Genomic DNA, 70,737 nt, shown 5'->3' with positions numbered 1-70,737 from the left:
TGTGGACATCACATCTGCCCGGCGTGCAGCAGATTCAACTGCAGTGTCACTTCTGGATGACATCATGGTCAGGCGGCAACTAACTATCATTTTCAGTATCGATTAATCCATGGAGCGTTTTAACCTTTAATCAAATTAACATGACAGACAATAGATAAAAAGGCCAAAGACGACTTCTTTAAAGTACTGCTGTTGTCTAATCAGAAATTGGGCCCAAGAATAAATAGTTTACTATCATAAACGGCAAAGTCAAAACAGGAAATCTTCACATTTTAGAGGCTGGAAGAAGCATATTTGTAGTAATATCTTTACGATTAAAGACGCACCGGCTGAGTAATGTGGATCTCTGTACCAAAATGCATTGCAATCCATCTTAAAGTTGAGATTACAAATTAAAAATGTCCTCCTCTGAGCAACATGAGTGTCTGAACACATTTGCATCTTAATTAATCCTACAGTTGTTGAGATAGTTCAGTCTGAATCAAAGTGCCATCCCATTGTATACAATTCATTTAATTTTGAATGATTATTGGTGCTACTGCCACAAAGACGACCTGATATCTTGCTGTCTTCTGCAGAGTCTACTATTAACCAAGAATGTAGGAAATTATTCAGACCATAAGGGAAAAAGCAAGTAATAAATTCACATATATTATAGTGTAATTCATATGTAATGCTGCGCAGGGTAATCACTGTTCACGGCTCTTCAGCCAACTGCACAGGATCTCTCCCACACTGTTGCAAAAGACAAGACTATGCTTTATGCAAATGCTGGCAAAATGACGTTACCAATAGGCAAATGAGCGTATAACGGCCATGATGGCAACTTTTGGAGATTGTGCTAACTGCTTCCATTGGAAAAGACTTGGCAACGCAGCACAGGACACACTGCGTTTTGTTTTCCACATCTTCGTGCCATAAATCAAGCCCTCTAATTCCCAGCAGATTGTACCAAGTGTCAGACAGAACTGCATAGTGAAAGCAAGCCTTAAAGATAACCAATAAAAAGGCTGACAGTGTCATTATTTTATAACCATTCACATGTACTTCATATTGAAAGCCAAAAGAAGCTTGTTTTTTTACCACTTTATTATGGCCAGTTTTATCTGTGTATTTATGATTTGATCTCCTCTCTGATGCAGCACTCTGCTGCACTAACAGGGACTCTCTGTGTTGCGTATTGTGTTGCTATGGCAACCACAGGGAGATTCCTGACCCATTACTCTCCTCAACGCCACGTTTCATCGGCCTCCTCCTCCTCCAACCCACATTTTATAGCCTTTTTTAAAGGTTTTGTATCTTTCCTTTCTTTTTGTCCAACTAATTTAGCTGAAGAGCACAGACTGCATGAAGTGCTACATTATTAAGTGTTTTTCCTTCTCCGTGAGTTTGAGGATTGCTGGGCTCGTGGGACTCACTCCTCATTACAGACTCATCCCTAAACACACAGCCTGCTGACGCAAAGCTTGCTCTCCTCTCCTGTGTAGGCGAAGGTGTTTGTGTAAGCCAATCCGACCGTTTTCAGGCTGCTACATGTTCTGCTTGTGTGCTATTGTGAGGTCGTGTGAATCCCTCCTGGATGCTGGTAGAGGACACACTGCAGATGTCCTATATAGCTCTCCTGCTGCTGAAACACTTTGTGTCATCATCTCGGTGCGACATCATCCATCACCGTCAGAGTCTCTGCACCATGACGTCACTTTGTCTTTAGAGTTTTTTATTCTCTGCTGCCAGTTTGTGCGGCACTCTCTCCAGCCCCTAATGAGAGCTGGTGGGTGTGGGTGTGGTTAGTCGCTCAGTGTTGATACTTTAGCGGGTTAACAGCTCATCTGCAGGGCCAGACAGCTGCTGTCAGCCCAGGGGTTTAATGGAGACTGCGGAGTGTGTGTTGACCTGCAGTGTTCCTGCAGCACCATCTTCACCTTCCCCACACACTCCAGCAGGGAGCAAGGACACAGCTTTAACATTGTGCTGAGGTAAAATCAATTGCTTTAAGATAAGTGGCTCAACATCTGATTTAGGGATTCACAAGAAGACAAAAATGACAAGTTGAAAAATGAGTTGGAAAAATACTTTTGATAAAAATGGTTTATGGCTGCTCAATTAGGATGAGACTCGGTAGACTAAAACACAGAACAACAGCAACATAAGTAAGTTATTAGTTATTTGGCTAGAATTCCATTATACAATTTCACCATACTGTTTTTCAAGTGGTCCGATTGAAATATTAAACTCCTGCACCTTCTCTCAGCGCTTGTTTTCAGGAATTAGGATCTCTTTTGTACTTTGGCTAATCCAAGGTCAGGGGGAGGGCGTTCCTATTGGCTGTTCTACAAATGCATGTGCATGTCCCTTCAGATGTTGAATGACTGATTCAACAGTGAAATGTCCTCCAGGCAAAGTTTATTTTCCAGCATTGGCCACAACTGCAAATAAGGAAAATTAACTTGTCAAAAAGAGAGACAGGCAATATTTGCAAAACATCCCAGACAGAGAAATGTTGCTAATAGTTTAGCTTCTAGTAACCATAGCTTGCACAGTGTTATCTAAAGGGACCACATAGTTGCAAAGGAAACAGAATGATCAAAGAATTGCTGCTATAATGCTAATGGTATTGTAATACAATCAGAATCGAATGATGTCTGAATGAATAACACTCAAAGGTGACTGTTTTACCTTCTCCAGAAAAACCGCCTACACTGGAGTACCCCTTGAGTTTCATTATGTTATGTTTTTGCCCAATGACGCCAAAAATGAACTGCCTTAATCACTGATACCGTGTGCTGTGTTATGAGCTCATCAGAGGAACCTCAACTGCAGTTCTACTTTGGTTTGCTTTTATACAATATTCCATTTATTTGATAACCTGAAATGACGAGTGAGAATGTTTTTTATAGGCAAGGCAAGGCAAGTTTATTTATATAGCACTTTTCAACACAAAGCAATTCAAAGTGCTTTACAAAAAATGAAAGACATTAAGAAAACGGCATTTAAAATCAGTCATTAAAAAGAAAAGCTAATAAAATAAACATTAAAAGAAAAAATACATGGATAAAAGTTAGTGTAGTTTAAGATAATAATAATAATAATTTCAATTTATATAGCGCCTTTCACGAAACCCAAGGACGCTTTACAATGGGAAGTTACAAAACAAAAAACAAAAGGTAATAATAAACATACAGAGCAATAGCAGGAAATAAGTGACTGTAAATTAGTTGAGGCCAAAGGCCTGAGTGAACAGATGGTGTTTGAGGTGTTTTTTGAAGGTGTCCAGAGTGTCTGCATTCCTGATTGCAGAGGGCAGAGAATTCCAGAGGGTGGGGGCTGCGACACTGAAGGCTCTGTTGCCAAATGTTTTCAGCTTGGAGCGCTGGATGGAGAGCAGCCCTTTGTCAGAGGACCGCAGGTGACGAGAGGGGGTGTAGGGCTGAAGGAGGTCAGAGATGTATGGAGGGGCTAGGGAGTGGAGAGATTTGTAGGTTAGCAGGAGGAGTTTGTACTGGATGTGTGACTTGACCGGGAGCCAGTGAAGGTGGATGAGGGTAGGGGTGATGTGTTGCCAGGGCTTAGTGTGGGTGAGGAGCCTGGCTGCAGAGTTCTGGACGTACTGGAGCCTGTCCAGGGCTTTGCTGGTGACCCCGAACAGAACTCCATTGCAGTAGTCCAGACGAGAGGAGATGAAGGTATGAATGAATGTTTCTGCAACGGGGTCGGGGAGAGAGGGCCGGAGTCTGGAGATGTTTCGTAGGTGAAAGAAAGCAGTTTTGACAGTAGACCTGATGTGGGAGTTGAAGGTGAGGCTAGAGTCCAGAGTGACGCCCAGGCTGCAAACCTCAGGGGAAGGGTGGATGGAGCCGCCATCGATGGTGAGGAGCAGATCTCCAACCTTCCGGAGCAGTCTTTTTGGGGCCACAACCATGAGCTCTGTTTTGTTATTGTTGAGTTTAAGTAGATTTTTTGACATCCAGGCTTGGATGTCGCTGAGGCAGTTGACAAGTGACAGTGGGGGTAGCTGGGATGATGGATTGGTACTGATGTAGAGTTGGGTGTCGTCGGCATAGGAGTGGAAGTTGAGACCATGTCGGCGGATGATTTCACCGAGGGGGAGCATGTAGATGTTGAATAGAAGGGGGCCGAGCACTGAACCTTGCGGCACACCCTGGTTCACAGGGGCTGGGGGAGAGCTGGATTTTCCGATGGTCACAAACTGTTGCCTGTTGGAGAGGTAGGAATGGAACCAGGAGAGGGCTGTACCAGAGAGGCCAAGGTAGACGGATAGGCGGTTGAGTAGGATAGTGTGGGAGACTGTGTCGAATGCGGCGGAGATGTCCAGGAGGATGAGGATGCTGACGAGGCCTGAATCGGCGGCTATGAGGAGGTCATTGGTTATTTTAATAAGGGCCGTCTCTGTGCTGTGGTTGGATCTGAAGCCTGATTGGAAGGGTTCGTAGAGCTCATGGTCGGACATATGATGGTGGAGTTGGGCAGCAACTGCTCTTTCCATGATCTTGCTAAGAAAAGGAAGGTTGGAGATCGGCCGGAAGTTGCTGGGGTCCTCGGGGTCCAGACCAGGTTTTTTGATGATGGGGGTGACCGCTGCTATCTTGAGGACGGCGGGAACCTTGCCTGATTCCAGGGAGGAGTTGATGATTTTAACAATGGTGGAGCAGAGAATGGGTAGGCAAGTTTTGACCAGGGCAGAGGGCATGGGGTCGAGGGAGCAGGTTGTAGCCTTAGCTTTTGAGACAAGTTTGGTAACCTGTGTGGCATCCACTGGTGCAAAGGAGGAGAGACAACATTGAGGCAGGTGTTGAGTTGAGCGAACACTGACTGGAGGTGGTGTGGCATGTGGATGGGATGGGGCAGAGGCCTGGAGTTCCTGGTGGATGGAGTTGACTTTGTGCTCAAAGAAGTCAAGGAACCTGGTGCAAAGCTCGGGGGCGTCTGCTGTTGGGGGGGGTCAATTGGGCGGAGTAGGCAGTTTATGGTGGAGAAGAGCATACGGGGGTGGTGTTGTTGGTCACCGATGAGTGAGGAGTAGTAGTGTGCCTTAGCTTTTGAGAGGGCGTCCTTGTAGGATTTGACATGTTCTCTATACGCCTTCAGATGGACGGTGAGGCCAGATTTTTTGTGGAGCCGCTCCAGTTGGCGGCCAGAGGCTTTCATGGCACGGAGACTGGTGGTGAACCAGGGGGCTGAGTGGGTGAAGGAGACAGTGCGAGTAATGAGGGGGGCAAGTGAGTCGAGACTCAGGGAAAGAGCAGTGTTGTACTGGGCTACCAGTCCGTCAACCGAGGTGTCAGGAGGATCGGAGGCCAGGTGGCTAGCTATGAGGCTGGTTATGGCTGATGTGAATAGTTCAATTAAAAGCAGCGACAAAATCTCATCTCTTGCTGTTTCATCCACATTTATTATGCAGAGAATCTACCTTACATGCACACGTGTAAGACTCAGGTTGCAGTCGCACACTCTGTCTGCCGTCAGACCAATACAAATGCTTTGACTATGCAAATAAGCCCAGCATGCAAAGCCGACATGCTGCACTTGTTAATGAATAGTCATGAATAGTTCTCTGTGTTCATTAGATAAGCATGTCTAATTTGGAATAATTAGTTGTTTTGTTCCAATTGAAAAGTACATCACTTAATCAAAAATGTTCTTCACTTGTGCGTAGCCATTATGTTTTGACCTTCTGAATGTGAGGAGTAATGGAGATGAAGAACACAATAATTAGCGATAGCATTGTTGCATTTCTATTGCTATAATAAAATGCTGTAGAAATGTACAATTATAATATAACCTATAATTATCTTTTACTGTTTTGAAATGCCTTTATCTGAATGTCTTTCATTTTTGTAAAGCACCTTGAATTGCCTGGTGTTGAAAGGTGCTATATAAATAGCCTTGCCTTGCCTTGCCTTGCCTATAATTGACAGGACCCATTTTTATCAAGTGCTTTTGCTTTTTAAAACTTTTGAGTTGTTTTTGCTAAAAGTACTTTCATAGTTTTTCTTACAAGTTTAAATGATGATGATAGATTGATTAACCTGATCTGAATTCAACCAACTCCATGTGCTGAAGTCAGTCAGATACATTCTTTCTATATCTTTCTCTTTCTGTTAAGTAGCTTATTTATTGAGTGGAACTAGATAAAAAAATGTCTCGTACAGGTCAGTGAGAGTCGAGCATGTGTTTTCACTCTCCAGCTTTATCTCTTGTCAGCGAGGTTTATCTGACTCTGCTGTGCTTCTGGTTCAAATACTCCACCTGTCATTTCACAACGCTTTAAACGTAACTTGTTAATGGTACAAAGTAGGAAGTACAGTTTGACTCAATGGCTCAAAGTCATTTTCTTGTAGAAACATGAAAAACCTATTGACTTTCTACATTACTGTGTTGCTCAGATCGTTGTTGTTTCCAGCATAGCGTACTTTTTAATGATGAACATTTTAGAAAGTGGTTTCACATTTCTCATGAATAATCCAATATGCAGTCTTCTGGGACTTCATTACTGCTGTATTTCACCAGAATGTACTGTACATATCTTGCTCTGTAAACACCCACGCTTCCTGATGTTTAGTTGAACATATTAAGCTTGATTACAGTGATGAGCGCTCTATGTCAAGGCACACCCGTGATTGATTTAGTGTCACATGACTCTCAGTGTCACCCCTGCTCTCACACTGCTCCTCCCTCCTTCCTCTCTCCTCTTCAGGGGCGCTGCACCCGTGAGAACTGTAAATATCTGCATCCACCGCCGCACCTGAAAACGCAGCTGGAGATTAATGGGAGGAACAACCTGATCCAGCAGAAAGCCGCGGCGGCCATGTTGGCTCAACAGATGCAGTTCATGCTGCCTGGAGCCCAGCTGCAGCCCGTAGTGAGCATATTTAATGTGTTTCAACATTTCATTTATTCAACAAAGTATTAACTGCACTGTGTGTACTCTGAGGTATGTTTTAACCAAAGTGGCATTTATTTGGTAATAATATAGGACTTTCATTAAGTTATGCCCCCAGTAAATATATATGTACTTCTGTTCTCCAATAAAGATGAAATGGGAGATCAAAAATATTATTTTTCTATCCCTTACTTTAATGTATATAAAATATTGAAATTCATTTAAATAGCCAAAACATTTAATTGACCTAATACTTTGTGACTTATCCGTTATTATTTATTTGAGTGTTTTTCATATTTTTGGTTAAAACTCATTGAGGATCATTCAGCGACAGGGAAGGTAGCTTTGTTTTTATTCAATTTAAAAGTAAATGTGAAATTTGCAATCAAAACTGACGAGCTTGAGCTTTTAAATATTATTAATTCAATGTTAATGTTCAAAGTAATTGTACAACTTCAAGTAACTACATGGTTTTCAATGCTGTCAAAAACAAAGTTCTGTTTATGTTTCCACCAACTCCTGTCCTAACGCCAGCGAAAGCTCTGCTATAACTTGTTGTGTCTCTTTGGTCTCTGCGCTGATGTCCCTCCCTCAGACAACATTCCCGATGACGCCCTCTCTGGGAACGTGTCCCAGTATGGCCTTCAGTCCCTATCTGAGCCACATGGGCCACGGCATGAGCCTGATGCCCGAGATGCTGACCAGCGCCCCCCTGCTGGTCCCTGGGAGCCCCACCGGCCTGGCTGCCATGGGCAACGGCACCTCCGCTCAGAAACATTTGCGCACGGACAAGCTGGAGGTATGCAGTCCGGGGCAGTTGTTGTGTTTCTATGTTTGGCCGATATGTGATGAAGGGTAAATGTTGATCACAGCTCTTCTGACCCTCAAGATTCAAGATTGTATTCAAGATTCAAAGGTTTTATTGTCATATGCACAAAGCTAAAGTGTAGAAATGGCAATGAAATTCTGCTGACCTGAGCTCTTCCAACAATGCAACATATATAATAAAATACAAAATAAACAGTAGTGCAAAAAGTCTACATGTCAATAGAATATGGGATATGTACAAGAACAGAATATACAATTAAATAATGTAAATTAATACAAAATTAAATACGGTTTATTGCGGTGATAACTATTTATATAAATGAGTATATTGCAAGATGACAACAGGAATGTTTATCGGGGGACTTAGCAGAACTCAGGTGTTTAGCAGTCTTATGGCCTGTGGGATAAAACTGTCCCTGAGTCTGGTGGTTTTTGTGCGGATACTGCGGACAGAACAGTTTGTTGCTAACAGTTTTGTCTCGCAGGTTTGTCGAGAGTTCCAGCGCGGTAACTGCACACGGGGCGAGAGCGACTGCCGCTACGCTCACCCTCTGGAGGCCGGTATGGTGGACTGCAGCGAGAACTCGGTCATCGTCTGCATGGACTACATCAAAGGCCGCTGCAGCCGAGACAAGTGCAAGTACTTCCACCCTCCGGCTCACCTGCAGGCCCGGATCAAGGCTGCGCAGCACCAAGCCAGCCACAACACAGCGGGCACAGGCATGGTGAGACACACACACTCAGGACTCTGTGTTCTGCACACCAACAAATTCAACATTACGTTTTTTTTGGGCCAGTCATAAGAAAGCTAATGTTAGAAGAGGACTTTTTCAGTAATTTAACATTTCGAGAATACAGCTGAAATGATGAGAGCACAGATTAACTTTGAGTATATGTGCCAACCCTTAGTATTTAGATTAATTCGCAGAAGTTCAACGTTTCTTCCCTTAATTTCTACTTCAATCTCAACATTTCCTTCAATTCGGAAATGCAAAAAACAAACCAAAATAACTGGTTCCTCCTCTGATAATGAAATTCAACATTATTTTTCCTATTATTTTTGTATTAGTGGCCCTTACATTTTCCCATAATGACATTGTGAACATGCTCAGGTGTAAACCCGAAATTAACTCACTTTCTCAGAAGTTACAAATCAACATTCTGCTCAACCCAGCAGTGAAACAGGAGAAGATGTTTTAGTTCTGTACGTGGATGATGTTTACTGATGCAATGAAGGATCAGGGTATCGCAGTATCCCTTAGCCAGCTTGCAATGTGATATTGCAGTCTAGGGGATTATGTTTTTTCATGAATGTCTCCTACTGTGCATGAGACTGAGCCGGTGCTCTCAGCTACACGGCTAAAGTTAGCATTGAGAGTAGCTGTAACATAATCAGGTCAATCTGCAGTGCTGATGCAGGAAAAACAAGAAACGCAGTGCTGGAAAAAGATGAAGCAAAGTATAATGAAAGGAATGGAAAACATATGTTATCCATGGTTTTACTTTATGCTGTTATTTTTCATCTAAGCTTTAATTATTCCGGGTAATCAGGGAGGATAATTAAAAAGAATTATGAATGAAACATCCTAAAATGTGATATGTGTGTTTTTATGTTATAATTGTACTTCCCTGTTATAGGTCAATCATTCCCTTGGTTATCTTCCAATGCAGTTTGATGTTTCAGCCCTCTCCACATTAATGAATGAAATCATAGCGATAGCATTTTGCACTTGGCCGACCTCTGGGCCGTCCTGCATCACTTCAGAAATCTGACACACTGCAGCGTCCTCTGGTGGCGAAAACAGAAAACCCAAAATTAATTGGATGAAGGGTTTAAGGATTTTACAGTGAGATGGCACCAGATACTTTTACTAGTCATGAATATAATAATAATAAGAAGAAGAACAAGATACAAGAAAATATATAGTGATAAACTAAATAAGATGAGCTGAAAATAATTAATAACAAGCAATAGCATTAGTGAGAGGAAAAACTAAACAAAACACAGAAAAACATTTTTTTATCATAATAAAACCAAACAATAAAAGTGGTAGCATTACAGTTACCCTACATAAAAAGCCAAATGAAAAGATAGTCCTTACTTAATGTCCTAAGACCCAGTCTTAACACATTAAGACAAAAGACAGCGAGAAAAGTAGATAGAGTTTCAATAATCTTGGTGTTTTGTTTAAAAGCAATGCATTTCAGCATCGTTTGGAATTAAAATTGTCTAATTTTGCCAATGTTTGTCAAATTAAAAACATTATGTTTTGCAACCTTTTCAAAAAGTCATTCGAATTAAGGCAAGACATGTTTCTTTATAAAGTGTGTTTCAACAACAAGAACATTCAAAGTGCTTTACACAAATCTCTGAGACAAATAGCAAAAGAAACCCATCATAAAAGCACATGTAAACAAGATTAAAGACAGTCATTAAAGAACCAGGAGAATAGAAAATGAAAACAAGTGAAACATCATGTTTAAAATGACATATAAAGTTGTGTATCATCAGCAGTGATATTTGACATAATGGTGACTTACGTTGCCTGTAATAGATGAGTCCTCTATCTTTCCAGGTTCTCCCTCCGGGTGGCATGCAGCAGCTTCCAAAGAGGCAGATGTTAGAGAAGAGCAACGGAGCCACCGCCGTTTTTAACCCCAGCATGTTCCACTACCAGCAAGCCCTGGCTAACATGCAGCTGCAGCAGCAAACCTTCATCCCCACCAGTGAGTCCCTGCACACTGAAACACGATCATACTGTCACCACACATGAAGGTAAACTCAATCACAGAGCCTGATTCTGGCCAGACAAATGCAAGGGTTTCTTATGTAGTCACTTGTACAATACAGCTTTACTGTGTGTGTTTGCTCTCAGTGACAGCCTGGTGTTGCCTGCACTAACCTGAACCTGTTCACTCGCCTTGAACCTGCTGTTGCTGATTGCACCTTTTCTTTTTCCACATCTCTTTGTCTTTGTTTTCTTTTTGTTCTCCTCCTGCTCTCCTTCTCGTCCGCTCTCATCCATCTCTTCCTTTATGCTAACATTAACGAGACAGGCTCTGTTCTGTGCATGATGCCCTCAGGAGACATTGGTAGGTCAGTTGTATCAGAGCTGGAGATCAACGTGTTGGAACTATTTCCTTTCTACCGAACTACACCCGTAAACCGTATCACTACTCGGAAAGAAGTGTTCATGCGCTCATGGAATCCGTGACTTCGTCTCAGATAACTAATGTTACAGCTCAGCAGAGGAAGATGCTTTTAATGCTTACATCTTGCACTGTCTCGAGCCTCTCTTCCATGAGTAGATGCACACTTCCTTCTACGCAGTGAAATAGTAAAGAGAATTGTTCCTACATTAATCCACTCACAAAGAGGTGTGGGGATTATTTTATTTGGCGCTTTGAGCACCACAAGCTGAGCGCCATCTGTTTTAATTATACTAGAGAGAAGGCCGACATCATAATGACTGATATTTCCTACACTCAACATCCCCCACCAAACTATCTAGATTTATAAATATCGCTACAGGTAAGGGGACATTTTAATTTGGGGTGAACTGTCCATTTAATCCCTTGCTCACCAATGGGCTCAAAAAGAATAGAAAAAGCTTTACAAATGCAGTTTATTTAGTCAGCCAATGAAAACCACATTGACCATATATGGGGGTAAAGTAAGGAGCTTTCAGCCCATTGTCTTCTTCATTGCATCATGTCTATGTGTCATGTCTGCAATCACATTTATCTTTAATTTATTTAAGTCATTCATTTATTTCTCTGTGCACGCATGCAGGGTGTGTGTTCATGTGTGCATGCGTCTCTTGAACAGTGCCTGCACTCTGTGGTGAGGGGACTCTGCAGGTTATCCCTCCCCAGACCCCAAAAACCTCACACAAAAAAGGACTTATTTGAGCTGCGTGTAGAGCCACAACTGATCATTATTATTAGAAGTAATTACAGTTAAATCCAAACTGTGGTAACACTTTATATTAAGGTACACTTATTCACCATCAACTAGTTGTTGTTAATTAACATAATAATAGTAATAATACATACATATAGCTATTTTCCTGGTGCTCAAAGTGCTTTACAAACAAGTAAAGAAGATAAATAACAACATGCATATTAGAGTCAAACTGCTAGCTTGTTTGTTATGAACAAGACTTCACTTTAAAATAGGGAACACATTCGGAGTTAGAAATACCTAATTTTGAGTTATTTTGACTCAAATAACACTTGTAGCTTCATGTCTTGTTACATAAGAATAGACAATATTTGTTTAGTGTAATTATGGGAGAATTACTATTCTTGTGGTACTACTGCCTTATTAGGCCCATATTGAGCATATTAAGACCAAAACTCATGTACAACAACTTCCTTACTTAAAATAAATAAGCACTAATTAGAGGGTTATTAAGGAAAAACTCTTAGCTAATGGCCTAGTACTGGGAGAATATGGTATTGTAGAATAAGGAATTAATAAGAGTTTTATAATGACTAATAAAGAGCCAATATACTGCTAATATGCACGTTAATGAACAACTAGTTGATTGTGAATTTGTGTACCGTGGGGGAAACTTCTGAAGCAATGGAGAGTTAGGACTCAGAGAGACACGAGGAGAGCTGGAGCTTTGATGTCAAACACTGAGGGTTTATTTGGAGCTTCGGCCAGAGAATTGACAAGACATGTCACGGGCCACGAGTTGACCACACGGTTGAGATGCCAAATCAATTCTGAAGAACTCTTCTGTAGTTCCAGGTTTTAACTAGTTCAGAGTGTAAAAATCAACATTCTTCAATAGATAGACTAAACGGCTGAGGACACTGAATCACATTTGTTGTCGCGTATGGCTCGGGGTCATCTACACCCAGAGAAGGATGTGTTCCAGGTGTCCCACAACAATAACTATCTCTGACCGAGAGTTGCCCGGTCGTAAACTGGTAACAACAAAGTGTGTGTGTGTGTGTGTGTGTGTGTGTGTGTGTGTGTGTGTGTGTGTGTGTGTGTGTGTGTGTGTGTGTGTGTGTGTGTGTGTGTGTGTGTGTGTGTGTGTGTGTGTGTGTGTGTGTGTGTGTGTGTGTGTGTGTGTGTGTGTGTGTGTGTGTGTGTGTGTGTGGTGTGTGTGTGTGTGTGTGTGTGTGTGTGTGTGTGTGTGTGTGTGTGTGTGTGTGTGTGTGTGTGTGTGTGTGTGTGTGTGTGTGTGTGTGTGTGTGTGTGTGTGTCATTATTAAAAACGCGTGTTCTCTCTCTTATGGATCATTTGCTCCCTCCATACACACACCCTTTTTATTTGAATACAATCAGATGCTCCAGTCTGATCAGATTGTATGCCTGTGTATTGCCTTGTTTGTTTAACTATCATTTGTTGCGGAAACAGTGCATATTATTTTTGTCTTGCTAATCAGTAATGTAACTTTATTATTTGTTTGCATGTGTCGTTTTATTTGTTCATCCTGGCAATATCACTTGACATGTGCCATGACTTTTGATCAGACACATTTAGCCATGGTAACCATATCATTCCTGTCCCCCCTCCCTCCCTCCCGTCCTCCTCCCCTCCCACATCCTCTGTCTTTCGTCTGACTCGCCTGAATAAAAGTTCCCATGATGCACGGTGCCACCTCAACTGTTTCGTCGGCTTCGACCCCAGTCACCAATGTTTTCGCTGAATCTGCCGCCTTGAATCAGGTTTGCTCTTTTGTTCCAGTTCTCTTTTATTTTTAGAGTCGTAGTCTTCTTTAACTCATCAGGTTAAGGAAACCCCCACCTGTAGTGTCACGTGTTTTGTGTTCACATCTCATCTGTCTTCACCTTCAGGTCTGTTGTGTTCAGAGCAAATGATGACAGTTCAAATAAAAGCGTTCTGCATTTCAACATCGTAGTTTGGTGCAACTCGCCTCACTGTCTGTCTCTGTGGGCATACAGCAACCCCGCTATCATTTAAATGCTTTTACTTTTTGTGAATTCCCCTTAGATACAGTGTCAATGTGCTTTTTATCACAAAAACACATTACTCTGCAAAAGTTCTACAGTTCTCCAACCATTAAGGAGATATAGCGTTTGTCTATGGCTGAGCAACATGTGAACAATATTGTTTCCACTTGTATACATGTATACTTTTCAATTCATCATATGTTATTATTGTTTATATTTTGTCAGTTTTTTTAAACTATAATGTAATTGCAGTTGGAGGCTTTTCAAAATACATAAAAGCACACAAACATTGTCATGAAACTGGCTAAACATTGCAAATATTAACTGAGTCTCTGTCTCTCCTGCAGTAGACGCCTCCGAGCTCCTGACTCCGGATCCAGTGGAGCTCCAGTGCGTTCCCATGGAAACACATTTCTGTCCCGTCCCCAAACTGCTGATGGCGGCTCCGGTGGCGCTAAACTCAGTAAGCCTTTCCCGAAACCCTAGTTAAAGTCCCAAACCTGTGCACTACCAGGGCGGCCATCTTTCCTGAATGCAGCAAACATGTGCCTCTCCTACAGAGTGAGAAACGTCTTATTGTGAACGTCAGAAAGCTGCGAATGTTGACGCAATACAAGCCTGGACGTGATACTGTTGTACACTGACTCGATCAGGCTGAGCAATAGAGCTCCCTTGTTCTTACAGCCATATACACACACACACCTTAAAAGTGCAACACACACACACACACACACACACACACACACACACACACACACACACACACACACACACACACACACACACACACACACACACACACACACACACACACACACACACACACACACACACACATGGGTTGGAGCCATCAAATGAGGCGACCCCTGACTCTGACTGTCCCAAAGTCAAAAACTTTAAAAAGCTTATTCTGGAAATGAAAGTGACAAATGGACCTGCCGCTGGTCTAAATCCAGAGAGTGTTGTCAAAAGTGTTTCATATCATGTTTACGTTTCAAGATGGCTACACATGTGACGTTTGTGTTCTATCATGTTTCATTTAGTTCTCATCTCGACTGAAGGAACACCAAATTGTTGTTCATTTGTTGTGCCTTTGATTGATCTGCTCAGCTGCAGAGGAGACTTAGATCCAACATACATTGAAAGGTATCGCAAATGAAGACAATTACAGTTGTTACAATACGTATCAACCTATAGCAAGAAAATGTAAGGGAATTATATTAATTGCAACTTTAAATTCATATTGTTTTATGATCAATAAGTATGATTTGTATCCCCCTGGTTTCACAGTCAGTATCTGGTACTAACTGTATAAAAGCTGCAAATGAGGCTTTACTCTTAATGCAAAGTAACAACCTTAAAAAAAACACAACATTTGACATTGTAATAGGAGGCAATCACTTCGATACTCAAGGAGCTGAGTTGAGATATTTAAGATTATGGCTCTTAATTTCTTGATCTAAGAACAAACTGCCTTAAAAGCAGATGAGGTTTTTAAAACGGTTTTTATGAAGTGCTGCAGTATCTTCACTCGTGATGGGTAATTGTTTAATAACTGAAAGGGAAGCTTTGTTTGGCCCGTTTTCCTCCATGGTTTGATATCAAACATGGTTTAAAAGAATAACAATCTGCAGCCAATGAGTCTCAGACACAAACCCAGACTTCCTGTGTCAAACTCACAGAGTATGTAAGACAAAAGCATACATCTAAGGTTAAAGACTGGTATAATTGGCACTTCTTTGTAAACTTTTAAACCTGATGTGAGAGTTATTGCACAAGATGGGAGCTGGATTTGTTTCCTGATGTTGTGCCTAAATGATGTGCCAAGTGGTGGTTGAGCTGCCCCCATTTAGTGCAATACCTGCGTAATCGCTCGAAATGAATGTTTTCCTCTCTAACTCACTTCAGGGAGAAAGCTTAGAACTTGAAAATGTCCTGTCTCACTTTATAAATGTCGTCTTTTCTACTGATGTGTCCTTTCTGTCAGAAGTAGTCAGACTCTGAATATTGCAGCCAAAGCTAGCAGAATTGTTAGGTAAAGTCAGGAAATGGAGGAAAAGAATCACCACGTTTGATGTCTGATGATAAAAATAGAGAAGCCAGTTTTTGGTTTGCACATGTCTGTAAGTAAATTGCTTTAGGTGCAAATAATTTAAAGAAACGGCTCTGGAAAACGGCCTGAAATCACTTTTATCCAAATTAAAATGTGCCTCTCTTAAAGGTGGGGTATGTAAGTTTGAGAAACCGGCTCGAGATACACTTTTTGTTATATTCCATGGAATGCTCTTAACATCCCGATGGCAATGAATATCTTAAGTGCTTGGACAAAAAAAACATAAAAAATTGTCATCTGTGGAAGCCGTAGCGCTGTAAAAAGCACGACCAATCATTTTAGCCGGCCCGGCTAAAGTAACTGGATGGCCTGTCAGCCTGCCATCTGTGCACAAACGTATCTCGTGCCCTCATTGGTCATGTGCGCGTTCATGTGTGTTGGAGGAGGGGCTCTGTAAGGAAGTGGCATATTTTTTCGGGTTGTGTATTTTCAAATTTTAGCGCACTCGAGCTGGTTTCTCCAAAATCACCACCCCACCTTTAAGTCTCCTCAAACCACCACTGTCAATACACTGTAAGAACAGACCAGTGCTCAAATATAGATTTGTTAATTGGTACATTATGATAACAGTAAATCACATCTGTACCAGTTTATTCTCTGAGATAGCTGTGCTGTCTTATTATGTTTATGTAAAGATATTGATCTGTGAGTTTTGTGCATACTTAAGTGTGTTGAAACAGACAGAGACGTATGATTCCATATGATTAGTTGTAAGTGCTGAAGATATTACGGCATTTCCCACTGAACATTTTTCATTTTAAATAATGTTATTGTGTCGTGAATGTTTCTAATGCAAAAACTCTACACATGCCCTTCCAAATAACTGGCATGTTGAAATGTAACGATTCACTCACACTATATTTCTGAGGTCACATAGTTACCATGCTGATACTTTGTTCGGACCTATTAAAGTATGTGTATTGTTATATAGATTTATATTTAATGTCAATTGATGGTGTGACTACTTTTAGAAATATCTTTCACTCTGTTAAAAGTAGAGCAGAATTGTACAGGTACATTACAGTACCATTTCTAACCGTCAGTTAACCCTAAAGATCCCAAAGTGCCCAAAATGCACCTGGAAACAACGGTATAATCGCGGGGGAAGAGTTGCAAAAATCTGCATTTTTTTTTTTTTTTTAACTGGGAAGATTGTATAAGTAATAGCGTAGAGAAACCATCCAGTATGAGTCCTGCGACAAAGGTCTAATCCAGGGGTGTCCAAACTACGGCCCGGGGGCCAAATGCTGCCCACCATTTTGAATCGGCCCTCAGCAAATTAAAAAAGTATAATGGAATATGGCCCACAAATGAAACTTGTGCTTGTCTTATATTGTACCTCTGAAATATAAATGTAAAAATATATTAAATAATAATAATACAAATAATAAACTCAGGCTAGGTAGCATTTAGGCTCCTACAAGTAGTATTCATGTATTAATAAGACCACTTTTCAAATAAATTCCGTCAATTACATTTTCTAACAAATAAAAAGAAAAAAGCCCAATGACTTATTTTCATAACAAGCTTGAAATACACCCTTTCATATTTCTCCTTATTATAATCAATCTTAGGCTTCTGTTTTAAGGGATGAGCTGCCAACACTCACAAGCATCATTTACCTACATTTGATATAACTGAACTTATGAGGCAATATACCTCTAGTGAGTGGCCCAGCCCTTCGTATATTTGTCTGTATGTGGCCCTCGGTGATAAACGTTTGGACACCCCGATCCAATCCCTCACCCGCCTCCCGCCATTAACACTAACTATGGTGTTCAATGGGGGAAACGTGGAGGCACCGCTCCATTGGGTTGAGTGGATGATTTCTCCCCTTGACTGAATAATATCGACCTGAAACACAACCTTAGCACCACTGAGTTACTTCAACTGTATCTTAAGTTCACGTTGAATTTGAACAAATGTGTCACTAAGAATAACAGTGTGCTTATCTGCTTTCTTTCCAAGTTAGATGAGAATAACTGCTCCCCAGATTGATAGCTATGAAGCTAGCAGTTTAGCATAAAGTATGAGAAAGTTTGAAATGTGTCATTTTCTGTACTGCCATTTCACTTATTGGTCGTTATAAAGACAAAGAAAAGACTTCCTCTCCAAGCTAACATTTGACAATTTATTGCTAGCTTGAACAGAGTTGGGTTCCCCCTTGTTTCAGTCGCTATGCTAAGCTAAGCAACCTTTCTCCTGGTTCAAGACTCTTATTTACCGCACAGACATGAGTTTGACATCAATCTTCTGATCTAAACCTCTTAGAGAAAGTAAATAACATATTTCCGAAAATTCTGAAGCTTCTATTGAAACATTACATTACATTACATTTAGCAGACGCTTTTATCCAAAGCGACTCACAATAAGTACATTCGACCAGGAAGACACAAACTTGAAGAAAACAGAATCATATAAGTACATCAGGTTTCATAGAGCCAAACATTTCAAGTGCTACTCAACTGGCTTTAGATAAGCCAGTCCTTTATTCGTATATAAGTGCTCTGTTAGCAACCATTTATGTCCTTTAACCATACGGTGGATCAAACTAAAGGAAAACCACTTCTCTTCTACCCCTGTTCTTGAGTGTGTTGAACAGCTACATCTTCTCAACTCTTTGAAAATAAATAATTCTCTCCTACTCAATAATAATGATTTGAATGTCCAGACAATTTAGTTTGTCTAAATCTTAAAGTTGTTAAATACTAGCTTTGTCCAGCCGAACACATCCCCTCACATCAGTATGCCTTCACTCATCCAGCTGGAAAACAACAGAATACTTGATTAAGAAATCGTGCCTCTTGTTAATGCACAAGAGTGTGTTAAATGAAATATGGTGTGGCATGAGAACTCTCTGTTATTATCTCTTTCCCTTGTTCCAATGTTTCTATTATTCTATTTTAAGCCCTTTCTTTTTTCAGTCATGAATCATAACTCCTGAAAATGCTAAACGCTCTGATCATTGTGTCCAGTGAACAGATCTTTTAGCATGTGTATTGTTTATTTGGTCCTGAGAATTTTTTCTGTGGCCCGGGGCACACAGGGCCTTACTTCTTGATCGCTGTATAAAGATGTGATAGCTGTATGAGAGTGACATGTATTAATGGAAAGTTAAGCTTTTTTTTAACCCGACATTTAAAAAAAAAAAAAAAAAACAGCATGGAATAAAACTCATTTATACATAGTTAATACTTTGTGTAGACCAACAAAGAAAATATATAAGATTAATTAATTAAAATTAATATTCATTTGTATACAATGATGGAGTCATTGTTTATGTTAATTGTTGCTATGACAACAACATGGCTACCTTTCTATCATCCTTCTTGGGATTTTGTTTTTCACATTAATTGAAATGGCATACATCACTAACTTATTCAAAAAGGGAATGTCTAATTAGTTTGTCTTGTTATCGCAGCGTGATTAAATATTTTGTATGAAAACTTAAATCCTTGTAATATCCAAAGGTCCTTAGGGGAGATCAGGTGTTTATTTTGTTTTGTTCTTTTGACCTTAATTGTTTTTGTTCTTGTACATGGTGTTTTGAGGAATAAGAATGGACTTTTAAAGCAGACACCTATCTGTCAGGAAGGTAAAGAGGCTTTTGGATTCATTGAAAGATCTTTATCTTTTTCAGTAAAAATCAAATTTGTCAGCGATGCTCATGTTCACCTCCTCCTCAGAGTGTGTGTGTGGAGGCCGAGCGGAGCGAGCTCCTCTGTTTCAGTTTCAGACAGGAAGTGGTTCAGAGGTCTCTTTGTGCCCAGCTGTGCTGGGTGATGTCGATCCTTTCTGAGGTGTATACGAATGTGTGATGTTCACCTTGTTTGCACTTATGTACATAACTGTGTCAAAATACTCCAAATTTATTTTGAATAAATATAGAAAAAAATAGTTGATTAAAAATCAAATCAATGTATTGTTATGAGTATGTCTATAATTGTATTACTGTATAAAAAGATTGCTCTGAGGGATCTTTACTTTTATTCGTATCAATATTTTTGTTTGCTAGAGCCTTGTTTTCTGCCAAGCATGACATTGCCTAGCTCTAAACCACAAATGATTTGCTTTTAAAAAAGCTCTTTTTCAGTCCTTTTATTGTATTATCTGAACCTGATAACAAACAAGAGGATAAATAATCAGTCTGAGATAAAAAAAAAGGGGGAAAAAAAGGACTAACTTAGTAGTTAAATGCTCATCATAAATACATGGATGCAGATGCACACATGAAGCTCCACCTGCAGGCTGGAAAGCAGCAGGAAGGAAAGAGGAGCAGAAATACAAATCAGTTGAATTTTCATAGGGTTTTGATTTCACTTTACTTTGATCTTTCTTATTCTTTGCACTCTTGTTGTCAATAACTTAAACAACAACCAATCTGACTTCTCCTCAGGCTTTCAGTCAAAATGGCAAACAACCTGGTTTTCCAATGTGATTCGTGCAGCAGCAGCAGCAGTACGCAGCTCTGCTCCTGCAGGTTTGCACGTGATGGATTGACTCATCCTGTTCACAGAGTGGACTCAACATACTGTGGGTTGACATTTACACAAACAAGTGAATAAGAATGTGACTTTGTTTTGAATTGATTTATTGTTGTCATTATTTGTAATACAATTCAGTTGTAATTGTGCCTTTATCATAAAAAATGTATATTACTTTCTTTTTACTCTGCATTTCAATTGACTTAAAACAGCACATGTATTGAGTGTGTGTAAAGCTTGTCCCTTTATTTAAAATCCTTTGTTGGAGAGTCGTTATTAAATTGAGGACAGTCTCAGACTGAATGGCAACCCGTGGGAGGCGATGGGGGCCAAAGACTGTTCAGGACTAAGCCATATGAAAAACTCTCCCTGACACTCTAGGACCGACTTGAACGTGACCGCTGTTTCTTCGTCATCTATATTTTCACTCGGTTTTCTGCTTGTGGTGCTTGTACGTGCTGCTGTGCTACATGCCAATTTATTTTGCAGTGTATAGCTATTAAGAGTAAGTTACTGTGCCTATGATGAGTTCTGCTATTTCTGTTTGACCTTTAATAAAACACATCATTGTGATCCTCTTGGAGTGCTTTTTAATGTTCTTCCTCTTTTTGTGTGCAAACGAGCTGTTATGAATATTATTTTACCTGAATGGCTCTAGTATGTTATAATACATAGTTACACCTTCTAGGATGGTATCAGGTTCATATGAGACCAAATCAAATCGCTTGTTTTAAACCAAATCATTTTGTAAGCATCATGTGCTGAGAAGAGACCAAAAGAAACAGAAATATGAATCATAAAAGCCTTAAAAAGTGTATTTCATACATAGAATTGAGTAACTTAATAACAGGTTAATAATCAGTGTTTCACTGGACTGGTTCAAAGTTTCAAGTTTTCTGTGTTTAAAAGTGTTTAGTTTTCAAGTGTGTTGCACCTGTGACCACACCCTGCCATTAGGTAGAGTACTGACACACAACTCTAAATCAGTGTAGCAATATGATAGAAGATTATCCACTGGAGAAACCACACCCTTGATGTTCTGCTTTTAAAAATAACGTTACTACAGTTGCTGACAGGACAATGTAACAATATGTCAAATATGAGTGGTGGGAGTAACCCGATTTGTGGATAAGATGGAGAATTGTGTATTGAAAAATGGTTGTGAAATTCAAACTGGAGTGATAAATGATGAAGTGAGATATGATAATACTCTATGCTTTACATTAATCATTCGCAACACATTGTTAATTATAAATAAGGAAGTGGCCTAAATCTTCTTCCAAGGATGAAAGATTATACAAATATAGTTTAAATGGATGTGATGATAATGCTTACAAATGTATAATGCAAGAAATGACATGTGCGTTGATTGAAAAATAAGAAGATGACTTCAAAGTCAAACTGAAGTTGGTGTCTTGCAGAGTCTGTAAATGTATTATTAACAGCACTGAGGGTCAATTTAGAGAAGAGGCTTTTATTTTGAAAACAATAAAACCGGAAGTCATATTGTCGTTAGCGGAAACCCGACCGTTAGCTTCAGGAAATCAGTTGTTGGAAGAAAAAAAAAGCTTTCCTTTCTGTGACCAACGCTCCGCAGCACTGAGTCAAACAAACACAGGAACAGCGATAACCCGTCGTCCATGGACCCTCGGAGTGTAGCTCTAAACCCGCGGTGTGTCCGTCGATAGCTCGCCCCGGTGCCGAGGCTTCGGGCCGGGACCAGAACCAGGCCCGGACGGACATCACCCGGCGGGCTGCTGTGAGCAGGGATCGATATGCCGTGTGCAGGGGAAGAGTAATGTTTGTCACCGTGACTTTCTGTCTGTAGATAGTCATGTAAAGGGGGAGGAGTTTTTTTTTTAATATTTCGCTTGTTAGATCTCTAAAAGGCCTGATAAATGTTTATGAAGCGAGTATAGCGGTGTAGCTAAGTCGTTAGCTGCTACGTTAGCATCCTCCGCCCCGATGAAAGAGTACAAGGTGGTCGTGCTGGGCAGCGGCGGCGTCGGCAAGTCCGCGTTGACCGTCCAGTTTGTCACTGGCACCTTCATCGAGAAATACGACCCGACCATAGAGGACTTTTACCGCAAGGAGATCGAGGTGGACTCATCTCCCTCCGTGCTGGAGATCCTGGACACGGCGGGGACGGAGCAGTTCGCCTCCATGAGAGATCTGTACATAAAGAACGGGCAGGGGTTCATCCTGGTGTACAGCCTGGTCAACCAGCAGTCTTTCCAGGTACCACCTGTCATCAAACACACATTACCTGCTCATAGTTATGTACTTCATCACAGCATTCCATGTATACACTGTGCATGGGGTGTGATGCATACTACCCAAATGCAGTGTCTTGCACCATCTGAAGGTTTATTATTTATTATTCAAAGAGGGAAGTCAAATACAATCTATACATCAATTTAAAAGCAAGTGTTGCTGAAGTGATTTTGGCTAAGGATCTTTTGATTAATTGACATCCTTACATATGTCTGTGCTGTGCTTTGGTATGTGGTGTATTGCATCAGTAGTTGGAGAAGTATTCAGGTATATTATTGAAGTAAAGGTAGCCATTCTACACTGTAAACATACTCTGTTACAAGTCAAAGTCGTTGCAAGTCGTACTCAGGCAATAGTTCAAAATCAATTCTTATCAACATTTAGTTAACAAAAGTATACTATAATACAAAATGGCCCATATCAGATATATCGTTCATCATTCATATGTTTAATGTTGCAGCCTGTACATGTGGGTTTAATTGAGTTATTCTATATTCTTATTTCCAGCTTTAGCAACAAATCTCTCATCATTTATTTGTTGGTATACTTTGTACCTCAGAATGCGTCTTTGAAGGCCTTTGAGAAACATACAAAGAAACACCCAAGTGTTTGACATTTACATGTGAAAGTAATTAACTAGGTAACAGCTTAATGCTACCTAGCTTGCAAAACAGGTTCTGATTTAACATGCATGCACTAAAGAAGGAAACGTCTCGGCCTCATGGTAACCAAAACTGTTCCAACAAGTTTAACAGAAAACTCAGAAACTCAAAGGTCTCATAAAGACAGCAATACTTGTCTAATGATGTTGTTATACAAGAAGATATTGCATATCAAACGATGTGCCATGTTTCTGTACCAAATACTAGTTTTGAAAAGCTAGCCCATTAAACCTTAGAAAGATCATGTTTAAAACCTATGCCAATTATTCTTTAAGCATTTAAACATAGTCTTTTATAACTTTTTACAGCAGCCCTGACCCTGTGTGTTCATTGTTGACGTTGGCATTTAAAATGTTTTTTTAAATGCATACTGACTTTTTGACTGTACCTAATTCCCTCTCTTTTCCATTGTGAAACTGAACATTGCAAATCTGCTAAGAGCCAGTTAGCTGATGTTTCAGTTCTGTAAACCGCTTGAAGTTTCACGTGGAACCACCCTTAAACTCTTGCTCTTCATCTTTCAGGACATCAGACCTATGCGAGACCAAATAGTGCGAGTGAAGCGCTTTGAGAAGGTGCCGTTGATCCTGGTCGGAAACAAAGTGGACCTGGAATCTGAGCGCGAGGTGGCGGGTGCAGATGGACGCGCTCTGGCTCAGGAGTGGGGCTGCCCTTTTATCGAAACTTCTGCCAAGAGCAAGACTATGGTGGACGAGCTGTTCGCAGAGATTGTCCGACAGATGAATTATTCTACACTGCCGGAGAAGCAGGAGCAGTGCTGCACAGCCTGTGTGGTGCAGTGAGAAAGAGGTAACGGCAGCGCCATTCCTATCTTTTCTTGAGCTGTTGCGTTCATGTTTGGGCTGTCCCAAAGAGCACAGTTGGCCGAGCATTCATTTTCCAAGATGTGATGAAATGTCCCTGCGGTGTCTGTGTAAAATGCTTCACAAGCTGAGGAGATATGTGACAAATGGATGACTGTGTGGCGTCTCGGTGCTGTGTGAGGGAGAGGAGAGGTTGGAAGTGAGAAGGATGAGTGGGTGGTGCTGCTCTGGCAAACCGTTGGTTTAGCTTGTTATCATAAGATCGCAGAAAGTATGCGGCATTCAGAACACAACTGTATGAGTGGCTCGGGCTGAGAGACTAATGAAGCACACAGCCGGAGAAAGAGGAAAATGTGACATCCTGAAAAATAAGTTGTTCCAAAACAGGAAGTTCACTCTGATTCTGTGAGAGATGCTGCCTGTGTTACCATACATAGTCACGTTTGAGCTTTTTAAAGGTGTTGTTTTAAGGGCTGCATTTTAACAAATATTCCTTTCATCTATCATTTTCTCGATTAACTACTTGGTCTTTAAAAAGTCCCAAAAAGTGGAAAATGTTTATCAAAGTCCATCGTGATGTTTGCAAATGTCTTTTGGACTGTTATGTCAGTCCAAAATCCATAGAGCGGTTTAATATATAATTAAACTGAAAAAAGAAAGACATTTCATAGTAAAATAAGCATTTTCTACTATTAAGATACAAAAAATACTAAATGGATCAAAAACAGGAGGTGTTTATATTTCTGTCTATTGAACCATTAGTTGTATAAATAAGCTGTTTTGTGTCTCTTTTCTTTCTAGATGCATCACCTGTCTGGATCATCACAAGGCTTTTGATTAACCATGACCCTGGGGACAAACGAACAGGAACTCACCGCTGTGGTAGAGTTTCTGTTCAATGTGGTTTCTGACTGCTTCTCACAGAGCATCTGACAGGAAAGACGTCGGTCCTATTTTTGATATCATAACTGTTAGAAGACGTTTCTGCTGTAACCTTAACGGCCTTTGCTGCGACCCAGGATGGAGTCAGTCAGACGGACTTGTTACGAGCGGCCATCTGTGAATTTCAGTCTTTTATTATTTCTCCTTTTTAGTCGGAAGTATACCTGAAATAATAAGCAGAAGGGTTTATGAGGTTGCAGCTTCTTTTTAAAGCTGCTTTAATCACTATTATATACTTTATTATTACTTGTATTATGTCTCAAATTTGGAATTCGACAAAGTATTTCATAATATTGAAACATTTAAACTTTTAAGCATGCATACTTCGACAAGGCCGCTGCCCGGGTATGCTGCTCGCTCGTTTTGAAAGTCTTCTCTAAAATAGTTCTTCTAACTGACGCAGACTGCAGCGGCGTGCGCAATGAGTTCTATGGCTTCAGGAAACAGGATGTACGACTTTGTGGATTAAACATGTTTCATCAAGAGTTTACGGTTGTTGTATTATCAAAGTAGCCTGAGGCAGAAAAACTCATCTGAACACATGCATGCTCAAAATTGAAAAATGTTCTACTAGATCAACTTGAAGTGATAGGAAGAGCCATTTGACTGTTTTTAGCCTGAATTCTGTCAAAGTCTCTACAAGGCATGAATCGCGTGGACGCAGGTCTTCCATTGAGTAGTCTCTGTGGGAGAATGATTTTGGAACAACCAAAGGAAGCTCACAGTGCATATTTGTGTTTGACTATATGGCGTGTGTTGCTTTTATTCCAGGAGACGCTGATTTCTTGTCATCAAATAACTCAGTGTGGTTTGATAAAAGTTCTTAATCAGATTTAACTTTGTATTTTTCTTTATCTTATAGTAACCTATTTATTTAAGACTAAAGACATTGGTAGCCAGTTTTTAACTTTTAATTTTATACTAGTTTTTGCTTTCTGTGACTCTTCAGGATACATGGTACATTGTTTTGTTTTTAAAGCTGAGGATTTAACAGAGCCTTAAATAATTTCTGTCGCACCCTGGTCTCATGTTTCCTTTTTTCTTCTCAAAAATATAAAAAGCTGTTGTCATTTGGTAATAAACATGCTGGCCTTTCTGCTGTTGTCCCTTGGCACAGTTACAGTATTATCTCTGTTCAAAACATTCATACATAATCTTTTTTTCATCCCTAAACGTGACTGTAAATGAAGTTAAACAGTAGGGCTGCTTGATTATGGCAACAATCATAATCTCGATTATTTGGGTCAATAATTGTAATTGCAATTATTCATTGACTTTGCAAACATCCATTTATTGGAGAAAAAACATTTGAACAGTATGTTTTTAACAGTTGATTACCCTGAACTTTAAGGATAATTCAAGTGGAAAAAAAAAAATATTATTTAAATAAGAAAAAAAGTAATAATAAAATAATCGTTTTATTTCGATTTCATTGTTTTCGGAATCGTTGCAAGCCGTAATCGTGATTAAAATACGATTAATTGAGCAGCCCTATTAAACATTTGGGGTATTGTGATGGCAACATTCACATGGTCCACCAACACCCCGTTATTTTTAAGGTTACATTTCTTTCTTGTGATTTGTATGACTTTAACTTATAAGCAATCATTATAGACGTGTTGGTTGCAGATATAACACGTGTTGTTGATTGGTTTACTTGTACAGGCTAGGTCTGCACACTGAGGCAAAATGTAAAATATATAATAACTTGAAATGTCGCAATAATGTAACAAAGACAAATATATTGTGCAGCCCTCGACATTTCGAGGAAATTGAAATTAGTTTTGACATTTCTTTCACATATGATGTTATATCTTTTTGGACATATCTGACAATGAGAAAACTAATACAAAACTTTTTCTGAGGCTACATCCTCTGAAAATACCAGTTCTCACAAACACTTTCCACTTCCCTGTTGCTCTGTGTGTTTTTATGCACCAGTGGAGTTGGAGTGTGTTTTGCAAGTTTTTTCTCTTGCTTTTGTCACACATGCTGCTGCAGTTTCCACATCCCACAGAGCGTGAAGCTGGCTCTTCTTCCTCTCGCTCTGCGGCGGTCAGGTGGAGGAGCTGCTGCTGGTGGAGCTGCTGGTGCTCTGTGAGCCTGAGCATCCCTCAGGGTCACCACAGATCCTCAAAGCTTATTGTGGGGAAAACATGACAACGTTTGAGAGCATGTCCCGGCTTGTTTTTTCTTTCATTGCAGAACGAGAGGTCTTAAACAAAAACAACTGTGCCTCTGGGCTGTCAGCTGCAACAAAACAAACTCACCTTACACAAATAACACTAATCACTGCAGCTCTAATGTGTGGTTGAACTACAGGACAGAGAAAGCAGCCTCCACACTGTTCATGTTGCCACAAAATATCAAAGGTCCCCAGGGTCATACAGATAGTTATACACGTTTTGTTAATTTGTAGTGAATTAGACAACAAAACCAGTATGTACTTAAGTAATGGGAAATATTTTTGTAATCTGTTTCATTGTTTTCATAACTTTTGATATCTCCATGAAGACACACTTGGTGATTTGAAGGTCAAAAGAGGTACTAACTGCCACATTTGGTTGACTGTAAAAGTGTGTGTAGACAGTACTTGCATAATATTGAAGACATTAAGCATGCTTGTCTGGTATGATACATGCAATAAAGAGTGAACGTTTCATGAGATAATAGCAAACATGTATGGCGACAAAAATAAATGAGAGGTTAAAAGTTAACTAGATATCAGAGGGAAAATCCTGTTGTGAAATGTAGACCATTGTACTGAGGATTATTAGGGCTTTAGGAACAGGGGAACAAATAATATTTATTTTAAATGTTGGATTTCGAGAATAAAGTTGAACTGTCAGTATGTGCACTGACGCTAGAGGTTTTATTTACTCTCAAAAATATAACATTAATCTTGAAATATCAACTTTAATCTTGGCATTTCCACTTTATTCTCAAAATGAAACAAAGAAATACCACATTTTAAAGCCTGGCACTCATAATCTTCCACATATATATGGTCCACTGACCTTGACATATTTTGACCCACAAGTTCTCACAGGGTTCTTCTGAGGCAGCTCGTCACTGGGGGCGTCCCAAGGAGCCCAGCTGTCAGTGTCAGGTGCAAACTTCCTGCCCTGACTCCCTTAAATCTCCGTCAGCATGTTTCGTGTTTTTCACCAGCTACAGGAGGTCTCTGCTCTATTTTGCAGGTGTGCTTACTTATCATACACGGAGACAGGGTGATTCATCACTGTCTCTGAGACATGAGAGGTGGTGTTCCAGGAAATTGAGCTGTGAGAAAATATATAAATATGAATGATGCCCCCTTATTCCTATATCAACTTTCAAAACAAAGTGCTTTTCAGCAATACAAACCACATTTAAAACACAAGACAATAAAACAAACAGAGCCAGAAAACCAAAAAAGTGTGTCTGTAAGTTTAAAAAAAAAAATCAAATTTTAAAAATTATTTAAAAGATGTTAGTTTGCAGTCCTGACTCCCTCAGACAGTCTGAACCCTGACTACAAGGTTATTATGAGTTATAGGTTGTTATGTAAAATGATGGCTATTGTTTTATTGTTTGATATAAAAGGTGCTGTATGAATTAAGTTTAGATGATTTTCATTATAAATAAGTCACATTTTATACTGTTATATTTCATGTATAACTTCAGAAAATCAGCTCTGAATCATCTAAAGTGGCTTTAAAGTGGTATTAGCAGTATGAAAATATAGCAGTTGTAGCTCCAGGCCTCGCGGAGGCAGCAGCACGTATTTTCACGGTTCAGACTCTGACGTCATCAGTCTAATGCGGAAGTAGCTGTCAGGATGAGATGAGCTGTGAGAAAAAAGGCTGTAAAGTGTTTTAAAAATACTTTAACACATAAAGAAAACTGAGAGATAAGCAGATATGAAGACCGTGTTTGTTACTGTCGGCACCACGAGCTTCGATGAGCTCATTGAAAGCATCACGAGTCCAGAGACCGTTCAGGTGAGTAAACAAGCTAAAGCTAAAAAAAAAGAGCACCCGAGTTTGATTCTGATTTTGTTGTTGTTTTTATTGGCTTAATTAAATAATACAAATACATTGTATGAACAGTACTTTTTTTAATGATAGCATAATTATTCAGGTTATGTAAATCATTCAAAGAGTTGGATACCAAAGAGAAATAATTAAATAAATTGTCATACAAAGTAAAATCACATAAGAGGATTAAAAAAACAGGTCTAACATTGAAGAATGTTCTCGTTCCAAAATCTGATCGTAATTTATTTGAGAATCAAATTTTATAAATATAAAATGTGGCTAGAATAATGAAAAGTATACAGTCAGATTATCTTATAAAAGGGGTGTTTTAGCTTCGAGGCTATACTTAAAGGTCCCATGTCATGGCCATTTCTACTGATCATAATTCCATTGTTGAGGTCTACTAGAATAGATTTATATTGTGCAATTTTCCAAACTCACATTGGTTTCTCATACATCATCTCTGTAAAGCAGGGGTCTCCAACACGTCGATCGCAAGCTACCGGTAGCTCGCAAGCCCTCAATATGTAGCTCGCCAAGAAAATCCAAAATGTCAAAAATACACACAAAAAAATAGGAAATGTAATTAAAAGAATCTACCCTATGCATAAACGAAACCACAATCATAGTGAACTCTATCTAATTACTACAACTCTATATCTATCTGACACCCCTCCTCCCCCCACCCCCACAATGAATATCGACCAATTATGTTCTTGAATGTCGACCAATCATGTTCTTGCTTGATTTGCGGGACCAGCGTTGCAGTCGGGAAGAAAATCAATGTGGAGCGGATTGATGCATTTCACTTCAACATTTTAAAAATAATGAAATTGCATACATTTTCTTTTAGTAAACACTGAAAACGGGTCCCACAGACCCAAACAGCACACAAAGGTTAAAGGTAAGCATATCATAATGTTCAAATGTGCTAAATACAAAAAAAGGAGAAGTAAAAGTAGCTCACGACTTGTTTTATTTTTTTAAAGTAGCTCTCATCCTAAAAAAGGTTGGAGACCCCTGCTGTAAAGTATGTGTATTCACTCTCTAGAGGTTTCTCAATACTCTAATTTCCCCTCCCCTCCTCAACTCCTTTCCTCGACTCCTATCCTCGATACCTAGTCCCGCCCACAGGAGATGCGAGGGGAGGACTGAGGAGGGGAACCGAGGAGAGAGGAGGGGAAGCAGCAGGCGGTTAGAGAAATGAGAACTCCTCTTCTCTGAGCGGTCATTTTAAAGAGACGTCCATCAATGATGACAGGAGGCACAGCAGCCCTCTGTCTGATGGACAGATGTGTTCATGACGACTTATATATTTACTTTTAATTAATTGACAGTGCTGTATAATGACTGAGACAATAACAGGCTACAGATGCGGACATATACACACACATATATTTATATAAATATATATACAATTTCAGAATCAAACACGTTATTATGAGAGTGCTCTCATACTTAACACAATCAGACTGGATATATATATATCCCCCCCCCCCCTCTCTGGTCGCTGAAATGGGGAATTGAAATTACGGGCCAAAAGTTGTATTTACAAGTATTAAAAGTAAGCAGAGGACACCAAACCAACTGAGACCCGTCTGTCCGCCGCATCTACGTACGCATTGTACAACACACACACCTACACACTGTAGGCCTACAGTGTGTAGGTGTGTTCAAGCGGTTACTAAAATAATATCCAGGGGATGCATGCAGAGCTGTCATTGGCTGAGATAAGTCCGGCCGTGCGTAACGCTTCCACCGTTCCCGGAAATGCATCCGTGGAGGAGCCGTGGAGGACCCATCAGTGTATCCTCGGTTAGAGCTCCTCCAGAGAGCCTCCTCGATGCTCGATGCTCGATGGTCGGTCCTCGAAGTGCATTTAGAGAAATTAGATGTCCTTCAACATGGCGCGCTGAAATCCATTTCCGGGTCACAACCGGAGGACCGAGAAGTCGAGGAGGGTAAATTAGAGTATTGAGAAACCTCTCCTGTCCTAAAGCCTTGTTGGAGCTCCTGGCGGTTTGGGTGTGTGCCCAGGCTGAGTTCCGCTGTGTCTCGTTGTCTCACCGACCCCACACCAGTGAGCCAGCTCACACTGTCCCGCTCCTCGCAGCAGCGAGCCTCGCAACGTCCCGCCTAGTGTGTGTGTGTGAGGAAGTCCGTGGATTGGTCCAAAACGTAACGGCTCTGCGGATGTAACGTAACGGCTCCGAGGATTGGTCCAAATCACTATACCCAAATACGTCACTATACCCAAGAAGTAAACAATGGAAAAAGAGAAATCTCTAGTGAGGCATTCTGGAGCAGCATAGACAGGTATTTTCTGTGTTAAAGTTTTACTCGCTACAGGGTGTACTTTGAGGGTTTGTGATTCTGCAGACCGTTTACATGCATAAAAACCTTCATAACACACAAGGGGACGGGTAATAACCAGAAAAGCATGACATGGGACCTTTAAGATTTGTGGCACTAAATTGTATATGCAGGATCAAATACACAAAACTAAATTGTATTGCTAACGAGTGAAAATAAATTAAATTTGAGCAATACATTATTCTTCGTTGATAGTTACACAAAGAATTCAGGACTTTTGATTTGATCGCGGCAGCAAATTCAAAGTAGGAGTTTTTGAACATGTGACTAGTTTAATAATAACTTGTTTTTCTCCTCACAGGCTTTAACGGCTCGTGGATATGAGCGTTTGGTCCTTCAGGTTGGTAGAGGGTCTCTTGTTCCAGCTGCTGACAGCTCTCCGCACGTCACACTGGAGGCTTATCGATTCAAAGACTCAATAGCAGAAGACATCGAGCAGGCCGACCTCGTCATCAGCCATGCAGGTCAGTAAAGTATCAAAAACCATGAGCTCCTGCCACCTGGAAACTCACTCTTCCCGTAAATAGTGTTTTATTTAGATTTTTAACAACCACAAAAACTCCTTTTTACATTTTATATAACACAAAGATATTGCTGCCTTGACACAAAACAAAATCAAACCGAACAAAACAAGAATGGTCCTACTGTTGACATTTTTATTTTATTTCAATTGCATAGATGCCAAAAACATCTCAAGTATTTAGAATAAAAAAACACTAATCTAAGATCAGAAAACGTTGTTTAGAGAAACCAATCATTCGCTTGACCATCTTTTATATCTGAATCCTTTATAGTAAATAATCGGCCTCCATGGTCCATGTATATGCTGTTAAGCCTTTAATGCTGAAGTTGTAGTTTAGGATTGATAACTGTGCAGGCTATGTATCAATGTAATATGTTTCTTATTCCATCACAATCAATTGATGCTGCCAATCTGTAAATGTAAGCCTTTTAAAGAGATTTTCATTATTAAAAATGATTGATAAGGTCAATGTGCCACGACCATTATTTTCTGTTAATGACTGTAAATTTCAAAGGAAGAGCAAATACAGGTATGTCAGCAATGTGCAAACATTAAACAGAAAACTGATGATTAATACAGCAACAGGCAACACAGCATGAGGGCATCAGAGGGTGTCGAGCAAACTATAAAAACAGGATGATATTCAAGCAAATCTCTTGGATTGGATTGTAGTTGTGGCCTGCTTGCCTTTAAGCCACTTCACAGTTTTTTCAGACGTGCTTCCTATCCTTCCATGTGCACAGTGTTAGTGAGAATGACGATAGACAATAGGTGGGTTGTCAAGTCATTATCCTGCATAGCTGAAACTTTTTAATTAAAGGAAAGAAGCAGCAAGTCATGGACGACTGTATTTGAGTTATAATGAGGCAAAACCTTTCCTTAGAGGAAGTCTATTGTGCACAAGATCAATAGCGTACCATGCTGTGAATGGATCTGGCCCTTCCTACATCCAGAACATGGTTAAACCATACACCCCAGCACGTGCACTCCGCATCGGTCAAACGGCTCGCTGCACCAGCACCGCGAGGGGGACCCAAGTTCCCATCAGCAAAAATACGTGGGTTTGCTATCCTGGCTCCAAAATGGTGGAATGAGCTCCCCATTGACATCAGGACAGCAGAAAGCTTACACATCTTCCGGCGCAGACTGAAAACTCATCTCTTTCGACTCCACTTCGAGCGATACAATGAAAAACAAACGACAACAAAAACGCACTTAGTATAGAAGTGGTTAGTTAGTATCTAACAAAGCACTTATATACTATTAAAGGACTGGCTTATCTAAAGCCAGTTGAGTAGCACTTGAAATGTTTTGGCTCTATGAAACCTGATGTACTTACTGTGGGGCATCAATTGTCAGCCAACAATTGTGCAAGTTCTCCCACTTAAAAAGATGAGAGAGGCCTGTAATGTTCATCCTAGGTACACTTCAACTACGAGAGACAGAATGGGGGGAAAGAATCCAGGAAATCACATTGTAGGATTTTTAATGAATTAATTGGTAAATTCCTCGGTAAAATAAGTATTTTGTCACCTACAAACAAACAAGATTTCTGGCTCTCACAGACCTGTAACTTCTTCTTTAAGAGCCTCCTCTGTCCTCCACTTGTTAACTGTATTAATGGCACCTGTTTGAACTCGTTATCAGTATAAAAGACACCTGTCCACAACCTCAAACAGTCACACTCCAAACTCCACTATGGCCAAGACCAAAGAGCTGTCAAAGGACACCAGAAACAAAATTGTAGACCTGCACCAGACTGGGAAGACTGAATCTGCAAAGGTAAGCAGTTTGGTGTGAAGAAATCAACTGTGGGAGCAATTATTCGAAAATGGAAGACATACAAGACCACTGATAATCTCCCTCGATCTGGGGCTCCACGCAAGATCTCACCCCGTGGGGTCAAAATGATCACAAGAACGGTGAGCAAAAATCCAGAACCACACGGGGGGACCTAGTCAATTACCTGCTGGGACCAAAGTAACAAAGGCTACCATCAGTAACACACTACGCGCCAAATCCTGCAGTGTCAGACGTGTCCCCCTGCTTAAGCCAGTACATGTCCAGGCCCATCTGAAGTTTGCTAGAGAGCATTTAGATGATCCAGAAGAGGATTGGGAGAATGTCATATGGTCAGATGAAACCAAAATAGAACTTTTGGTAAAAACTCAACTAGACGTGTTTGGAGGAGAAAGAATGTTGAGTTGCATCCAAAGAACCCCATACCTACTGTGAAACATGGGGGTGGAAACATCATGCTTTGGGGCTGTTTTTCTGCAAAGGGACCAGGACGACTGATCCGTGTAAAGGAAAGAATGAATGGAGCCATGTATCGTGAGATTTTGAGTGACAACCTCCTTCCCTCAGCAAGGGCATTGAAGATGAAACGTGGCTGGGTCTTTCAGCATGACAATGATCCCAAACACACCGCCCGGGCAACGAAGGAGTGGCTTCGTAAGAAGCATTTCAAGGTCCTGGAGTGGCCTAGCCAGTCTCCAGATCTCAACCCTATAGAACATCTTTGGAGGGAGTTGAAAGTCCGTGTTGCCCAGCCACAAAACATCACTGCTCTAGAGGAGATCTGCATGGAGGAATGGGCCAAAATACCAGCAACAGTGTGTGAAAACCTTGTGAAGACTTACAGAAAACGTTTGACCTCTGTCATTGCCAACAAAGGGTATATAACAAAGTATTGAGATGAACTTTTGTTATTGACCAAATCTTCCACCATAATTTGCAAATAAATTCTTTAAAAATCAGACGATGTGATTTTCTGGATTTTTTTTTTTTCTCATTCTGTCTCTCATAGTTGAGGTATACCTCAACATGGCATCATACTATCAGAGCTTTTCCGAAAACCTCAATAGAAGAAAAAAAAGATATTCAGCACATCTCTACTTGAATGGCAGAGCTTCCAATCTGTTGAATGCAACGGACAACACAAAGTAGACAATTAGTTTACTGGTATGAATTGACCGTTTTAAGCTTGCTTCAAAACTCTGTATGAAAGTCTATCTTGAACTTTCACTCTATAGTAAGACAACGAGAAATTAAGAAAATGCCTGACTCCAGATCTTCACATTGACCGGATCTCGATCTTCTTTTTCTTCTCAGGAGCAGGAAGTTGTTTGGAGTCGCTCGGTGCTGGAAAATCTCTGCTGGTCGTCGTCAATGACAAACTGATGAACAACCACCAGCTGGAGATGGCCAGACAGCTGCACATGGACTCACACCTGTTGTACTGCACATGCAGGTATGACTTTCCATCTTTACACTTTATAAAGGTCAGAATGATTTGATACATGTATACATGTCAGATAAATGACTTAAGTATAAATAAATGTGTATTTTTAAATACAGGTATAGATAAAGAATTACATAACTGAATATAATAATAAATACATTCTAAATACTTAAATAACCAACTTAAATGCACCAATAAAATAATGAATACATGTTGAAGTTAATATGGAAATAAATAAATGCATAAATAAATAATTAAAGCAGATATAAATAATATATTTTAAATGTAATTTTTTATTTCTATTGTTTTGCTGTTCATTTGATTGTGTTTATTTATTTATGAATTTATTAACACGTCTTTTATCCATTTCTATATTAGATTTTAAATTTAGATTTTTGCCAATTTCTTAATTCCTTGTTTTGTAAATTTGTATATCTTAATACTTTTTCGTGTTCCATGTTATTATAGATGTGACGTTTTAAGCTAAATGAAAGTAACAATCCTTTTTTCATAAAACATTTTTCAGCACCCTGACAGAAACTCTGAGGACGATGGATCTCTCTGTTCTTCAGCCCTTTTTGCCCGGACAGCCCAAGAACTTTGCACATTTCCTCGATAAAGCCCTCGGTGTTCAGTGAAACTCTAAATCTACTGGACTGCTTGTTTTCTGTAACATAATGATACTTTTTTTAATATGGAGGGAATTGTTGTAGATTGCGTCCTTTTAATTTGATTGTACAGCAAACTGTTGAACAATTTAGGGCTTGTTTGACATTTTGAATATTAAATAATAATATATTAACATATATTTTTCTGTCTGTGAAATCTCAGTGTTACAGAATTTCATTATTACATCAAAATAATAATAGATTACATTTGTATAGTGCCTTTCAAGGGACCCAAGGCCGCTTTACATGGTAAACAAACAAACAAACAAACATACAAAAGGGGCAAATAATAAAGTTAACCCTTCGATGCACGAGTGACTGGACCCTACACTCTTCCATAAGTGGGTCAAAAAGGACCCGTATTATAATAATGTGTTTTTATGCCATTTTTGTCATTTTGGTTAAGAAAAATCACTTGTATAATATTTAGTATTATATTTTTCGTTCACACTAGAAATATTTTATATTTAATTTTTCACTATTTATAATTTGACGTTTTTTTTACATTTTAAAAAAAGAAGTTTTGAACATATTGATGCAAAGACCTCCGCTATTCTGAGACCCTCACAGTATTCCATCTCTTCTCCTCCACCGCCCATCAATCCATGCCGGTTGATAGTCCGATACCCCCCACCCTAACCTTCCCTTATATTGTAAAGCGATTTTGAGTCCTTGAAAAGCCCTATAAAAATATATTGTATTATTATTATTATTACCATACTGATAGGTATCAGATCTTGCTGTGTAAAATAATCTTCCTGAGAGGTGTCACTTGTGATGTAGTCTGTGTGGTCACAGTGAATGTATTCCTGACAGCAACAGGTGATAAGAATCAAAGGTTCCCATAGGATGCCATGCATGCGGGTCATTTTTTACCCACTTATGGAAGCTTGGGGTAGTAATACAAAAACTACAATTTCTTAAAATGTATAACATTTAAATTTAAAATGTGAATGGCATGATATCCAAAACATGTTTTTTGAGGAATAGCTGGAATATGAAATGCTAACATTTTTTTACTTATAAAGATATTTCAAGAAAACCACCTCACCGGGTCAAAAAAAACACACTTATATTTCATTTATGGTGTCTATTATAGAAAATAACTCCTTACTGTTCATGTGTGAATGCACCACCATGACCATAAATCATAGTGGTGCATTTGTACATAAAAATAAAGAAGAAAAATGTATATCATAAATGAAAAAATATGGAATTTACCAAGGTTATTATGAAAGGAAATCTGAATAATCTAACCAACACTGAACAAGGCTCTCTGTACATGATTTCATATCACTTTCTTTTAACTTCCCCTTATTCCAAAGGCAGACACAAATCCAGTTCTCTGCTTTATGATGACACGGAAAATTAACACACAGAAAATTAAGTTGTTCCAATGTTTACCACAAGGGTGAGATAATGTTGACCTGGTAATGTTGATTATCATTTCAGCACTTACCCAACCTGGCAAGATGCATACATTTAGTGGGTTAAAGCTCTAGGCTGTTTTCGGAGAAGGTTTTTTATATGGTACCATGTGGTTAATATTTTAAAGGTCCCCTATTATACTGTTTTTCATCAATATATTATAGGTCTCAGATATATACAAAACATGTCTCTGAAGTGTTTGGCTCCAAATACCAAACGGATCATTGCAGCATCCCATAATCCCCTCTGTTTCAGGCCTGTTTCAAAAGTGCTGATTCTCTTAGGGCTTTCACACCAACGCAATTCCCGTTCTAGCTCCGTGCTAGAGCTTCTCTGGTTCGGAACCGGTTTTTCTTTTCAGCCGCCGTTTTGTTCACACCGCCCAGAGCCCGACTGGTGCTGCCGCTGCTGCGTCATGACTCATGACGTCACAGTTTACGTCGCTGATTTTCTCCTCAACGGTGTTACGGTGCTCACTACAACAACAACAACAACAACAACAATAATGGGGGACTCCGTCCGGTCGATGATCGTGTTGCTTTTAATCATATACGAAGCCAGATTAAATTAAATAACGACTTCTCCAAGCTTATACTTTTCTCAAGAGTGCCGTGGTTCATTGTTTATGAATGTGTTTCAGCGGCATTTACCGACCGCTGCAGTGCTGCTCTTCCATGGGAGTTTATTCTCCCGTTAGCTCCCGGTTAGCTCACACGGCAGCGGCCGCTGTAAAGTATTCACTGTCTGACTGTCACACAAGAAGCTGATACATATCCCCAATTCCCCATAGGTGAATGTGTGTCAGTCTGAATTGACGCTGTTTAGCATCACAACGCTTTATTAAAGTTTCTCTGGTATAAAATGGGTGATGTTAGCATAGCAACCGAAGCTAAACTGACTACATGTACTTGTTGTTGCTATCCTATTGTGGCATAAGCCGTTTTCTACAGGCACATTTTACCGGCGTATTTTTCATTATGATTCTACTTGTGATAGTCGGACACGACAACCTGTACAGCCCATGTATTGATTCCATCCGATAGCTGCTATAATACAAAACAAAACGTCTGCCTGCTCTCCACAATGATCAATAACAGCGAACGGATGGTCAAAGTAGGGTACAAATAAACAGAATCACACGAAGCCTGGTTAGTGTTGCCTGACTTTATAAAGTGTGTTGTTGTTTTTTTAAGTGTGGTTGCGTTCTAGTCACTTTTCTCAGAGCTACTGCTTGTTACAACCTTTATTTGCCGTACTCGCCAACAACGTTATGACATCATAAAATGGCCAAAATCTGATCAGCTCATTTTCAGACAGGTTTTTATATAAATGGATCAGGACAAAAAGTGAGTGAATCTTTTTTCCTGAACGTTTCAGAATCTCTTTACACAGAGGGGACACATGTTTATGTGTAAAGGACATGAAAAAGTGGATTTTGCATAATAGGTGACCTTTAAGTATAACCCCTCTTTATACGCCATGACCCCCTTTTCTTCTAAGTCTACCTGCTTCATGTATAACTGTATGAGAGGCTTTAAATCCTCTATAATGTGTATGTTACTGAACAACCCAGAGACAGATATTTTTTCAGTCTTGTTCACCAAGAGTCGCTATTTAAAAGGCACATTGTAGAATATCAGGAAACCTGTGTTGATGTTGGCCAGACAACGCTGACTCTTACGGTTTCTTCAGCAGGAGAGGTTTGGTTAAACAGGAAGTGATGGGTGAACAGCAGCACATAGTTTATTTTAGCTCTTCAACATCTGAACAGTGTTTAGAGTTAGGGCAGGCAACATTTGTCCTCTTTTTGACACAGAGGTCGAACGTTTCTGTTTTCTATTATAATTCACCAACTAAATGTGTTAATAAAACCTGTTATGGTGCTGAACAATTGAACAGTGTGATGGCATATACATTTAGTAGTTGTATTAGTTGTTTTGTATAATGTTAATTTCCCAAATTCCCTGAGGGGTAGATGGCATTTCTGGCAGCTTGATGAACAATATCTTCTTACTGTACAACAGGAAGAAACCAGAACTGTGCCTACATATTTCTTAGGAAAGTCCCTTCTGCTTTTGTCTTGAACGATTTCTGTAGAAACGACAGTGAAGTGAAGCACAAAAACTGTCTGATGCTGTGGAACAGCTGATCAACCACAGCAGCTTGAAAAAGGAAATGGTAAGTTATACTAACAAACAACGGAAAACAAGTTTAACGCTCAGTGGATCCAGGGCACTCAGACATACCATCTCTGAAATGTAGCGTTATCATTTGTCCCCACCCTTGTTAGGTGCTAAGTGGTTTATTGCTTCCAGTCAAATTGAAATTAAAGGAGAATTAATAATTCATTCTAATTTGCTACATTTCTAGGAATTTTCTGGAATTCACAGCCAGTTCCCCAGAGAAGTTTTAACCCTGATCCCAGAAAGATCTTCAGTCAATATCTTCGTTATACATTGTAGAGTAGAAACTATTTGTCGATCTAAAATGAATCTGCCCCTTTTCTATAGAAAGAGATACGATGCTTTCTTCCATTTAATTGATCCTTTAATAACATGTCTCCCAGGACCTGTTATTGCACAGAGAAAATTGAGTTGGAGCCTCAATTTTCTTCCTGTTTTAGAAGTTAGTAAAAAAGTATTTATAATTGTTTATCGTTTAAGTCTTGAAATGGCAAACAATCCCTTAAATCCAGCTTGTCATTTGTGAATATTTCCTTGTTTTCTTAGAACATTCAGTATTTTGGTTCTGCACTGTAATATATAATTGAAGACGTCACCTTTGCTTTGAGGTCACTTTAGATAATGAAAACAGTCCTTGGATTCATCTAGGAGTAGGCTTAAAATCTGGATACTCCCTTATTATTGCAGATATTTTCTAGGACAAGTCCCGACCTTTTGATGTTTCTCCTGAATCAATTTAAACTGTAGCTAACCGGTTTAGACTGGTGCAGTAGATTCACATGATGTTTGTGCAGACTGCTATTTAATCTAATATGGAAAGTTTATAGTCTCGTATCACATGTTTACCGCACCAGAGCTCTCCTCTGCTTTATTTTTACTCGGATGTTAACTATTTTATATTTTCAACACTCAAAGGTGATTTTAGACATTAGATCTGTATTTATAGCAAAAGTGTGTTTGTTGTAAGTGGATATCACACTGCAAATATGGAGGTTCATTTGCAAATACTATCATTTTCCATTTTCCATTTTAACTGACCAACCAGATATGTTTTAATTTCCACTTTCATAAAACAGACGTTTCCATAGAATCATGCAACCATTTTTAAAAGGAAAACAATCTAAATTCTTACATTTTGAGGAACTATTAACATTAAAAAGATTGACATGGTGATTGCCTGAATAATTGATGTCACGCTTATCACATGACCCTATCTTAAGCCAGGAGCTGGTAAGACAGTACAAAAACACCACAACTAAATGATACGAATGTCCTGATTCTCAGTCACAAAAACAACCTGATTTAATTCAATTCAATAACAAGATGCCTGATACAGAACAAAGGTCCCTTTCAGTAAGAGGTGAGGACTCAATAAAACCCTGCACAAAGTTACATCTCTTTGTAGTCGTTGTTGCTTCTCCTTGTAGTACTATTTTGGTTACTTTGTGTTTTTTTCTGGTCATGTTGTGTCCCTTATGGTAATTCAGCATGAGGACAATAGTACCTCTCTAAGATCAGATCTTCATTGCAAGTCAGTTTTCCACCAAACCGGGTGTCTTTGTCTATATACATTATCATGTTGAAACTGATAAGTCCTTTCCACAAACTGATGAATAATCATTGTGTGCTGTTGCAGTAAACGAGAACTCACCTGAAGGTCACTTCCCTTCTCAATTAGCTACTCAGTCCCTGAAAGCAGTTTAATAATGATAGACGTTAATGTTAGACAAATGTAGTAAAATACTAAAGTAAAGTACAAGAACCTATAATCTGTATATATAAGTATGCATAGTCCTTTACCGTACTTACATGTATCCTACTTATTGACGCACCACCACTGGAGACAGGCCCCTGGGCGACCAGATTTTAACATTTCCAGATTCAACATTCCCCTAATTCACGTGTGTGTATGTTCAAGATAAATCAGCACAGGAGCTTAAAACAGGGTGTAACAATACACACAAAAAACGAAATTGCTGGCCTCTTACAAATACGTAAGTGTAAAATAGAACAAGATGAGCTAAAAACACGATGTAAAATTAAATACTGCACAGTAGAATACGATACGAGTTTTATAGTCCTATGGCCGGTGGGATAATAAAGCTGTCCCTGAGTCAGGTGGTTTTTGTTGAAGATACTCATGTAAAGTACCTCAAAAGTGTACTTAAGTACAGTAGGCTACTTGAGTAAATGCTCTTAGTTACTTTACAACACTGGTTGGGACAGTGTTGTAAAGTGGGACTGTGTGTGCTGTTGTTTGCAGATGTTAGCATTGAGATGAGCCCGTAGCCCCGCCCCCTTAGCGCTGATTGGCCACACTGTTACCGGAGCGGTCAGCCTGTGGAAGGTTTCTCCGCTCTGCTGTCCCAGTCTTCAGCTCCAGAGCGACGGGCTGACTGCAACTAGCGGCAGGCAGGCACGCTCGTCTTGCCTTTTGTTAGCTATAGCTTGGAAAACACCAAGGAAAAGACAGAGCCGCATCCATGCAGTAGCACACTTTTATTGGAAAATGATCATCTGTACGAGTAAAATGGAGTACCCCCTGAGAACCCAGTGTCAGCGCGTGCACAAACAGGTAAGCTGACAAGAGACGAAGCAGTTGGAAATAGTTTCAGCACAATTAAAGCTAACGGCTAACTGTGTCGCCTGGGTAACGTTCATTCATTTGATAAAGGGAATATTTTATATCAGAGTAACAACTCGTCTCTTAACCACCTCTTTCATTTAGCTTTGTTGTCTTTTTTAAATTTAAATAGCATGTTTAGACGGGAAACAGCTTATTGACAATATGACTATTGCAGTTTTAAACAGTTTTAAATATCTCAACTTTTTTACTTGTCAACTAGAAGCTAGCTAGTGAGCAAAAATAGCATTACCAAACTGATTTAGCAAGCTAACTTAGCTAACGGTATATAGAGCAATCATGCTAGAGTTGAATCAAACTGGAAAAACAATCAAACATAGTTTTAATTGTTAAATTGGGGGTAATGAGCTGCCACATTTTATCACCATCAAGGCACCTTTAATCCTTTACATCTCCAGCCGTTTACATGTCAGCTATATCAAGGTATAACAAGCTACCGTAAGACATTAATGTGAACAAAATATGTTTGTGCAGCCACTGTGATGTTATGCCTTCACAATCCATGTAACGAAGACTATTCCTTTGTTGGTTCACCAGTGGTGATTTGAGTGCTTTCCTTTACAGTACATGGTTATATTTAAGGTTCACAGTCAAATACTAATGTTTAAATGCAGTAACAAATATGAATGTTGCAGTACGAGGAGAAATCTATTGGTGACGATGACATCATCTGAAGATTTAGGAAAAAAAGTATGTCAGTTTTGGTGGCTGTGGAGTAATGCAGTGACATTTATTCACCATAAATAATATATAAGCAATGCTCTAGGTGACCCGACAGTTTAAATGCGTTTAATCTATGAGGCCATATGGGGATTGTTCAGTCCTTTTTTACTGCAAGTCGCTATAAATGTTGGCGACTTTTATTGTGCTGTTTTTTGCTGGCTGAACTGGACTGCCAATCAAAGTTGTTTTTCTCCTCTGTGGCTGTTTTTCCATTTTGCAACAGAAGGGGGGCGCTGTCCCGAGTGCAGTCCAAAAAGCCATGTTTGCTGCAGATTAGAGTCCAGAAATGGAGAAAAACAGGGAGGAATGTGAGCAATAAGGGATTCAAAACCTTCCACTTTGGGTTCAAGTCCAATATGTGTTCCTTTCTGTACCCTTCTCATTGTGTTATGTTCATATTCATTGACATTCAGCTTGCATTTTTCTGTACAGGCCATTTGAGTACGTCATTGTTATAACTAAATGGCAAACAATCAGTATTTTTGTTGAGACCTATGATTGCTTATGCAAACCATAATAACCCTATGAGTACTACAGCTCCTTAAAGACATTGCACCCGAAAGCTGTTTAAAATAAAGAAGTATATAGCAGGCAATTTAAGCAACACCACATTTGAGCACCTGCTTTTATAACCCGCTCACCCTCGGCTTGTTTTTGAATGACCTTGTTATCCGTCTTTTGCTCTACCTGCCTGCCTTGTTTTCTGACAGGTCCAATAATTCATCTGCTGTATATGGGCTCGGCTTTCCCTATTTCTTTTTGTCATCCTGCAGCACAGTGTTTTGTTTGTCTTGGTTGTGTTGTATCTGCTGTCCTTACCCTCCCCTCTTCTCCTCCCCTTTCAAAACATCTTTGGGCTGCAGCTGGTTTGTTTTGCGCTACACTCTTGAGTTCAGGTTGCAAGGCCAAAACCGGCCCTGGCTGCTTGTGTTTCCGGTAATTTTTTTAAGAGGGGGGGGGTTAATGCTGCCAGAACGCCGGCGCAGAATAAGGACGGACCCCCTCCAGGCTCAATTGGAATGCAGATTGAATGTCCTTCTCCTGTATCCGCAGCAGCCCCCCTCTTGCAGCCCACCAAAATCACACTCCTACTGTAGAGACACTACATGCACACATGCACGTCTCATCTCAAACTGACACAATTCCCCTTAGAGGACTGCTTGCATAATTTTTCCACATCATTGTGTGACATCTTCATATTCCTGCCTGTACAGTGCTGCTGTTTTGTTTGTCAGCCTGCCATCAAAGCCGCTCTTTGTCTGCATTTACCTTTCCTCCCTTCAGCGACGTCACTCCTGTTTTTCATGTCATCCCTGCCTCTTGCTGCTCTCTGATCAATATACAAATGACCTCTCCTGTGGCGGCAAGGGAATTTTTTTTTTTTGAATGTCAAATGATCTGCACCTGTAAATGTTTTCCCACAACAGGCAGCTTTTGAATTCTTCTTCTGTCTTTTGCAACCAGGCCACAAGTTTGAATTCATCTTTTGATTTGAATAGAGCAGGGCTTCAATATCAACAGAGCCTTCTCGCTTGTGTCACCCCCAAGCTTGTTTTTGACTAGGAAAAAAATGGCTTTGTTTCCAAATCCTTCGCTGCTGGGCGTACTGTAAGCAGAATGAATAGGGTTGTGTGCACAAAGCCTTAATATCTTTCTCTATGAGACTGTTTGCTTCTATGTGAAACCAAAATATGCTTGTTAACAGCTTTTTCTTTTCGTTTAATGCGGGTGTTTTTTTCCTGTGGGTGGACAATAAGGAGCGTATCGCCTTATCAAAAGTACGGCTGTATGCAGCATCTGTGGGCAGGCAAAAAACACGAAGCAAAGTGCATGGGTGTCTCGGGACACAATCTCTGCAAAAGATGTCTGTATAAACCTTATTTCCCTGGGTGTATTAATCACAAGTATTGATTTGATAAATGGGCTGGGATGGATGTGGGGAAACAACGAAATATTCATTGCTTTACTGGTCAGACATTTAAGATGCTTTTTGTTTTGGTTTCAGTAGTTTCAAAATCGTGGAATCTTTTAAAAATGACACATAGCATAATCATCAACTTACTGTATATTGTCTCGAGCTGCTGACTTTCAATTTTGCTTTCATGTTAAGCTGTCAGCTCACTCAGTTAAAACTGTAGGATGTGTTATTTCCTGCTGTGCTCACATCAACTGTAGTTCCTGTTTCAGAATTGGCTTTCTGTCGCATTTGTCCAGACATGTTTATGAAATGTCATGAAACACCAATTTCCTTTTTGATGGGGTGACGCTGGTGAGGACAATTCCCGTCTCCTCTGTCTGTACATGAGTAAGTCTTGTCACTTGTTTCTGAAGATCAAATTAATGACAAAACTAGTCATTTATTTGCCCACTGGCTATGAGGAGTTTGTGTTCTCATGCTTACATATTGTATGTAAAATAGCAGTGGGTTTATCATCTGGCTGTGCAGCCCATTCTCTCATTTCAGTTTGAACATTTTCTAACGGCAACAGTTACATTTTCTGAATCAAGCTTATGCAGATATTGTGTTTTCCCTTCACACTGTGAACAAAGAGCTCACACAGCCCCTACTGGAGCAAGTAGCAGTCGGTGTTATGCCCACATTCATTGCGTCACCTGGTTGCTCACGATGACCCACTTTGATAAGATTTTGCCAGAGACTCAGTTTGTCTTGATAGTCTGTTTTTTTTCATAAGCAGGAGCCATATTTCCAGTGTTGCATTTGGGATGTCTGGTACAGGTCGTAAATCTCAGACCCGGAGTACATTTATTGTTTTGCATTCATACCGTCAGCTGTGCACTGCAACAAAACACACTGTACATTACAAAAAAGTGATGTTCAATCAACAGCTGTACATCAGCTGACTGTTATATTGGCGCAAGTGTCAGCTTTCCATCACATACTGGCAGTTACATAAGTAGTTGCAGATTTTTCATCTAAATACTGTGTGCATTGTGTACATCTTGGTCTCCATTCTTCAGTAACTTTAATTCATTAATAACTGAAAAAGAACTGTTTAATCTTTAACTCAAATATTGATACTTGTCCATTAGTATAACATCATTCAGGTTAATACATTGACTACAGAACCACCATTTCTTAAACCTCTGATTAAGGAGTGTGTGGTTTTACTATTACAAATTAAACGGAGAGACATTGATTGAACAGTTTCACATGGATCAGTCATAATCTGTTTGTGTTGCGATCTATAGTGACACGCTGGACAGAATTATTGGTCTCCCTGCATGAGAAGTCCTTGACAAGTCGACCTCAAAGCAGCGACCTCTGAAAGGCCTTTTCCTTTAAGTGACCGAGCCGGTTGGTGCTTGATGAAGCAGTAACGTAGATTCTGCAGCCCAGAATACTAATCAGCAGCTCTTGTGTTTAGAGAGAGATACTTGTGTGAATGTGCTCTTGTCAGGAGGCCTTTGATTGGCAGGCACCTGTGTGCTCTGCCCTCCAGCCTGTCCTCATGTCCGCTGACAGACCAGAGTGTGTCAGGGTCCGACTATAAGGAGGTTTTATTTAGTGCAGTTCATTCGCTGCCTTTTAATCGTCCTCTTGACTTTCCTCCATTGTATATAAACTATGAGATGAGGCTAAAATACACATCATCATTAGATTTAATGTGTGTTTCTAGGTCTGAGCGTAAATAGGTCAAGAGGTGGAGTCTTGTGCAGGATCAAACCCTCGTCCACTGTAGAGAGAAGTGAAATACCACATGAAGCCACTAGCCAGATAAACATGGTGGTGAATACCAAAGAGCCGTGCTTGGCTCAAGTTAAGTAACATGGTCCGCTCATGGACATTTTCTCTGACTATCCGTGACATGAGCTGAGCTGTCGGGGAAAGGATTAATCCTAGACAGCAGTTTGTGCTGTGACAAGTCCTCGCCAGCATTCGTACAATTCCAACTGCAGTGAAGCATTTGGTTTTGATCAGCGCTGTGCTCTCAGGTTTCTGAACTGAGTCGTCGCCCAAGGCTTTTCCTAGAGGCCATTGTATGATGACGAGGCACGAAATAAATGGCTGTGCCTATGAGGGCAGGACAGCTTCCCTCTCCTCATGGGTCTGTTTCTCTTGGCCTCGGGCTCCTCGGCCCAATCCCACCTATGTTTGTGCGTTTGGCCTCATCCACTTCTTTGCTACTGCGGAGCTTCCCCCTTCAAGGCCTCATAAGCCCACATTTCACATTAGATTCTTCTTCTGCGGTTCCACCCAGCATTAAATCCCCCTTTCCCCTGGGTGTAATGTTTTCCTGATTTCATCGTTGTATCAGTCCATCTATTGAGTTTGTCTACTGCATCCACTTTTAATTAACAGATGTGGATACCCATATGGCTCAGCTACATGTAGTAATGATAATGTTTATGAGGCTTCAGATCCTGCTGCAGCCAACACAAGGTGGCGTCTCGGTGCCTGTGGGGCTGGCGGCTGAGCACTTTGTTTGCTTGTTTTAGTTGCAGAAAGAATAATGTAAGGAATGCACTGGCTTGCCACCGGCGCTGGTATCCCAGCATCGCGGCCGCTGTTCCTTCAACACTCATGAGCTGATTTAAGGTGTGGAACATGACTCCAGTCCAAAGTACAGTCGGTGCCCGTCGTCACACGGTGTGGACGCTGAAGCCGCACTTTATCTTGAGCCAACTTTTCTTGGCTATAAAATAAGTTCTAATAAATCACCGAAAGGACAGTCCGCCCTGTGTTACTGTTTTATTACGTCTTATCACCATTAATATGTAAGCAGTATTTTATTGGAAACTTTTTACAGAGTACACAAAATCAAAGAAAACATTTATCTGACATTTATGGCTGCATATAAGGTTTTCGTTCTTTATCAATTAATCTAGTTTCATTACTTAAAATTCCCATATCCGCTCAACTGGAATCCGTTTATTTGGGGGATTTTTGCTGATATACTGATTTAAGCAATTATTATAATTATTACAATGTATGCCAGTTCATTTTCTGTTGCTGGATAAGTCAATAAATGTACCTCGTTTCAGGTCCAATGACTTCTGCCTCAGCATCAAACACATGATCACAGCTTTAAATCATCCCCCGATTTGACTGCAACAACAAACGGAACAAAGATTGTGCTTCTCCCGTCAGAAACCCTCTCCTCTCTGCCTGCTCTCTATAGGTGATGGTGAACGGAGAGAAGGAGCGCGTGTCGCTGCTGTTCATGAAGGCTCTGGTCAGCAGGGGCAGCGTGGACGCCGTGTCGCAGCAGATGGCCTCTCACTCGCAGTACTTGGAGAGCTTCCTGCGCACACAGCACTACATCCTGCACATGGACGGGCCCCTGCCGCTGCCGTACCGCCATTACATCGCCATCATGGTCAGTGGCCTTTCTCATCTCGTTGATACAAACCCAGGATCTCGCCATTGTACTGTAAACAAACCGATAGTCGATTTGGAAGCTGTTCTCCAGCAGGGATCATAGAAGTATTATTCAAAATGAAAGAATAACACGCTCGTTTGAGAAATGTCTGAACTTCTTATTACCTTGCCCTTCAGGCTGCAGCGCGACATCACTGCAACTACCTGGTGTACCTGCACTCAGCCCAGTTCCTGAGGGTGGGCGGGGACCCTGTGTGGCTGCAGGGTTTGGAGGCAGCCCCCCCTCGCCTTCGTCTGCTTGACCACATCAACAAAGTGCTGGCCCACCAACCCTGGCTCACTGCCTGCTCACACATCCAGGTACAGCACAGCAAAACGCAGACAATCATTTTTTTAAATAAAGCGTAACAAGAAAGTATCAAATGATTACTCATTACAACTTACAGAATACACAATACAGAAGTGAGCTCTCAGGGTCAAGGTTATAAACCTATGAATTAAAGTTTTCAGTATGCGTTTGCTAGTTTTAGTCTTTATACATGTTTGACAGCAGTTTGTTTATTACACTTCTTCAAATCATTTTCTTGTAATCAAATTCTACAAATCCAGACTGCGTGTGAAAAACAGCAGGTTTTAATTGTGAAGCACAGTGCCCTCTGCTGGAGTGTCACATCTTCTTTTTTAGGAATTGATATTTAATAGAAAACTTAAACTAAAATAAATTATTTTCATTCTCTTTACACTTTTTTTTTAAAATAACCAGACAATATATTTTCATTGAGTTAAGATATTTTCACCGCTCATTTCAGTTTCTGTTTACACTAATCACCCTGCTCAGATGCACACTAACGAGTATAAAGAACTCTAAAAGGTGTCTGACCCTGAGCTCTGTCTGTCAGGCGCTGCTGAAGGCGGGCGAGCAGTGCTGGTCTCTGGCGGAGCTGGTGCAGGCCGTGGTGATCCTCGCTCACTGCCACTCCCTCTGCAGCTTTGTGTTTGGATGTGACACAGACTCAGACCCTGCCTCTCTCTCCAAGTCTCCCAACGGCACCCCGCCCACCTTCTGCCCCTTCGATGCTGCCAACGGCAACGCCAACGTGCCTCAGACGCTCGCCACTCCCTCCGAACACATAACGAGAAGACGGGTAACAAATCAGACCTGTATTCTCTTCAAATGAAAATCACTGATAATTGCAGAACAAAGTAGACTGTTTCACACAAATATTCCACTTGCAAACATGAATAAAATATACTTTTATAATTACAAAAGTGTACAGTAGGGTTTTAATCTGATACAGCATCACAGAGCTCTTTGTGTAAATGACAGATGCATCTGAATCTATAATGTAAGATTGGGTTGTTCATTGTTCAGCCTGGTGTCTGTTCCTTCCTGTAAAAATGCTTAAAGGTTTATTCAACCTTATCTGTGTTTGTGTGGACAGTCTCTGGACTCCAGCTGTGACATGGTGTGTCTGAAGGAGAAGATTCAGAAGTCTCAGGAGGAGCGAGAGAAGAGAGAAGAGCGGCTGCTGCAGACACAAGCACTCCAGCAAACAGGTAACCAACAGAAACACACAGGCAAGAAATCTCCGCTCAGATGTTCCCCCTCACTTCTGATGGTTATCTCGAGCGCTACATTTGAGGTCACATGGTGTGAAACTCGAGCAATCTACATTTATTGACGCACTCCCTCTGCCTCCCCTCCATCGCTGTTGCTTTCATCGTCTCTTTTTTTAGATATGGAAGAAGAGGAGGAGATGATATGCTTTGCAGACCCCACACGTTTTATCACAGACCCAGACTTATGCTACCAGGAGTTTGCTCGCAGAGAGGAGGACCACTTTCAAGTATTTAGAGTTCAGGTGAGGATCGGATATCTGTCACAGTGGGTGTTAGGGCTCGTTATCCCACGGTGTCAGAAAATACCTTCCATTTCTTTTACACATGACTTCGTCCCACAGACCCCATTGAGATCCTGATGCCATACTTTATGGTTCTTTAGGAACAAAATCACAAAATGATTTAGAAGATTGGAGAAGCAGAGAAAAAAATGGCTTTACAAAATGATGTTGTTTTTTCCTTTTACCTTTGGGATTTGTTCCATCTTTGTTAATTCACATCTCACCTCTTTAAGGCTTCTTAAATTATTCAAATAAAAACAACCATCTTATTTGAACTGCTTACAAAAGGACGTGGGTTGGGAACCACTGCCACACATTAATATTTGATGATCTTTAACTAACATCGCCACCTTGCTGACTTGATGTGTTGTTTTCTCTGCAGGACTATTCATGGGAGGACCACGGCTTCTCCTTAGTCAACAGGTTGTACTCGGACATCGGCCATCTCTTGGACGACAGATTCAGGAGCGTGACGACCCTCCCCTCGATGCACAGCCCCGACCTGAAGAGGGCCATCTGGAACTACATCCACTGCGTGTTAGGAATACGGTGAGACACAAACACCCTTTGAGACTCGAACTAAAGCCCTGTTTTCCTTTTGTGTTTAGTAGATTAAATGAATGTTTGTTTGTGGTTACAGGTACGATGATTATGATTATGGAGAAGTGAACCAGTTGCTGGAGCGGGATCTGAAGCTGTACATCAAGTCTGTGGCCTGCTTTCCAGATGCCACCAAAACTCCAGTGTGTCCGCTCAGTCTGGCTCCGCTCAAACCTTCAGAGCGGGTAAGAGCCCCTTTAACACAGTTGTACCGACTATCTTTGCTACATTTGAAGCCTCCATAGAGGTGTTTTATTTAAGCATTATGTGTATGTTGTTTTTTTTGTGCCGTCACTACTCTAGAAGTACATTTAAAAAAAATCCACATACAAAATCCTTAATTTAAATGGTGATTTATCAGAATTCGAGAGTGAATTTCTTTCTTTCCTTCACTTTCTTTTATGAATATAACTTTTAACTGAGGGAGAGCCAGGGGCGGATCTACTGGCGGGGCAGTAGAGCCTTGCCCCCCCCCACTGTAGAGCCTTGCCCCCCCAGCTGACCCCCTAACTTTTGTGTCCCTAAAACTGTACTTGTAGAAACAAACCTACACTATGTCCACAAGCTTCTCAAGCAACGAAACAAGCAGTGCATTAATTAAAACAGAATCATTCTAAATATCATCTTAGGCCCGTTAAAAATGTAGCTACGGCCCTGCATTAAACTGCGGAGGGGCGTTCACAGAGACAGCAGCTTGCACCGCTGCAGAGAGGGAGCGAGCTGTCCCCGCACCTGAAGGTGGATCACATTCCCCTGGGAGCATTTCCCCTTCCACTAGTTTTGTTTTTACTAAAGATCAGAGATTGACATTGACATATATTTTTTTATAAAACGCTGCTGTTTGAATCGATAGCGTTTAACAGACGGTCGCTGTTTGGGACGTTGCGTTACAAAATACTACGCAGACAGTGCTAGCTGGGAGATCGATTACTTTATTTGCTAAACAATGCGGTACTATTAAATCCACGTAAATTACACATCACACTTATGAAGCCAGATAAATTAAACCAGGATATATCCTTTACCGTCAAACTGGATCTCAACACAGCTGCCTGTGTACGTTTGATAAATACTTTCTGATGTTATATTTATTATAGGCTACTTATTAGCTACATGGCCCTAACGTGTAAAGTTATACAAGCATTTGTACCAGTGCTTTTCACAAGTAGACTCTTGCAGGCCAGAGTAGCTGGAGTGAGTCAACAACAACACAAAGACATATCTGAGAAGTGATCAGGATGAACAGAAAGAGGAAAAAGAAAAGAGAGATGAAGAGACCAGGAGGGTCAGAGCAGGAGGAAGAGGAGGAGATGAAGAGACCAGGAGGGTCTGAGCTGGAGGAAGAGGAGGAGATGAAGAGACCAGGAGGGTCAGAGCAGGAGGAAAAGGAAAAGAGAGATGAAGAGACCAGGAGGGTCAGAGCAGGAGGAAGAGGAGGAGATGAAGAGACCAGGAGGGTCAGAGCAGGAGGAAGAGGAGGAGATGAAGAAATTAGTGAAGAAGAAGACATTTATGTGAGGAATAAAGATGAAGTGTCAGAAAGAGGGACAGAGGCAGGGATCAGGAGGCAGAAGAGACCCCAGCTGGACCACATGGTATGTTTTTATTCTCCTTATATATTCCATCACAGCAGCACAATCGAGCGGCTCTTAGTATTGACACATGTTGAAATGTGTTGCTGCACAGGTCACCTTTAGCTCTCTTAAGAGATGGGTGATGTTAAACAGTAAACAGAATTTTAGGGTATCATGAGTATTGAGCTGTACTATATTTTAGTTTGTTTGTCTGAACACCTTGTTTCTCTTGTGCATTAAGAACACTTGTGTTAGGGCATGATTTAACAATAAATAGGTTATATATACAGTATAAAATACCACATACTGCCCGCCCTCCCATGCCACCCTGGCATGACCTCTTGCCCCCCCTTTGCCACCCCATGTAAAATGTTCTAGAACCGCCACTGGGGAGAGCTAACAGGTTTTTTGAATGCAATGTAAATGTTATTTTTTGAAAGGCTTAAAGGTGGGGTAGGTAATTCGCTTCAGAAACACTTTTTGTTATATTCCATGGAATGCTCTTAACATCCCGATAGCAATGAATATCTTAAATGCTTTGACAATAAATCCATCTGTGGAAGCCGTAGTACTGTAAAAAGCACAACCAATCATCTGAACCGGCCAGGCTAAAATAACTGGATGGCCAACCTGCCTGTCAGCCTTCCATCTGTGCACAAACTTATCTCTTTTTCAATAGTTTTTGAATTTTTGAGGTTATTGTGAATGTTTGAATTGTGGAATGATGGGGAAATCATACACAGCCACCACTCGAATGTAATTACATTACATTGCATTTAGCTGACGCTTTTATCCAAAGCGACTTACAATAAGTACATTCGACCAGGAAGACACAACCTTGAAGAAAACAGAATCATATAAGTACATCAGGTTTCATAGAGCCAAACATTTCAAGTGCTACTCAACTGGCTATAGATAAGCCAGTCCTTTATTAGTATATAAGTGCTCTGTTAGCAGTTCTTTGTTAGTAATAATATCGCTCGAAGTGGAGTCGAAAGAGATGAGTTTTCAGTCTGCGCCGGAAGATGTGCAGACTTTCTGCTGTCCTGATGTCAATGGGGAGCTCATTCTACCATTTTGGAGCCAGGATAGCAAACCCACGTGTTTTTGCTGATGGGAACTTGGGTCCCCCTCGCAGCGAGGGTGCAGCGAGTCGTTTGGCTGATGCAGAGCGTAGTGCACGCGCTGGGGTGTACAGTTTAACCATGTCCTGGATGTAGGCAGGGCCAGATCCATTCGCAGCATGGTACGCAAGTACCAGTGTCTTGAAGTGGATTCTAGCAGTTACTGGAAGCCAGTGAAGTGAGCGGAGGAGCGGCGTGGTGTGGGAAAATTTAGGAAGGTTGAAGACCAGACGAGCCGCTGCATTCTGGGTGAGCTGCAGAGGTCAGATGGCACATGCAGGTAGACCAGCCAGGAGGGAGTTGCAGTAGTCTAGGCGTGAGGTGACGAGAGCCTGGACCAGAACCTGCGTGGCTTTCTGGGTCAGCTGGGGACGTATCCTCCTGATGTTGTAAAGCGTGTATCTGCAGCAACGGGTTGTAGCAGCGATGTTTGCAGTGAAGAGGCGCATTCACACTGCGGTACTTTTCCCACAAAGGTTCATGCGAACTTAGTTCATGAGAACTCTTTTATCGCGTTCACACCAAAAAGAGCCGGTACTAAAATTAGTTCATGCGAACCTTTTTACCCCCTCGAAAGTCCCTGCTAGAGAGCAGGGACTTTCGAGCGGCTCTTTTGTGAGAAAAGAGCTATATTTCTGATTGGCTGGGCGGATTGCAAACCACGCCCCGTAAAACTCCCAAAAAGTTTTGTGAAGCCGCCATTTTATTATCCTCGCATTAGCATTAGCATTAGCATTAGCCCAGCGCAGAAACGCAGAGAGACTAACTTATGGCAACACAAAATAAAACATGGGAGCGGTGGAGATGAGGAGGCGTTCTGGCGATTTACTCGGAAGGCCCGTCCCCAACTCCGGGGACTTCCGGCCGGGGACTTTGAGCGGCAGTATACGCCGTGAAGTGGTTTGCGGCCTGCCAGTAAGCCCAAAGCAGAAGAAGAAGAAGTGACGTCAGCGGCTTCATTTGCCTAATCCACCCCAGGTTCATGCGAACTCTTTAGTTCGCATGAACCTTTTGTGGGAAAAGTACCGCAGTGTGAATGCGCCTAAGGACAGTTTCTTATCTAGGATCACACCCAGATTCCTTGCAGTCTGAGTCGGGGAAACAACAGAAGTGCCAATGTTGATTGTCATGTCAAGAGAGGGCCAATCTTTTCCCGGAAGGAAAAGCAGTTCAGTCTTGTCAAGGTTGAGCTTGAGGTGATGAGCAGACATCCACTGAGAGATGTCAGCTAGACAAGCAGAGATGCGTGCGACGACCTGGGTCTCTGAGCGGGGAAAGGACAGAATTAATTGGGTGTCGTCAGCGTAGCAGTGGTATGAAAAACCAATGCGGGCTAATGACTGATCCGAGCGAGTTTGTGTACAGAAAGAAGAGGAGGGGACCAAGAACAGAGCCCTGAGGGACCCCTGTAGTTAATTGACAAGGGTCGGACTCGGACCCTCTCCAAGTTACCCTGTAGGTACGGTCTTTGAGGTATGAGGTGAGGAGGGAAAGTGCAGAGCCTGAAACTCCAAGTTCTTGGAGAGTGTGAAGGAGGATCTGATGGTTCACCGTGTCGAATGCAGCAGACAGGTCCAACAGGATGATGACAGAGGAGAGGGAGGCTGCTTTAGCAGTGTGCAGTTCCTCAGAGACAGCAAGGAGGGCAGTTTCTGTGGAGTGACCTGCCTTGAAACCAGACTGGTGCGGATCCAGAAGGTTGTTCTGATGGAGATAACAGGAGAGTTGTTTAAAGACAGCGCGTTCAAGTGTTTTAGACAGGAACGGGAGGAGAGAGACAGGCCTGTAGTTTATAACATCAGACGGGTTGAGAGTGGGTTTCTTTAGGAGAGGGTTTACTCTTGCCTCCTTGAGACTGTTTGGAAAGTGACCAGAAGTTAGAGAAGTGTTGATGAAATGGGTGAGAAATGGTAGAATATCAGGAGCGATAGTCTGAAGGAGGTTTGAGGGGATAGGGTCCAGAGGACAGGTGGTAGGGCGGGCAGAGGTAATGAGGGTAAGAACCTCACTTGGAGAGAGAGGGGAAAAGGAGGTTAGTGTGTGGGTGGAAGGAGGGTCTGGTGACCCAGCGGTGAGTAAAGGTGAGTCAGAAAAAGAAGAGCGAATATCATCAACCTTTTTTTCAAAGTGGTTAACAAAGTTGCTTGACAGAAGGGAGGAGGGGGAAGGGGCTTTGGGAGGGTCCAAGAGGGTGGAGAAGATGGAAAATAGTTTTTTGGGATTGGAATAGGAAGATTGGATCTTATCTTGAAAGAAAGTGCTTTTTGCCTGAGAGATCGAAGCAGAGAAAGAGGAGAGGAGAGCCTGATAGGTTAGGAGGTCGTCATGGTGTTTGGATTTCCACCGTTTCCGCTCTGCTGCCCGAAGGACGGTTCTATTAGCACGCAGTGCGTCATTTAGCCAGGGAGCAGGAGGGGACTGACGAGCCTGCCGAGATGTGAGAGGACGGAGAGAGTCCAGAGAGGATGAGAGAGTAGAGAGGAGAGTTTCTGCAGCAGAGTTTGGAGGCAGGAGTTGGAACGAGTCGGAGGAAGGGAGGGCTGAGAGCACCGATGAGGCAAAGGGGGAGAGGGAACGAAGGTTACAGCGGACAGGTGCAGGATGAGAAGAGATTAGTTTGTTATGTTTGGAAAGGGGTACAGAGAATGAAATGAAGAAGTGATCGGATGTGTGGAGCGGGTTTACAGAGAGGTTAGAAGTAGCGCAGTTCCTTGAGAATATGAGATCAAGGACATTGCCAGCTTTATGAGTTGGTGGGGACGGAGACAGTGAGAAAGCAAAGGCGGTTAACAGATATGTTAGTTCGTCTATCTTCCCCGTCTGGAGGTTGAAGTCTCCGAGAAGTACAGCGGGAGGGCCAGTTTCAGGGATGTGTGAGAGGAGATTATCCAATTCCTCCAAGAAGTCCCCCAAGGCGCCTGGTGGACGGTAGAGAACAACAATGGTTAATTGTATAGGATGGGTTACTGAGACGGCATGGAATTCAAAGGTGGAAGGAGTGAAGTTAGGTAGCTTGAAGAGGGAAAAGCTCCATTTGGGAGAGAGCAGGAGACCAGTGCCACCTCCTCTGCCAGTGGGTCTGGGTGTATGGGAGAAGGAATATGCTGTGGAGAGAGCTGCTGGGGTGGATGTGTTGAATGGAGTAATCCAGGTCTCAGTGAGAGCAAGGAAATCCAGAGACTGCAGGGAGTAGTGCTGCGTAGTGCGTACCTGGACTCACATTCAGGTTCAGGTCCGGACTCAAGTCCAGAGGTTCAGGTTCAGGTCCGGACTTATAAGTCCGGACCTGAACCCATGTCTTGTGTCAAGTTGTGTGAGTAACTAAAGTGAACTTATTGTGAGCTAATTATCAATTGAAAATGAACTCATAATCAACTCAAATTCAAACTCGTCAGGATTATTGTGCTCCCTTCCAACTTGTGTCTACATTTCTCTACAAAGTACAAATGTAAAAAAACAAAACTTTTTGCCACTTAGTCTACAAATGACTTATGACAGCAACTGCAGTGAACTACTACAAAGTTCAAACATGTATTTCATTTACCAAACTAAAGTAACCAAACAGTCCCTGAGCTGACTGAGCCTAAATCCCTAAAACGTTGCTGAAAGGTAGAGTGTAGAGTAGACTATACACATTACACTGTTACACACCTACTATACAGTATAGGCTACACTGTAGTGACTGTACAGTCAGAGCGTACTTTACTGTCTGTACACCATGTATTTTCTACAACTCTACATGTGTACATTATACAGTACATACTACATACATAGTGATGCACATACATTAATTTAGAAATTAAAATCAATGTTGATATGGCGTAATTTTGAATGAAATACACTATTTAATTTAAATCAGTTTTATTCTGAAAAAGACGGAAGTTCACACTATTAACACTTTTATTCTGAAAAATTCTTCACTTCCGGTTAGCGTTAGCATGTGGCGAAATGCTACCTTTTCAAACCGTGAATCGAAGGTGAAATGACATGTGATGTTGTACACTGAGCACACTGGGATTAGCACTCATGTATTGACGCTGAATAACGTTTATCAGGGAATGTTTAAATAACCACAGACACCAGAATATACGTAAGTGCTAGTTTTTTTGCGAGTCCAAGTACCGGTTCCCGACGTTCCGGTTTTAACCGGACTTGAACCGAAACTTTTTACAAGTCCAGTACCGGTTCGGCGTACCGGTACGCAGCACTAGCAGGGAGGCGTAGCCAGAGATGAAGTCAGCCTTAGGAACAGCTGACTGGCAGTTCCACAGGCCGCCTGAAACTAGATGTTGGATGTCAGTGGAGCACCTGGGATAGACGAGAGCAGACGGTTATATCGATTACGAGATACACGGGGCCAGGGATAATTGCGAGAAGACACATGAACAGGAATGGAGAAAATACACATGATTATAGCATGAGGGGCTAGAAAACTAAAGAAAATAAAATAAAACACCAGCGGTAATTAGCTTAATCAGAGGAGGATTTGCCTCATCTTTGCCACCCGCAGGACTCCAATTATAATCATAGTATTACATTAATAATAATAGTGTAGTATTTTCTGTATCTGCAACTGTACAGAAATACTGGCTATTAAACAGGACGACTAGACGTTAAAAAGAAAACAAATCGGCAAAGCTTTTCAATCAGAATATCAATATCAGGAACTAGGCTTCTATCTATTTGGTGCCGTCCTAATCCTCACTGTTTACTCTGAACCCTGTGAGGCGCTCTGAGTGAACCCCATGTCCTCCCCTCCCCTCAGATACACGTGAACCTGCTCATCATGGAGGCCCGGCTGCAGGCGGAGCTGCTCTACGCGCTGAGAGCCATCACTCAGTATATGATCGCATGAGCGCTCGGAGAGGCACCGAGCTAAATAACTCTCCGCCGGTACAGAGAGACGCGAGGATGAAGACTTCTCAACAGCAGACGGTGGGACGAGAGGGACACTTTTAGGGACACAGAGCTCATGGTTTTGTAGCTGTGCCTCATGAATGTGCTTTCCTTTTTCTCAGATGTAATGTATTTATACCATAGTGTGCCACGCCCCCCCTCCTCACGCAGATTCTCCTGTTGTGAAGTCCTCTCATCAGACATCTTGGCTCTCAAACGTTATGTGCAATTATTCCTAGAGATGTTTCAATGTGTACCTTTTTGTTTTGTGTTCATTCTGTACGAAGCGGCTCGGTAGTAGCAGTGTTACAGCGGCCAACACTCTCCTTAGTTTCATCGGTCTCCTTTTTGTATTAACTATGCTTTCCCCAAAAAATATCGATTTGTACACGTTGAATGTTAACGGGAGACCAGGTTATTTTTGTTGACAATCCTCGTCAGTGTTGGAGGAGGACAGTGAGTGGACCGTGAAGGACGACCGTTTCGCCCTCCCTAACATTTCGTATTAATGCTGGTCAAGAACAAACACCACAGTGACACTGCTGGAAGTTATCACATCACTATAGTTTCTTTTAAAAAAGCACTTTTTTAAACTTTATATATTTATAATGCAAGGTAACTCAATAGTAGACATTGAGACGCACGGTGTCGGTGTCTGACGCCTTTCTTCTCGACTGTATGACGTGTGAAAAAAATATTTGAGACTGTTTGTCGTGTAACTTTCAAATTAGCTTTTGTTCTCAACCCCAGATTACAGTGAATTATTACGTTATTACGTTGTTACGTTCAGGTCAGCGCTGACACACAGAAGGATTTTGAAGATAATAATGTTTTCAAGACATAATTTACGCCTGATAAGAAAACGTGTAACTAAACTTAGGAAGTCATTGAGGATTAAGCTGAGCCATTCGCTAAATGATTGTTTTTTGCGCTTCAGAAGTGATCAAATCAGAGACTGAATTTGAAGAAGAAGAAGATTCAACTTATTGTCATTACGTAGTACAGGTACTATGTGACGAAACAGTTTCTCTGCATTTGACCCATCCTAGTGTTAGGAGCAGTGGGCTGCCATTTTGAACGGCGCCCGGGGAATTTCAGACCAAAGGTCATTAAAGAAGCAAATTGAAGGATTGGATGGATGGAAAATTCCCAGTCGATCTGCACTGGTCATGAGTTCAGACGTTCTGCTCAAAGCTTTGTGTCTAAGCTTTTCTTGTGAGCTGTAGCAAAGCTGATTATAGAAATCCACGGTACAATTTGCAAAGCAGAACAATGTGCAAACTATTAGTTGAAACGCGTGTATCTTGGTTTCTGTCTTTTTTTATTTTTATAGTTTTTGTTTCTGGGTTTAACGGTAGGACCTGCTTGTTGTGCTGCAGCTCAGGTAGACGTAGAGTTTTGACAGACTTTAGAATTAGTAGCTGCAAGATGTAGAAAATAAACAAGTGCATATCGAGCATGTCAAGCAAAGCGCTGATAACACAGGTGCCTTCAGAATACAGCTGGATGCTGCTGAAGTGGAGGGAGGTGACTACTGGAGGCTGGATGTGGGCTCTGGTGGCAGCTGGGAAACCTTTTAAAACACGGGTTTAAAAAGTTGGAAAAAAAGAAGTTTTTTTCTTGGCGTTTGTCAGTGTGTGTCCTCTATCAGACACCTGGGAACCCCAGCAACTCAGCAAAGAGCCTTTGACACAGATGGATGTTAAACATGTTCAACTTGAGCAGATAATTCTCTTTAAAAAAAACAAGAAACTTCTTAAAAAAAAGAGAACAAGTGAAAAAGCAAAAAACTGTTTTTTGAAAATGTGAAGAAATGTTTTCTATAAAGATGCTCTATGAAAATAAATCCTGTCTCCTGTTTTACTTTCATCCCCAGGAAACCTCAATGTTTTTCATAAAGTGGTAAATCACACAAACCTTAAACTGTAACAAAATCATATCGAGCAATCCTTTTGTTTCTCACTTACTCTCTACAAGTCCGACTTTTAAACCATTTCATTTAAGTTCCATGTATTGTTTTCTAAATCTTTCCACCACCGTCTGCTGATCGCCTGTGAGGTTGAATTAAAAGCAAAGGAAATAAGATGGAAATGTACTTACTTTTCCCAATATCAAGAATATATTTACTCCTGATATATGACCAAGAAGATATGATAGAGAGTTAAGTATTTTTACTGCCCTTTAATCTTTCTGATTAATTACAAGGGGGAAATGTTGTACTTACCTCACTGTTATAGTTTCTTCACACACTAAAAAAGTTTATAATTTAAATGTTTTGTTATAAGTGTAACAACCCGACATTTTATAAAATCAAATGTTTTTGTTTTGTTTTTTTATTATACTAAAGTTATATTTTCCTGATTAAATACTAAATGTACCCTTTTTCAAAGCAGAACATTTGACTTGTAACAGAATATTTTACGTAATTTCTCAAAAAGTCCTCAATCCCTGCTTTTATTAACCAGCCTTATGGGTACACATTATATTTACTGTTTATCTGAGTTACAGTAGCTGTGTGACAGCAGCGCCCCCTGGCGGCTGAACTGAACACAGTCTGACTTCAATGAAACATAAAGAGTGAATCACTTTGAAACCAAAGACACAGACAGTGGGTTAAACAGTTTATTGAATTTATTTCTGCTTTTCAGAACTGACTGTCATCTCTGGCTGACTTTACAATGTGTAAAGAAAGATAAAGAGGTAGGGGGGGTAAAAACTATCAACATTAATCAAAAATCATAAACATAATTGGCTTATGCACAACTCATCATTCCATGTCCACCCCACCCTCCCCTTATGAAAGAAAAACCCTTGCCGCATACGAAAATACTGAGTAAAATAGGGGCAATTTTAACAGTTCAAAACAAACATTAAGGGACTAACTGCTACTTAAAAAACTGAAGAACAAAATATGTAGATAATTATTACATAGAGGGGGAGATACAAGGGGAGTAATAACACCACACCTGCCCTTTTTTTTTTTTAAACGAGGCAACCGTAAACTAGAGACATCAAACCAACCACCGCTCCTTTACATGCTGCAGTCTGTCCTTTAAATGTTAATAACATTTCCAACACATGGACATTAATTCAAAATAGGGGACAAAATAGTTGCATATACAACTTTCTAAAAATGATTACATGTTATGATTTAGAAGAAAATCATGCACTTTGAACAAGCTGGTCTCCTGTTTCCAGATCTAATGAATGACCAGTTTGGAGAAAGGGGTTATCATATTTATATATAAAAACATAAAAAACGAGGAAGGGGAAGGACTTTTGATCGTGTGCTAACTTCTAACCTAACACCTCATCCAGATCCTTGAGCTGTGCACAGAGAATTCAAAAGGCCCTGATATGCACCCATTGCATCATGACGTACTGCAGGATACGTCACAAATTACATCTAGCACCGTTCATAATGTTTGAAAAAAAACTGTGGAACAAAAAAAAAGAGTGCTTTGTAAAAATCAGAGGCTAACATACCTGCAGTGAAATGATGAGAGTTCAAACTGCAGGGATGTTATTTCTGATCACAATTATGAAAATGTACGGGGGGGAAGAGGACAAATAAAGTCCATCTTGCTACTGAGTAAAGTCATGCTATAGTGTTTTAAATATTGGCAGTAAAAAAAAAAGGAAACCCAAGGGATCGGCTACCACTGATATAAAAAAAGGGAAGTCAAATTTAAAGTCAACTCTTTTTAAGACAGAAAATACTCCAGGAAAACAAAGACGTGAAGGTTTCCAGTCCAGAGACAAATGGGTAAAATACATAGATTATTTTTGCTTTATGGTCACGTGATCATAAAGCAAAAATAATCTATATATTCAGTGATCATAAAGTTGTTTTCCTGTGTTTCTTGTGAGCGACCCTGAGAGGTAACGGTTGTATCAGTCTCGTTTTGAGATGAGAATCCGGCGGCATGTTGAAAGTGGGACTGTTTCTCTTTTGGATTCACGATTAATGCAGAAAACAAAGAGGCAGATCATTGGGAATTTAAATGGTCAAGTATCGATGCACGTTGCCTCACTCTACAAGTCAGATTCTTATGTTACAGGCATCTTCTGCAAAGCTTATGTACACGAGATACTGCGTCAGGCCCAAGCTGGCCCTACATGCCATGCAAATATTAGTGTTCCTTTGGTTATGTAAAAAAATCTACATGCATCTCATTCTTTACAAAAATAAAAGTATAGAAAATGACCGTTACAAATTATCTGAGAATGCTTCCTCCAATGTAAAAAAACATCACTTGTCATTAGTAATATATTCATATGTATTAATTACTTAATTTATTTATTACCTCGTCTAAATTGTATATTAAAACTATAATCAAATATATTCTTTTTGTGTACTTCTCACACAGAGAATTCATTTCTTGAAAAATTAAAGTCTCAACATTTCAGGAAAATGTTAAACAAAAAAACCTTCAAGAAGTGATTTTTTTTTTATTTCCTTCAAGATTTCATTTAGTTCTCTCCATAAATCTGCATAGCGTCTCATCGTGTACATGTGCAACACGTACTTTTATTTATTTTTTACAGGATTTAAACTCATTTGATGAAATGTTATAACCTAATGTGTCTACTAGTTTGGGGTTCCTGGTTCGCAGGAAACCTAAGTGCTATGAAAATGCACAGGTTCGATGAAAACAAAAAGAGGAGATAATAGTCAAGTAGATGTCTGACAGTGGTGGCATACTGCTGTCTGAAACAATATAATACTTGGCCAACCAATCACTTGTTGGCAAATAAATGTACCCTTGAATGCCCCGTGTATAAATTCAAAAATCACATTTCTTCATTTTGTTAGTTTAACTGCACATCAGGGATAAAAAAACAAAACACACCCTCTAACTGACCGCAACACACCGGATTGAAGTCAAAATAGCCAAACTGCAAATACAGATCACCAAATTCCATTGGAGAAAAAAAAAATGCATCTTCTTTCTCTATAGTGAGAAATTTAACCCGTACACATAATTGTAGTATACAATTGGGCGAGATGTCGAATAAAACATGTTATACCTCCAGTCGCCCAGTCTTTTATCTTCCGTCTGTTCGCAACACAATCCTGTGAGGAGGCTTCTTCCTCCAACAGCATTTGGTCTGGCAGTTCGTGCTCGTGTAGTATGGAAAACTGGCCATTTCTAAAAAAAAAACAGTCTATTGAGTCTTCAATACCAAAGTAGTCCCGTACCGTATCCACCCTAAAGCTATTCTGGTGTGACAAAAACTGAAGTATAAACCCCCAGCAGAGGGGAGATCATGATTTGTCTTTTCACTCTTTAAAACACCAAGTCACACGTCTTTTAAAAAACATCAGTTCTGGTTAGAAGAAAAAAAGTTAATCGGCTAGCAGCCAAATCGTTGCTAGTGTTTGTTTTTTGAAAAAAGGGAGAAATATTGTGCATAGTAGCATGAAGCTCCTCCCTGTCCTCCGCATGTCTTGGCACATGACATGGGAGAGGCTCTTTTACGTCCGAGTGAAGCATCTTGTTTTAAAATCCAGCCAGCAGGGAGGAGGAATGCACCGGTTGTTTTGAACAATTTTGAGGTTTCATTGATTGGAGATCAGTTCCTGCAAGACAAAAGGATAAAACGGTCTTTCGTGAAGATATATCGTAATAAATCCTTATGATGTACTTAAAGTCATATCAGCTCAATCACTGTAAATGTAATCCATGTGTACTGCTCAACATGGTGTTGAAATGCTCATCATTTCTTGTTTCATGCCACAAACCGTCCAAAGCCCAAACATATTCAATTTACAGTGATACAGGTTAAAAAGTGAACCTTCTAAGATGTTTTAATTCATTAGAATTTGATTATATTTGGTTAACGTAGACTAGGGCTGCAACAATCAGTTGAATACTCAGTTAGTCGATTGAGGACAAAGTCATCTCTAACTGTTTTGATAACCAATTGAGGGTTAAGGTGTTTTAAATATGGAGATTTCCCATTTTTATATCATATTAAACTGAAAACATATAATTAGAAATTGAGAAACTGGTATGGACACTATTTTCTGTAATTGTATAACCCGAACAATGAATTGACTGATCTAGAAAATAATAATCGATAATAAAAATTGCAGCCCCATTCACCAATAGTTTAACTGATAGAGGAAGAGTGATGAGCGTACCTGGCTGACTGGACAGCGGAGGACTTAGCTCGGCACCCAGCTGTGAGCGGAGCCCTGTGTGGAGGCGGGGCCGGCGTAGCCCTGGCCTCCAGGCAGGATGGGGTCAAAGTTGAAGTCGAGGACGTCTCCGTCCATGAGGTCACTGTTGATGATGTAGTCCACGTCACAATCCAGGTTCTCGGTGAACATGTCAATGTCCAAGTCTGTGGGCAGCCGGTCCTGCCCGGGCTGGAAGCAGGACGGAGCTCCAAACTGACCCAACTGAGCCATCTCCAGCAGGCTGGAGCCAGGGTGGGCCGCCCCGGGGTGAGAGCCCCCCGCTGGCAGGGCTGTGTGCTGGGGTTTGAGGGCAGAGAGCTGTGACGGGTCCTGAGACATACCTGAGAGGATCATCCCCAACCCCATCTGTGAGTGGTGCTGGTGTTGTTGTTGTTGTTGTTGTTGCTGCTGCTGCTGCTGCTGCTGGAGGTGGCGCTGCTGCATCTGCTGAAGCGCCACCGTGTTGGGCTCCAGCCCTTTCCCCAACAGCAGCTGGTTGGGTTTGGACCTCACGCCCACCACGGATGAGCCCAGGCCCATCATGCCTCCAGGACTCTGCATCAGGGGGTCCACCTGGGTCATCATCACGTCACTGGGGGGGGGGGAGTCGGAGGTGAGCAGCGCCTCCAGGCTGGAAGGCACATGGCTGGTGTAATGGCCGCCCCCACGAGAGCCGGAGCTGGACATGGGGTTGAAGAGGGAGTTGCTGAAGGATGACGGCTCTTTGCTGCCACACTGAGAGGCCTGGGTGCCGCTGTGAGGGGGGGGAGCCAGCGGGAGGCTGGACTGCTGCAACTGGTTGAAGGAGGAGAAGCTGGAGCCGCGGGGCAGCAGGGTGGAGGCGGAGGGCAGCGGGGTGGGAGGGGCCGGGGGGGCTGTGCTGGGACTGGCCCCTCCCTGCTGCCCGGTCATCAATGTGAGGCCGTCGATCAGATCCAGCTCTTCCATGAGGGTCTCGGTGAGGGTGGGGGTCAGGCTGCTGGAGCTGTATCGGCCCAGCAGGCTGTCCTCCGGCAGGTTGTCGTCGTCCTCGTGTCCCGGAGCGATGGGGGACAGACGCCCACTCAGGGTGCTGGCGTTGGAGCTGGTGCGCGGGCGGAAGGTGGTCCACATGTCAGAGTCGTCCAGGCTGCCGCGGGACGAGGGGCTGCCGCTGTTCACCCCCCATTTGGGAAACTGCTGGGATGAGTTGGGGCTGTCTGCGCCCCCGGAGCCTGTGCTGCCGTCGCCCTGCAGCCCCCCTCCTGCCCCCCCCAGCCCGGCGGCTCCCGCCTGCTTCTTGGTCTGCTTTGCCCTCATGCGGCTCTTCAGCAGTTTGCTGCTGTTGTCCATGGAGGCGGCACGGCGGCGGGGGGCTTTCCCCGTCTTCCCTCCTTCTGGGTTGAGCATCCACCAGGAGCTCTTTCCTGTCGATTCATTGTGTACCCTCAAGAACTTGTTGTGGAGTGATAAATTGTGGCGAATTGAATTCTAAAACAGGAGATAGAGAACATGAAATACTATGAAAAATTATGCACAGTGGGCTTTCTTTCATTAAACATGTTTTCGTTTTTTGATTAATCACTCGCCAAAGTTTAGATTACCCCACTTGCTTTGTTTCAAGGGGTTATTAGTCAGAACTATATTTGCCTTGCTGAAAAAAAAAGATTCTAAAAAACAATTGTGCCCCCACAAATAGAATCAAATTCTGTGGGAAACACTGCGCAGTCATATATGGAGATAATTAAAGACATCTATTAAAGACAAAATATAATACCTAAAGAAATAAAGTTTTACACTTTTTTTGAAAGAGGGTATTTTCATACATAATTTTTTTTATAATTCTATTAAATTATGTTCCGCCATTTGCCGTAAATTGTTTTCCATATTGCCCAGCCCAAGTAATATGATGGTTATCTGCATACCAGTGTTTCTATGGTGCAACATGAATTATAAAGCTATAAATATATAACTTGTGCCACATAAAGCTCTACAGTCCACCTTGTAAAGTGATGCAGTAAACATGTCCACCTCCCACATGCTCACCTTCCAGCCAGCCGAGCTGTTGCTGTCTCCTTTGTCTCTGAAGTAAGGCACTGTCTTCACCATCCACTCGTAGACCTGAGCCAGGGTCAGCCTCTTCTCAGGTGAGTTCTCGATGGCCTGGCTGATCAGGTCTGCGTAGCTCTGGTTTCCCCACGCGTTGCGGCGGGAGGACCCTTTGCGGGGCGTCGCTCCTCCCCCGCCGGCCGCGGCCCCTCCCTCGGCCCCCGCCGCCTCCAAAGCCTTCTCGGGCTCGGACGTGATTTGCTGAGGCTCGGGCTTGTCCTCATCCCCGGGCGGGGTCCCGGCGGAGGACTCGGAGCCATCCGCCCCCTCCGGTTTGACAGCCGAGATGTCGGGTCTGGGCAGGGGCCATGTGCAGGAGCGGGGCCTGCTTTGCGGCTCAAAATCTGGGTCAATCGGTGGCACCGAAGAGTCCTCCATGGTGGTCCTCTGAATTTACACTCAACCAAAAAAATATGTCACGACTACTCTAAAAAGTTAAGGTAAACTTTAAGTGCATGATGAGTAAAAAAAAAAACACTTCCTGACACAAAAACAATATGTGGGGCCTGGAGAGGAGACGGAATAATCTGGGCACACCAATAGCCTCGGTTAATCCTCAGATTGGAGATTAGGGAACCCAAATAATCTCTTTAATAGTAACTATCATAAACCATCCGATTATATAGAATGAAGGAGGGCCGGGATGAGAGTCCCTTTGTTTGAATGATATAAAAACAAAAGTGGCAGAGTGAGCACTAAAACATCTGGTTCTACAGAGGTTTTGGTTCCCCTGCAAATGAATACCAAAATGTTGAAGGTATAAGGATACAAAATAATGCCATTCCTGTTATTTAACAATTTTTTTAAATGGTAAATGTTGTGAAAAATATAATTAGCAATGCTAAACTAACTAAAAACAATATGTTTTGAATAAATAAAAAATTAAGAAATATTTCGTAAAAAATCTATCATTTTACATTTAAATGGTCTTATTCAAAACAGGCAGGGTTTATATGTTTTACTGTAAAGCTATGAGACTACAAACAGGGATTACAAAGGATCTTCTCAGGAGCCCCTGTCCGTCTCCACTTGTAAACAACGTGATGTCTGTGATCTACACAAGGCAAAAAAAACATTCAAACAAACTTCAAATAAATAAACAACGCAAAAAAAACAGTCCGGTAAAATCAAAGTTAAGTGTAAAAACTAAAAACGACTGATCATCCTAACAACAGTTTGTTTGCAACTGTAAACAAAAGTGTTTAAAAAGCAGCCTCCAGCTCCTCGGCCTGTAAGTAAAAGCCGATAATACTAAAAACCAGACAAATTTAGAGCGGGGGAAAAGGGAAGGGATTTAGGTGAGTGATAAATGGTGTTTATAAAGTTAATAAAAGTGGAAAGATGAGAGAAATGTTGGTGAGTAAAGTCCGTGCTTCAGGTCTGTACGATCCGCCACATTGCGGCCAGGCGCATGTCACCATCTGCCATGTTTCTGCTGCCGCGCCGCCGCACACGATGCTCGAAGAAGCGGCTATAAAACCCTCTCAGCGAGGCCCGGAGCTCGGTCGATCCGCCACCAAGTCCCGGAGAACAAACTAGAAAGTGGATTCCTGGGTGTTGGGTGAAGTTGTGTGTCCTCGGCGGTGTGTCGAATCCAACCCGCCGCACTTTGAAAACAGCACGATAGCCTCCGTAACGCTAGCTGCTTAAGCTCCTGCTGTACTCCAGAGTTTACAATCCGTGAAAAAGTCAGTGAAAAGCTCCCGATAACTTCCACCAAGTGGCCGATGTTAATCCGCGATGAGTTTTTAAAAACTTCCTATCGTCGTGGCTGTCCAAATATTCACTCCTTCAGTGTCTTTTTGAGTTGTTTTGTTTTGTTTTGACTCGAGGCGAAGACTCCCTTCTGACGTCTGTTTACCACTGTCAGGCGAAGCGTTCTGCGCCTGCGCACAGGGGGTTTCTGGGAAAAGGAGTCAAACATGTGACAGCAGCACAGGCGTAAACAGCAGCTGAATGAGGCAACATGTCCCTGCTCTAACACTACATTATGTAACAGTCTGTTAAGTGTGCTAAATCCCAGGTACACTTCGGTCAGTTAAGGTATTACCGATGTTTAGAGTACTGATACTAATAAAATACAACAACAAAAACTACAAAACAATGTTTTTTTACATGTTTTAATCCGATTCCCATTTCTTGTATATATTGGTTGTATTTTCATATGTTTCTTGAACATATTTAATTGTATTATACTTTAACAATAATACAAATGATACAAATAATATATAATAATACTGGATGGTTCATATCTTTCTTTATAAAATTGTAAATCTATTTCAATTAAAAAAAAACACCAATGAAAACGTCGGGGTCTACTCTAAAACTTTAGTAAATTCCTAACAATAATTTTAGAAATTTTTGATTTTCAAAAGTGGTACAATTAGTACTTTTGTGAAATATAGAAGGAGGGTTGTCTTTTAAACAAATAGATTCCACAGTTGTAAGAAATCTTGCCTCGTGAATATCCTGAGCCTGTTCGATGTTTGATACTCTGGCTCACAAGCACTTGCAATAATAAAAAGACACATTAGCCAACAACGCTTTCAAGTAGATCAAAAGCGGAAACAAATGATAAAGGACTTTTAACTACATTTTGATAGAACCTCTACCCAGAAGATTGGTATTAAAAAAATGCAGGAACCTCCTTAAATGTAATTTAAACTTAGTGTTGAAATTCCTACTTTAAATTATGAATCAAATATGATTTTGAATAATGAATCAAATAAGTAAAACTATTTAATATAAAGGCAAGAAATGCGGGACTGCTGCAGGTGGCTTACCTGCCAGATGTGATTCTTCTTTCACAATTTCACAATCTTATCTCTGCTTTAAATCCAAATGATACAGTTTATAGTTTAACAATCAGCCACCTGTACAGTTGTGTGCATTGTTTATTCTTTTATGATATAATTGTAAATGATTTAATGTAATGACACTTCTTAATGGTTGAATAACATGTAGAATTACTTACATCCAATACCAGAGTTTCCAACACTTAATTACAAGTATAAGCATCAACATGCTCGCAAAGCTTTTAAAGTAAAAGTATTTATTATGCAGAATTAATCCTTTTTTATTGTTGTATTATTTTAGAATATTGTATTTTTCAGTTTTTATCACAAAATTTAACAGTTATAGATCTATACTATTGGGTAGATTATAGTATTATAACATGCATCATATGAAATAAGCGTTTATTTGGATGTAAAAAAGTAACAAAAGCTGTCAGATAAATGTAGTTGAATAACAAAGTACAATATGTATCTCTGAAATGTAGTGGAAAAATAAAAAGAATCAAGTTAAAATATGTAAATATGGTGGTACAGTCATTTGGTACATATATCTATAACATTTCATTGGTTGAATGTAAAATGTTTTTTTTGTAACCCACCACAAAGTAATGATAATCAGTATACAGTAGTTATACCAGCAGGACATGTGTCTCAGTCCGTGCCATTTGTTGAAGATAGCCTCCTTGACTTCAGAATCAGAAACAGGTTTATTGGTAAGTAGGATTACACGTACAAGGAATTTGCTTTGGTGTATAATGGTGCATACATAAACAAAAATAATAGGAATTAAGTTGTACAAAGAAAGGAAACAGAAACAGGCATATCACTATTTTAAAAGTTTTAAAAACAATGATACAATTAGAAGATATGCAAAAATGAATGTTTACAATAAATTCAAATATACAAAAAAGTACAATAACAAATTGACAATTTAGTCTATTATTTTACTCTTTTGCTAAATATTCAGAGGAGGTTTAAAGTATGGAATATGAGGGCTGGCTCACATGAGTAGGTTCATGTGCATACTGTACATGGGAGGGGTTACATGTCTGTGAGGGTCCCAGGCAAGGCCGGATTAACCATATGGGCAATCTGGGCAAGTGCCCAGGGGCCCTTGAGCAAAGAGGGCCCTCAGTGACAAGATTAAAAAAAAAAAAAAAAAAGTATTTTTTTTTAAATTATTATTATTTATTTATTTCGGGCACAACCTCACTCATCATAGATTGTTTTAAATGACACTCACTCTTCGCTATAAATAACACAGCTTTTCTATAGGGTCAAATTAATATATTTTCTAAACCGTCTCTGTACTGTAGGTCTCACTATGTATGCGCTCAACTTTATTACTACGCGGCGGCGGTGTATAGCCGACTCACAGCCCCACCCTCACTCATGTCACATTTTGTCACGTGAGCAGAAATCATGGATGGTGCCGGTAGCCAAACGCCCAGCGGGGCTGCGAA

The 70,737-nt window shown here is 40.9% G+C and overlaps 5 protein-coding genes across 12 annotated transcripts in view; 4 read left to right on the top strand and 1 right to left on the bottom strand.

Moving 5' to 3' along the window:
• Window positions 1–14,100, top strand: part of mbnl3 (muscleblind-like splicing regulator 3) — a 25,960-nt gene extending 11,860 nt beyond the window's left edge. For 3 of the 7 annotated variants that reach the window (XM_034093532.2, XM_071204620.1, XM_071204619.1), the window contains exons 3-9: window positions 6,716–6,880; window positions 7,497–7,700; window positions 8,215–8,454; window positions 10,285–10,456; window positions 10,787–10,822; window positions 13,330–13,418; window positions 14,012–14,100. In XM_034093532.2, coding sequence (XP_033949423.1) covers window positions 6,716–6,880; window positions 7,497–7,700; window positions 8,215–8,454; window positions 10,285–10,456; window positions 10,787–10,822; window positions 13,330–13,418; window positions 14,012–14,014 — 909 coding nt within the window. In that variant the 3' untranslated portion in view covers window positions 14,015–14,100. Of the gene's footprint in view, window positions 1–6,715; window positions 6,881–7,496; window positions 7,701–8,214; window positions 8,455–10,284; window positions 10,457–10,786; window positions 10,827–13,329; window positions 13,419–14,011 lie in introns of all 7 variants that reach the window. The other 4 variants (XM_034093536.2, XM_071204621.1, XM_034093538.2 and 1 more) reach the window with 4 other exon arrangements.
• A 7,674-nt stretch (window positions 14,101–21,774) lies between these two features.
• rap2c (RAP2C, member of RAS oncogene family) lies at window positions 21,775–26,059 on the top strand. The gene is made up of 3 exons (XM_034092906.1): window positions 21,775–22,499; window positions 23,722–24,007; window positions 24,823–26,059. The coding sequence occupies exons 1-2, from the start codon at window positions 22,227–22,229 to the stop codon at window positions 23,998–24,000; spliced, it is 552 nt and encodes a 183-aa protein (XP_033948797.1). The 5' UTR covers window positions 21,775–22,226; the 3' UTR covers window positions 24,001–24,007; window positions 24,823–26,059.
• A 2,653-nt stretch (window positions 26,060–28,712) lies between these two features.
• On the top strand, window positions 28,713–39,114 carry LOC117454093 (UDP-N-acetylglucosamine transferase subunit ALG13). The gene is made up of 4 exons (XM_034093180.2): window positions 28,713–28,946; window positions 31,657–31,819; window positions 34,993–35,131; window positions 35,649–39,114. The coding sequence occupies exons 1-4, from the start codon at window positions 28,866–28,868 to the stop codon at window positions 35,758–35,760; spliced, it is 495 nt and encodes a 164-aa protein (XP_033949071.1). The 5' UTR covers window positions 28,713–28,865; the 3' UTR covers window positions 35,761–39,114.
• A 2,666-nt stretch (window positions 39,115–41,780) lies between these two features.
• sesn4 (sestrin 4) lies at window positions 41,781–60,050 on the top strand. 2 transcript variants are annotated; one of them, XM_034093044.2, is made up of 9 exons: window positions 41,781–41,976; window positions 47,910–48,107; window positions 48,287–48,469; window positions 49,009–49,254; window positions 49,552–49,666; window positions 49,847–49,971; window positions 50,393–50,559; window positions 50,651–50,795; window positions 58,074–60,050. In XM_034093044.2, exons 1-9 carry the CDS (start codon window positions 41,911–41,913, stop codon window positions 58,161–58,163), a joined length of 1,335 nt encoding a protein of 444 aa, XP_033948935.1. In that variant the 5' UTR covers window positions 41,781–41,910; the 3' UTR covers window positions 58,164–60,050. The 2 variants fall into 2 exon arrangements, with proteins under 2 accessions (XP_033948935.1, XP_033948936.1); XM_034093045.2 differs by lacking the exon at window positions 41,781–41,976 and adding an exon at window positions 44,987–45,073.
• Window positions 60,051–60,812: 762 nt separating this feature from the next.
• On the bottom strand, window positions 60,813–68,374 carry foxo4 (forkhead box O4). Its single transcript, XM_034092563.1, has 3 exons — window positions 66,417–68,374; window positions 64,353–65,861; window positions 60,813–63,788 (listed from the first exon to the last, which is right to left on the bottom strand). Exons 1-2 carry the CDS (start codon window positions 66,855–66,857, stop codon window positions 64,377–64,379), a joined length of 1,926 nt encoding a protein of 641 aa, XP_033948454.1. The 5' UTR covers window positions 66,858–68,374; the 3' UTR covers window positions 60,813–63,788; window positions 64,353–64,376.
• Between the last annotated feature and the right edge of the window lie 2,363 nt (window positions 68,375–70,737).

The sequence above is a fragment of the Pseudochaenichthys georgianus genome, chromosome 10 (assembly GCF_902827115.2).
Source record: "Pseudochaenichthys georgianus chromosome 10, fPseGeo1.2, whole genome shotgun sequence".
NCBI lineage: Eukaryota > Metazoa > Chordata > Actinopteri > Perciformes > Channichthyidae > Pseudochaenichthys > Pseudochaenichthys georgianus.
This window is presented reverse-complemented; position numbering and strand designations above follow the sequence as displayed.

What these genes read in the sequence shown, in the direction of transcription:
- rap2c (XM_034092906.1), top strand. Translation starts at nt 22,227, where the DNA reads ATGAAAGAGTACAAGGTGGTCGTGCTGGGCAGCGGCGGCGTCGGCAAG. An exon ending in TCAACCAGCAGTCTTTCCAG is followed by an intron (nt 22,500 to 23,721) that starts GTACCACCTGTC and finishes TTCATCTTTCAG; the next exon opens with GACATCAGACCTATGCGAGA.
- LOC117454093 (XM_034093180.2), top strand. Translation starts at nt 28,866, where the DNA reads ATGAAGACCGTGTTTGTTACTGTCGGCACCACGAGCTTCGATGAGCTC. An exon ending in CGAGTCCAGAGACCGTTCAG is followed by an intron (nt 28,947 to 31,656) that starts GTGAGTAAACAA and finishes TTCTCCTCACAG; the next exon opens with GCTTTAACGGCTCGTGGATA. An exon ending in CCTCGTCATCAGCCATGCAG is followed by an intron (nt 31,820 to 34,992) that starts GTCAGTAAAGTA and finishes TTTTCTTCTCAG; the next exon opens with GAGCAGGAAGTTGTTTGGAG.
- sesn4 (XM_034093044.2), top strand. Translation starts at nt 41,911, where the DNA reads ATGATCATCTGTACGAGTAAAATGGAGTACCCCCTGAGAACCCAGTGT. An exon ending in GCCATTACATCGCCATCATG is followed by an intron (nt 48,108 to 48,286) that starts GTCAGTGGCCTT and finishes CTTGCCCTTCAG; the next exon opens with GCTGCAGCGCGACATCACTG. An exon ending in TTCAAGTATTTAGAGTTCAG is followed by an intron (nt 49,972 to 50,392) that starts GTGAGGATCGGA and finishes TTTTCTCTGCAG; the next exon opens with GACTATTCATGGGAGGACCA.
- foxo4 (XM_034092563.1), bottom strand. Translation starts at nt 66,857, where the DNA reads ATGGAGGACTCTTCGGTGCCACCGATTGACCCAGATTTTGAGCCGCAA. An exon ending in ACAGCTCGGCTGGCTGGAAG is followed by an intron (nt 65,862 to 66,416) that starts GTGAGCATGTGG and finishes CTCCTGTTTTAG; the next exon opens with AATTCAATTCGCCACAATTT.